A 71,794-nucleotide genomic window follows, 5' to 3' on the forward strand; every position below is an offset into this window, starting at 1 on the left:
TCCCATAAGCAATGTTTAATACTAGAAGTTGCAGACAACTGTTTCCTGATGAATTAGCCTTCTCAGAGGAAAGTATATGCTTCTTGTCAAGCAGGAACTTTACTGATATTAAGAGAAAAATGAAAAAAAGAGAAAATGAAAATAAAAGCAGACCATTTCTCTATATTCTTAAGGTATATTCTTAATATACCTTGTTGATCTTTCCACCTGTGAAATCTGCAAATCTTTTCAGTGATATTGTGAGAACGTTGGAAGAACGGTGTATGGTAAATCTCTTGGATGCAGGAACCATCTTTTTACACCTTAAAAACAAGCAGAGACAAGTGTTTGAAAGCATCTTCTTTTTCGCCCCCAAAACAAACTCCTTTTAATGTCTCACGCATGCTTATGCTATTTGAATGATATTTACTTGCATCATGTGTTTGGTTTTTTCTTTTCATAAACCCATGCACTGCATGTCACGTTTGTTAATACAGAGAAGAAGGTAAGTTTTACCAACAACTCAGAGCACAGCGGGAACAGGAATCTCTCACGAAAGCGTATTACCAGGGAGTTATAAAATATAAACAAAAAATAGTAAAAATGAGTTATATATAAGACTAATAACAGTTATCAGCAATGGAAAAAGTACCGTACATGTGCAAGGCCTTTCCTTTTAAGCTCACAAAAAGACAGAAAATTCTGGCTTTAAGTGTGACTGAACCGATCACACCTCAAAGAGCACGTTAAGGAAGGACCATGCAATTCAGATGTGAGGTGCTATTACAGTTCTTTCTCTTCCTCAGACATCACTTATGAGAATCCTGAATACGCTGCATGTTGCTTTCTAGGATCCGCAGGCTAAGACGAACCTGGGATTAAATTGCTTTAATAACCTATTGGACGCTCTTGATTCGACACCTTAATTTCCTTAGTATCCAACAACAAGAAGTGGATACTGCATTTTTCATTTAGAGGGGTCAGGCATGAATCCTACAGAACTGAGCCGGGCACTCTGTGCTTTTCTGAGGGGATGTTTGACTAACAGCTTGTTTTGCCAAACCATCTTATGCAAATGTTCAATTGTTTCTCACATACGTAGAAACATCTTACATATTGATCAGCACAGAGAGCGCCTGAACTCAACAGGCTTTCCCTGTGCACGGGTTAGGCTTAAGGGAGCTCATTTCGGACATTAGTCCACATCGACAGGTTTCACAGTTCAAGAGCTGTGCAAGACGCTGTTTAGTGAGCCAGCACAGGCTGCTAACATTCATTACCACAGAGCCAGCTCACATTCCCTGACACTCAATCTAACTTTGTTTCACAGTGAACGCTAGGACCTGCAGCAACCTGCTGCTGCCTTCCACTCCAAATCATTCTCCACAGCTCCTTGCTTCAGCTCACCACTACTTACTGGGCATGTCTTTTCACTTCTGCCAATATGAATATTTCAGCATGCAGCTACACGCCTAGGAAGCTTGACAAGCCATGGTGCAGACAATGCTACGAGAAAAGTCCAATATCAGCTAATAGCCACTCTTCTTAGATTTCCAAAACAGATGTAACGTTTTCAAGTTTGGGATTATTTCCGTGCACCAGTTGTTTAAACAAAATGAAGCAACAACAACAACAACGAAGCTGCGTCTCCTTATTTCTAAATGAAGTTAAAAGATAACTTATGCTCTAAGTCATGCAATACATAAAACTAATATCTAGCATTAAGACATAATTAGTTAATAATCTCACTCGCTACATTTGTAGCAATTCTCTCCATCCAGCTCTTCAGGTTTCACAAATAGTTCTAGAGCTCTGGTAACAGATGAAACCGCCTAGAGGAGCGAGAGAGAAGAGCGTAAAGTCACTGTAAATTCAAAATTCCAGAGACGCACTAGGAGTTTATAAGAGAACCTGACTAATACATACTTAAGCGATCTACTATGAGCACTGTCAAGAAGGAGGCAGAAAGAGCATGCTCAGCGTTTACCTCACCTGGAAGTCATTTTACTTTGAAACAAATCATTTTCCAGTAACGCAGACAGCATCTATAGTGTGCTTTGTCATCAATACTGGCAACAAATCCAGCAGTCTAACAATTAGATGTATATTGAGGTAGAACAACAAAGAAGTTTTGACAGTATCATAATTTGTGCAGACATAAAATTCTTTCCGCTTAAACCCAATGCAAATTTGGAGACTCTTTACATGGCTTCCATCAGCGCATTCCTCTATATTCTTAAACCTATAATAGCAGGGAAAAAAAGAAAAAGACAAAAAAAAAAAACAAAAAGGAGAAAAAAAGCAGGATTTTTACATAGTACATATTTTTACATATTACATAGTTTACATATCCCTCCACATGCTGTTCTGAATAATAGCCAAAATATTCATAGCCACTGTATTTGTTCTCCCCACACAGCTGAAAAAACAACATTTGAAACATATTTTTCAAAACATATTTTAATATCCAGCAGACTGTTCAGTCATCAAGCATTTAAAGACTGTTTTAGATAATCTCTAGATTAATCTAAAAGGAATCCCATAAACATGCTGCAGCCGCTTACCTTTAATATACTCGCTGGATGCGATGTTTCTTCCTTTCACCTGCACTGGAAGGCTTCCCTTCCTTGTGAGGTTGTTTACTGCCCTCACTTCTGCATTGCTCTCATAAAGAGCCATCTGGAGGATGGGATTCTTCCTTCTTCTCCCGGGTTTTCTTCTGGAAACGAGGATCTAAGTGTTCCAAGAAGCCTTTCACTTTCCTGATGTTTCTCCTTTTTCTTCTTTTTGTTACGCTTGCGATTGGCATTGTCAAAGTGGAGCGCAGAGAAATACAAATCATAAAGTCTGAAAGAAACATGCAAGTTAAAAAGAGAAAAAAAGATGTGGCACTTGTTGCATACAGGAAACTTTATTTATTTTACCACAGGCGATGATTTGCCGCATGTCAGCTATTTTGTGGTACTTTGTGCACATGTAACTTCCTTTAGATGCAGCAAACTTAAGCCCTCAGATTGAAGGACCATAGGTCCTGGTTGGTACACAGATCATTAACAATGGTTAGCTCTGGAATATGTGCAAGTAAAAAAAAAAAAATATTTTAACCTAATCCAGAATGGTGTGCAGATGTGATTCGAACTACGTGGTCCAAAGCTAGTGCTCTGACACAATTCAGCAATACCTTTCCTGTCTTCACTGATCAACCTAATGATCCCCAGTCATGATCCCCAGCCAGATTATGCTATCTAAATAACTCAGAAACTATGAAAAAAAAAAAACAAAACATGAGAAGCACCCAGAAAAGAATTAGGAAAAAAAATGCTGATTAGGCTGGAATCCCTGCTTACTTGGAATCCTTCTCTCCCTGTTTATCTTCAGACTTCTTTTTCTTCTAGAACTTCTTATATTTTTTCATGTTTTCACCACCTAAAACCTCCTTTTCTACCTTTCTGCGTTGCCTTTCTATTTCACTTTCACTACCTTCTGCACGAGTATATTGTCTTTTTCTGTTTCCTTCTTTTGCCTTTTTCTGGCGACAGTTCTCCAAATGAGCTGACACAGGTGGAAGTGCATGTCTCTCACGCGAATGTTTTCCAGAATGTTGCTGAGCTACTGAGCAACGATGTGAGTCTGCTCTGGGTGTGCTAAAGTGATGTACATCTTCCTCTCTCAAGAGGGAACCGTGAGGCCATCTGCTTTTGTAATGATAACGCTTATGTGACCTGCTGGAGTAAGTCTGAGTCAATTTGTCAAAGTCTTTATCACCGTGAGAGAACTTTCTCTCTCTACTGTCTCCTGCTGCATGAGGTGAATAGTAATCCTTGTAATAGCTACATTTTTCCCATTTCCGTGGTTCATCTTGATAGTATCTTTCTCTGCTCCAACTTCTTTCCCCTTTGGAATGGTAATATCTAGCGCTATCTTGTTCTGATCTTCCTCTGCTTCGAGATCTGTACTTTGAATATTTTACTGGTCTTCTGCCATTATCAGGGCTGTTCCTTTCACTATGGGAAGATCTGTACCTGCTTCCCTCCCAATACTCCTGCTTGTGACGCTTTTGCTTAACAACTTCCACACTCCGAGAGCACCTTCTCTTGCTGGAATGACCATCTTTTTGACTCTCCTTCTCTTCAGTAGGAGAATGTTCCCTCTTTCTCTGGTAACGCTCTTTGTCAGATTTTTTAGTCTCGTCCTTTGTATCTTGGCATCTATCTGTAACAGCTAAGGAGGAAAGGTTTTTAGAACTACATTCACTGTCAGACTTTAGAGGGGAAGTTTGCTGCAATTTCTCACCAGTCTCAGAAGACTCTTTGATGTAGAAAACATTTTCTTCTGAAATCAGTTCATGTTCTTTTGATCTTCTTGGTTTCTCCTTGTCTCCACGGTCATCACATTGGTACTGTTCAAGGTATTCATCATTCTCAGTAGATTTCGGAAGTCCCGGGACACTGCACAAAATAAAAACACGTTTCCGTCTCCCTCCACCTGCTGCTCTGAGAAAAAAGGGGTGGGGGCGACGGGGGAACAGCCAATGTTTCTCCAGATAATGGAGAAAAATGGAAAAACATTCTATGAAGAAACACAAGTTCTCCGCGAGGCACCAGCCTGCATCAGAGTGCTATGCACAGTGTCGATCATTAGTTCTGTTCGCAACACTGGCCATACAGTACGGAATTCTACTGATTTAAATCCTTCCATTAAATAGTATTAGTAGACAGATAAAACCGCAATGAACTTCCATAAAATCTTGTCTTAATCAGACTGTGCTCATTTTACCTTCTTTCCTCTGACAAGCTGTTCAGCTGGCTGGCCGTGAGGGATTCCATGATGACTTCTCGAGGGACTGGAGGCATAGCTCCAGGCATCTGCAACTAAAACGCACAAGTCAGCAGACAGAAAAAATACCATTTGTGCTGAGGACTAGTCTTCTCAGAATTTCTACATTAAATGCTAAGCAAGATCGCTTTGTGTTGTATGCATTATCTACACTTCAAAGATAACGCCAACTCACCTCCCAAAATCTACTTTATGAAACTTAAGAATTTTTATCTCAGCTCAGCTTAAGCTGACAAGTTCTAATGTCAGCTCAGCTCTGCAAATTCTAATGGCATAGTATCACAAAGGGTTACGATCAAATTTGTGCTGTGTTTTCTCAGCATTTCGCCTGAATTAGGAACATGATAAACACTCCCGAATACATCGTGGGTGAGAAATTCTCGATGGAGCAAACTACTATGTTTCAAGCAATCCGTTTGTTTTAGAAAAGAACATCTCACAAGGTTTAACAGGTTCAACTTGGCAAGTGGAATCATCAAGTTTCAGTCCGTTTTCTTTAGATTCATGAACTAAACTAATAGCACCATTCAGTGAATCAGTGTTTGGCAGCTCATGCTGGGATCTTCCTTCATCAGCATTCTGACAGGAAGAATGGGAATTCTGCAATGTACGGACTACCTTTCCAACCAAAATTCCACATTGCATTGCAATTCCTTTTAAATAAGCCCTTTGACTCCTCCTCAGATTTTCCTGAAGATTCTGCACCGTAAGGGACTGTGTTATCAGAGCTGAGTTTAGGATTTCCATTCACCTTTGGCTCCACAAAAATTTCAGCAGAAACTCTTTTTTTTTTTTTTTTTGTATTTGTATTTGCTTCATTTGCTTTACCGAATTTGTGATTGTGGATGAAGGAACAGCCTTGTAGAGATCTTCATCCTCCACAGCACTGCTAAGACAGTCAGGCTGTGACACAGTCTGACGAGCAGGCAATTTATTGTGAATACTGATGGTGATCTTCTGGTTTTTTGACGTATCAGTAATTGAAGGCCTGGTAATCGCCTGTTCTTGAACACAGGCCATTGGTGGTGCTGAAGATGGCCTTTTTAGGGTGACACCAGTGGTATTTGCATCCTCTTTTATGGATCCATTTCCATTTAAACGACTTGAATTCTGTATTTAAAAAGAAGAAATTGCAAGACGGGTTAATGGAAACACTCCATTTAACATTTTTAAACATGTCATTCTCCTACTAAGTATTTCTACAAATGGTCTTAACACCTAAAAAGCAAAAAACACTGCCCTTAAAAGATAAATGCAAGTCCCATAAGTGTATTTAATTCCTGCTTTTGGTTTACTGCATATTGATATCAAATTAACATCATTTTTGAAAACCATCCAAACAACTTAACATTGCCTAAAGCTATTCCCAAATATATTTAGTTTCCCCTTTAAACATACCCCAAAAAGCCTGGAATAATTGTTCTGGTGCTCAGGAATAAGACAATTTGGTTTCCCTGTCTTAGCTAAAGTGACGTCGATAGGAAAAACAAGTCCTCTTTTAAATGATTCGAGGATTAGTACACTCTACTTAAATTGTCAAAGAGCGTAGCTCTCTGTGCTTTACAAAGCTGTCTAGGAGGTATAAACAATGGAGTCGCATGGCTGCGCAATTCAGCAGTAACCACTGTTTGAATGACTCTGGCTGTAGCATGAGGGCTGTGAAGACAGCTGCAGCGTGGGAAGGAAAACAAAACAAAGATGCCAAAAACCAAACAAAAAACCCCACACCAAACCCCAAACCCACTGTCCGTTTGGTGCCATTATCTGCCCTCCCGCTTCCCTAAATTACCTTAATCATATGAGGAGGAAGTCGTGGTCCCAGAAATCCAGCCTGCTTACTGTTAGCCCCCCGCTGACCAGGGGGGAATGAACAGGGATAAGACGGTGCTGCTAAGTAAAAAGCACGTTCTCCGAGCGTCAAATCATAGCGCCTTCAGAAAAGAGCAGTGATCTCAGTTTAGTTTTTCTTTCGGCCTACTCTTGGATTAAATCCCATCCTATAATTTTATAGGAACAGTTCATACGATATGGAAGCCTTCTCTACAGAAGACTTAGCCAAGACTACAAACTGAAAAGTAGGTAACAGTCTTCCTACTATGACTATCACTTTCAGAGCAATAATTCATTCTTACACCACAGATGGCCTTCATTTCTCTCCTTCTCTAAATTAGCCAGCTACAGATAACACATATACAGCAATTTACACAAGTGCTGCAGTTTAAGGCCAAGCAACAAAAGATAATAAATGACAGAGAATTTCAGGTTAGACAGAACTGAATTAGAGAAATAATCATCTTTTCCTGGGAGAGAAAGAAAAACACTTGCAAAAAGAAAAGTATCAATAACAGGAGAGTAAATCTCTTCTGAACACATTTGAATACTTGTTATTACCTGATATAAAAAAGTAAGTAAGCTTGCTGACCAAGAACTCTTTTAATGTCAGTACGGACTACTTTTGCATCATTCATCTGATACCAAAGTCCATTACCAGCCTGCAAATAAAGACAACGATATCTTCAGATGAATTGCATGTTTTCCAAATGAAATCACAGATAGCAATAAAATACACACGTGTCAAATAAACATATAATGAAATCTTTTTCCCTAGAAACAGTACTACTAGTAACACTTGAACTGGTTTGCCAGCACAACCTTTACCCTGTTAGAAATGATGTTGACTTCTACCTTTATGTAGCATACATAGTGTCCTGAGCGACAGTTGATACCATGATGCACCAGCACCGCATATAAGGCATAGAGGAGTGGTTCTCCACTTGATTGAGACATGTAGGCTCGGAGGTCCAAATACTCAGGATATTTTACTTCCTAAAGAGAGACCAAGAAGATAGAAAAATTATATCAGAGTACTTCGCGGACTAGCCAGAGAAAAACACTTCCAAAAAACAGAGACTGGAATTATATGAATATATCTCTTGATTCACTAAAAATAAGTCTTCCCATAAGCAACGTTTAATACTAGAAGTTGCAGACAACTGTTTTCTGATGAATTAGCCTTCTCAGAGGAAAGTATATGCTTCTTGTCAAGCAGGAACTTTACTGATATTAAGAGAAAGAATAAGCCGTAGTCGTTAGTCTACAATTATTGTCTGAAAATATTAACAACTTTCAGCTTTGGGGGATGTCCCATTACATGATGACAAAGTTGCATTACAGCGGGAAATATACCTTGTTGATCTTTCCACCTGTGAAATCTGCAAATCTTTTCAGTGATATTGTGAGAACGTTGGAAGAACGGTGTATGGTAAATCTCTTGGATGCAGGAACCATCTTTTTACACCTTAAAAACAAGCAGAGACAAGTGTTTGAAAGCATCATCTTTTTTGCCCCCAAAACAAACTCGTTTTAATGTCTCATGCATGCTTATGCTATTTGAATGATATTTACTTGCATCATATGTTTGGTTTTTTCTTTTCATAAACCCATGCACTGCATGTCACGTTTGTTAATACAGAGAAGAAGGTAAGTTTTACCAACAACTCAGAGCACAGCGGGAACAGGAATCTCTCACGAAAGCGTATTACCAGGGAGTTATAAAATATAAACAAAAAATAGTAAAAATGAGTTATATATAAGACTAATAACAGTTATCAGCAATGGAAAAAGTACTGTACATGTGCAAGGCCTTTCCTTTTAAGCTCACAAAAAGACGGAAAATTCTGGCTTTAAGTGTGACTGAACCGATCACACCTCAAAGAGCACATTAAGGAAGGACCATGCAATTCAGATGTGAGGTGCTATTACAGTTCTTTCTCTTCCTCAGACATCAGTTATGAGATCCTGAATACGCTGCATGTTGCTTTCTAGGATCCGCAGGCCAAGACGAACCTGGGATTAAATTGCTTTAATAACCTATTGGACGCTCTTGATTCGACACCCTAATTTCCTTAGTATCCAACAACAAGAAGTGGATACTGCATTTTTCATTTAGAGGGGTCAGGCATGAATTCTACAGAACTGAGCCGGGCACTCTGTGCTTTTCTGAGGGGACGTTTGACTAACAGCTTGTTTTGCCAAACCATCTTATGCAAATGTTCAATTGTTTCTCACATACGTAGAAACATCTTACATATTGATCAGCACAGAGAGCGCCTGAACTCAACAGGCTTTCCCTGTGCACGGGTTAGGCTTAAGGGAGCTCATTTCGGACATTAGTCCACATCGACAGGTTTCACAGTTCAAGAGCTGTGCAAGACGCTGTTTAGTGAGCCAGCACAGGCTGCTAACATTCATTACCACAGAGCCAGCTCACATTCCCTGACACTCAATCTAACTTTGTTTCACAGTGAACGCTAGGACCTGTAGGAACCTGCTGCTGCCTTCCACTCCAAATCATTCTCCATAGCTCCTTGCTTCAGCTCACCACTACTAGAAAATGAAGCAACAACAACAACAACAATGCTGCGTCTCCTTATTTCTAAATGAAGTTAAAGGATAACTTACGCTCTAAGTCATGTAATATATAAAACTAATATCTAGTATTAAGACATAATTAGTAATAATCTTACTCGCTACATTTATAGCAATTCTCTCCATCCAGCTCTTCAGGTTTCACAAATAGTTCTAGAGCTCTGGTAACAGATGAAACCGCCTAGAGGAGCGAGAGAGAAGAGCGTAAAGTCACTGTAAATTCAAAATTCCAGAGACGCACTAGGAGTTTATAAGAGAACCTGACTAACACATACTTAAGCGATCTACTATGAGCACTGTCAAGAAGGAGGCAGAAAGAGCATGCTCAGCGTTTACCTCACCTGGAAGTCATTCTACTTTGAAACAAATCATTTTCCAGTAACGCAGACAGCATCTATAGTGTGCTTTGTCATCAATACTGGCAACAAATCCAACAGTCTAACAATTAGACGTATATTGAGGTAGAACAACAAAGAAGTGTGACAGTATTATACTTTGCGCAGCAATAAAATTCTTTCCCCTTAAACCCAATGCAGACGTGGAGACTATTTACAGGGGTTCCACAGAAGGACAAAGTCCAATCCACTTTCTAACCACCACCAAGCTCTTATATTTTAACATTGTACGTGGTTTGGTTTTTTAAGTTAAACAAGTTTAATTTAGAAAGTTATACATGTACTTAAACATCATGAATTATATTTACAAAACCTCCTACCTTTACATCCAAAGTGATATCAAGAAATGCCTCATACGTATCCGAAACTGCTTTGCAATTCAAGCACTTCACTGGAAGCAAAATATAAATGCTTAACAACACGTGAAGGAGACTAACTGTCCACATTCAAGTTGTCGATAGATACTACTTCAGACAAACTACAGACTGCTTTACTACCGACAAAAGACACAGATCAGTTCTAAGGACAGGAATATTTTTAAAAGTACCTCTTGATCTTAGAAATCCTCCAAATATTTGATGAATGATGGTGGTAGCTTGAGAAGATCTGTCCAATCTGGAAATAAATTATAATCAGACCTCAGAAGATTTAAGGCACACAGTTAACTCTTCAAAGAGTTTTATGAAAACCAAGGATGACCTAGACTTTCAGTTTTGATAGTAAATAAAGGCCTAAAAGGTGCTAGAGAACGTATAAAAGTGAATTTGTTTATGCTTACTTGGTGCTTCCATTCAAGCACGCTTCCTGCATAGCATCAACAGTATAGCGCAAGAACTCGTGTGCGTCTTCTTGACTGCCAAAACGGAAATGTTGTCCTATTCCTAAATAAGAAGATGATAGTATTCACCTCATTTAAAAATGAAGTAATTCTCCTGTTTCTAAAATCTCTCTTCTTTACAGTGTTAAAACCATTTATACACATCAAATAATTATTTGAAGATTACAAGATGCTGAAAAAGAAACACATCTGAAGCCACTTACGACTGAGATTATTGATAACACGCGTAGGCTCGATGGCATCAACAGTGCAACGCAGGGCCTGGTTAATGTGAGTCTCCATCGTGCACATCATGCAAAAATCTTGTTCACGACCTGAAGAGTGAAAGAAGAAAGCATCCCAGTCTAGCGAAACAGACATAACTACAAACAAACATATAAGTAACATTTAAACTATAGATACAATATCCACTCTCCTTGTCCCAACAGTCTCCTAACATTTCATTTCACACAACTTTATAGAATAAAAATATCCATTAAGCCTGTATTCAAGTGCATTTTGTGATGAGAAATCTAAAAGACTACTGCAAAGTCACGTTTGTAAAGGCTGACAGGAATGTGAACTCCACAGGTTGCAAAATGTATGAGGAAAGAATATTTGACCTTGATGATACAGCATTAAGAGAACGTGGGTTATTTTCAGCACAGTGCTGTCAGGTGAGCTTCATGATACAGAGCTACGAGTCCTTTGGGAGAAAGGAAAAATTACAGTAATGTATGTAATAGTACTTCTGCCCTCCTTTTTTCAACAGGATTCTTAACTGAAACGATTTCTATATACAGGAAGAAAACAGTTAAATTTCTAGGTATCGATACAAAGATACCAGCCTAAAAAGCATACAGGTTTAGTACAACATTTACTTTATAGTACAACATTTTATTTAGGACAAAATCAGTCTAGATTTTAATACAGTCCCACAAAAAAATCTAGTCGTGTTCATAACAGCTCATATTGCTTTCTAGGTTTTTTTTTTTTTTTTTTTTTTTTAATTGGTTCAACAACGAACAGACCATTTATTGTAGTGCATTATGGAACCTCGGCTGTGCAGACTAAAGACCTATGATGCCAACATCCTAAATTTTATTGCCTTTCTAGCAGCAGGAAGCCCAAATAGCCCAAATGCCAAATGTTCATTAAATGCATTACTGTCCAATGCACTTCATTATTCCCATGAAGCAAGAAAAGATCCTTTTAAAAAAACAAACAAACAAACAAACAAAAAAAACACATGGTGCATTAAACGCACTCCATATGCTATTCCGAGCCCACTGCTAATACAATGCTCAAAGCCAGCGTCTACAGGTAAAATCAGGCAAGTAAGTTTGTCTCACAGAATCACTGCTGTTCTTTCACCTTCACAGCTATCCAACAGATTTAAAATACTGTTAGAAAGTACTCACATGACTGGCTGTGCTCAAGAGAAAGCATGTAATTGGCAAGTGGGGGGGTGTAGGTCAAACACTGTAGAGTAGCATTAAGAAAACACGTGTTGCCAAGATTGTACAGGCCAACTCCAACACTTTGTGTTTCTTGCCAATCCATACGTATCTTCTCAGGTGGAAAAAGAATCCTTTGTGGCGGAGCAATTCCATCATTAACAACTGCAAGAAAGTTATATTTAAAAAGAGATTTTGTTTGTTTGTTTCTAAGAAAGGTATTAAGTATATATAGGTATAGTGAATATATAAAGTATATATAGGCATAGTAAAAATACTATTCTGCGGGAGCACCTAGAGGAACTAGCTACAATCCAAAACAGAAAAACTTATTGCAGACACCTTTAATACCGCCATCTTCAAATTGGCTGGTCAACACAACGTTTTGGGAAAAAAAAGTTTAGTCAACCATTTTAATTTCTTCCTTATTATATGCTTTTTTCCTTATTATAACTTCAACCACAAACTTAGACTTGAAATTATATGGTAATAAATGCAAGGACAATGTAAAAACAAATAACTAGGAATGACGGTACCCCTACAAATATCAGATCTTTTCCTGAGCAATCTTAACATTCAAAAACCTGTGAATAATGGAACCTGTGAATAGCAACAATCAAACACTTTTCTTTGCAAAACAGAAAAGATATGGATGAATCAGTGCATTACAAAATGCTCCCCACATTTCTCTGTCGACTGTAAATATATCAAAATTAATTTCTGTAACGTCAGTCACTTCAGTTGCCTTAGGAGAATCGCTTTGGAAGTCTTTATTCACAGTAGTCCTGTTCTCTATCAGTGCAACAAGCAAGAACTACCACTTTCTACTTTTGTTTTGAAGAAAACGGAGGCAGGATAAAGCGCACACTTACTTAGATCTCTTTGGGCAAAAGGCTTAGATTTTTCAGAGGATCTACAATAAATAGCACCTCCACATCCTTGGGCCACAGAGACTTGGCTTGAATCTTCTGCAGGTGGTATCCGGCCCCAGTTTGCGGTGCGTGACATCAGTTTTTTAGTACTCGGTTTCTTGGATTTGCCAGACCGCCTTGAAGATGGCTTTTTAGACTTTGAAGATTTGGGCTTGTTAACTATGGTCATTGTTCTCATCTGCGACAGAGACAAATGTTCTGGCTGACGTAAGAATACCAAGAAGCATTCCAAGAAGAAAAGAGTAGTAGAAGTCCTGTCACTTAATCTCAAAGAAACGGCCTTGAAGAACTAACTTGCTGGTATGAATGATTTAAAAGGAATCCCCAAACTAAACACACAAAGGAAAAATTTCCATCAAAACTCTATCAGTATTACTTTTAGCTTCTGCAGAACTAGTGGCTGATGCCATTTCTTTCACTTTCGTAGGATTTTAATCCATTACAACTCTGGAGTCTTTTTAATATAAAAATGCAAATGACATTCTCTGAGGGGAATCAGTTATTTATTGCATTTTTGGAGCTTTGCAATTATCTATTAATTATTACCTATTATCTAATAGATAATGGTTGCGATTTATATATAATTGTTGCTCACGCTAGTAATGGAGCACTATTACTTTACTGCCTGCGCTTTTCTGCTTCGTGTGCACAAAGGTACCTGCATTTCGCTGCTACTTTACTTCTGTCTTTCCAGGGCTCACCCTCTACCTCACTGTCTACTGCACCAGTCATGATGGCTTGGTTGTGATTCTATAATGAGCCTAGCTTTTGAATACACTTTTTCTGGGCGTCACTTTGTGATAGCAAGTTAATTTGTGAGGGCTTATCACCTATGACCTGCTTCTCAGTAGGTACACGTTTGGCCTCTGTTAAGCAGAGAGTCAATCACAGCTTAAGATTTTGTCCAAGATGCCATTCACGAAACTGAGTTTAACCTTGACAGAACTGAGTTTAACCTTTAAACCTGAAGCTCCGTTAAAGAATAAAGCAGCACCCAAGCCAGGAAATAGAAGTTAATCGTCACTTTACCCTGAAACGCACGTAAAGCCGGTGAGCTATTCTGTGCTGGCAGGATTGCTGCCGGGATGGCCGACGAGGCGGCGGGCACAGGGGGCCACAGGACCTGCTCCCCGGGGCCACAGGTCCTGTCACAGGGGGCTGCCGGGGGTCTCCAGGCGCCGGGAACAGCGGCAACAGCGGGGACAGAGGGGACAGCAGCGACAGCAGCCGCCACCTCAGCCGAGGCCGTCTCCACAACTGCCACAACGGCCTCGGAACGCCGCCCAACTCGGAGCTCCAGCGTGACGCCTTTTCAACCTGGCCGCGGTGCTCACGGCTAAAAGCAGAGCGTTTCCTCCGGCGTGTCTTTACTGTCGGTGCCGGACCGGCCCTCACCCCGAGCTCTCCCTGCCGGGAGGGCTTTGCGGTTGGGGTTTCCCTCCCGCCGCCGCCGCGGGCAGGCCCCGCGCGCAAGCTGTCCGCGCTGGGGAGCGGCATGTCGCCCGCGGCGAGAGCCCGAGGGCGCGACACGAAAAAGCCCCGACACGAAAAAGCCCCGACGTGCGGGCGAGGCGGCGGGGACACGGCTCTGAGGGAGCGGCCGCTTCGCCCCGCCGTCCTCCTCCCCTCCCGGGCCGCCCCGCCGAGCCCCGTGCGCCTCAGGTGCTGCCCTGAGAGGGCGCTCGGGCACTGGGACAGCTGCCCAGGGCAGTGGTCGTGGCACCGAGCCTGACGGGGGTCCAGAAGTGTTTGAACAATGCTCTCAGACATAGGCTCTGCTTTTGGGGTGGTCCTGTGTGGAGCCAGGAGTTGGACTCGCTCATTATTGTGAGCCCTTTCCACCTTGGGATGTTCTCTGATTCTAGGTCAGCAATCCATTATCTGATGAGAGGTGTGGAGTCATTTGAAGGGAAGAGAGACCAAAACACTTCTGGTTTCCAGAAGCGGGTATTTGGTAACCAAACCGATGATTCCTTTTCTTCTAGAGCGAGTAGCAGCAGGGATCCGCTTTACAATATGCTGGCAACAAGGAAACGAAGAATTGCAAACAAGACGTAGGACTTGAGCAGCAGCTTGTATACATGCATCAGCTTATAAATGAGCACACAGCTGAGCGATAATGCAAAAATTGGACAAACTAAGAGAAGACGTTAACTGTAAATTTTATAGGTATACACTTTACTATGACGTAAGAACTGGGCAAGACCTTTCAGGGAAAAGAGCTGTTGGCATGTAATTTGAAGTAAGCTTCAAATCCCAGAGGATGATTTTGTTGGAACTTTATTCAGCTGAAAACGTGGAAGCCTTGTTTCTGCTTGTGTTAGTTACAGCTCCAGTTTACTTTGGTTGGGAGGGAAGGCATTCCAGGCTAACGTGCTGTACCTGTTCCTTCAGCTCGTTGTCCATAAACGGAGGAGCAAATGAAATTCTTTGAATCTCCATTAAATGCAGCACTACAAAGCGGAGTAGAGGGCGATTTGGCACTTAATTTTTCTGTAAGCAGAAAACCCAACAGAATCTCCACAACAGTTTTCAAATCTTGTCCAGCAGTAAATGACCAGCTGAGTGAAGCTTGCATTTAGAGTATGTGCTCCTACGTTAGAGGGAAATAGCTTTTCCTCTTCAGAAGTGCAACTGAGTGGTGAACTGGCAGCTACGTAGGGAACTAGTTGTACCAAAGGGTTTGTGTTGAAGGCACAGAAAAATATGCAGGTCCCAACAGTAAAGGATTGTCTGTAGGCATCACACTGAGTACAGATGTTGTCCGCGAGTTCGTGCCCAGTGCACCGCGCCAATAAGCACCCAGAGTCGGAATGCACACCAAGGTCTTTTAATTACATAATTAATTACAGAACTCTGCAGAGTCAGGTACTTGGCTATCTTTCGCAAAGCAAGCACACCTCTGACTCGAATCACCGTCATTCATACACAGGAAACTTGTGAAAACTCTCTCTTTGGCTCCTTTTGATTGGTTATTACAGCTCACCTAACTTTTCTCTACTGAGCTTGCGCATTACAGAGGAACACCGGGGGGGGGGGGGGGGGGGGGGGGGGTACAGGAGGAGGGGGACACACACCGAATCCCACATTAGCAAGGATTATCATTTTGACAGGTGTGATTTCTAATGTGTTAATGACCCTTAATGAGCAAAAGGTTACTACAGGCCAGTCTGGAGCTGGTTTTCTCCTTCTTGTTTTTTCCCTTTTATCCCTTCTCTTCCTTGCTTCTGCTAGCTCAAGGCTACCTGTCTCTCTCCTTCCTTATTTTCTCAGCTAAAAGACTACACAAGCTACAGGCCTCCCTATTTTCTTCAAGGTTTCCTTGCTTTTCTCCCAGCTTTGGGACTACACAGGTGTGCTTTGATATTTGCCAGTATAGCTAAAACTCATGCCAGTCTGCTCACGCACAATAAGCAGTAAGAGTTAAGGACTGGTTTCATCTGCTTTTTACATAGTAACATCCTCCTTATGTTTTAGATATGCTGTAGTTAAAGCTTAAAGTAGTTCAAGTAGTTAAGTTAAAGGAGTAAAGTTACTCCTTGTGGAGTAATTGCCTTAAGTGACTAGGCATTATAAGCACCCCTCCATCCCAAAAGCTACCCGCCTCCAAGGGGCAACCACCCCTCACTGAGCACATCCTCTGAATTTCTCGGAGCCTGTACCTTTAAACGCAAGCGAGGTAATTTCTACCAATCACAACCAAGATACGCATGACTGGAGTCACTCAAGCTCCACCTAAAAGATAGAAAATAATATAAATTGGCTTAAGAGAAAGGGAATGTTGGGGAAGATACTGTCACGAAGGATACCTTCTGACATCAGTCGACAGGCTGAGCCTCTCACCCCTCCCCCCCCCCGCCCACTGGGATGCTGCGAGGTAAGATCTGAACGCTTGGTTATACCAGGCGTCTCCACGGAAACTTAGAAATCTCTAGCGTCTTTATGCTTTTTAACATCTTAATACCTAGGCCGTGTACCTGTGCATTTCATGCATGCTAGCTTGCTTTTGCAGACAGTGAATTTATCACTGGCAATCCAAAGGACCTGTGTATCTGTTGCCGTAATAAACTGCACTTAATTGCATTGTTCCTGGCCGTGACAGTTCTCCTTGAACGCGACTAGAGCGAGGGCGTGCTGCGTTGTTGGTGGATCCGTGGCCGTGATAGTTCAGTACCCTGAAGCCGACCGGACCCGTAACGGTCAATCGGCTACACCCCTTAATGCGACACTACTAAAGGAAGAAGATGACAGGGCTTGCATTAGGCACGAGTTGCATTAGGCTTTGCATGTGAAAACATCCCCAAATAATTTCACATGGATTTAACGTTTTTAAAGGGAAAAAAACAGGAAGGTGTAGTCTTTCTGTAAGCTACAGCCCTAGATAGTTAAGGCATCAGCATTCATTCCTTTGCTTGACAACAAACTATGAACATACAGAAGAGTTAAATATTTTCATTGCATTCTTAAAGGCGATTTTTCAGACTTGTGCTTCAGTTGTTGGAGTTGAAGAAATTGGTAGACGCCCTTACTTTTACGTTAAGACCAAAATCTTTATCTAAGATTGTGTTATCTAACACAACTAAACTCCCACCCCCACATGTCTTTTTGGAACTTCTGAAAGATCTTTCTGCAGTCCCACTCTGATGGTCTTTCAGTTGTTGAACCTGAGCTGTGCCTACCGCACCAACGAATGCTTTCATGACACAGTATTTTGTCAAAGCAGTTTTGCTTCTTGGAGCTACAGAAGCAGCTCTGGCTACATGATAGGGAACTGTGCTGCACTGGCAAAAACAGACTTACTTACAGACTTAACACCACTTGCTAACTTGATCTATTTCAAATCTCATTTTAACTTTAAAGAGCAATCAGTTTTGCGGTTCCTGTCTTACTAAGTTGCCTTGTTTTGCATGGAAGGTCAGCCTGTGAATGTTTTGCTTTATTGCATGCTTCAAAAAAAGGCTGAGAGGAAGAGACTGGAGGAACCTTTTCTATTCTATAGACTTTCCCCCACGAATGTGGAATTGCAGGCTACTTGGATGAATGTTCGAATGTAAGGGAGCAAGCCTCAGCCAAAGGAGGTAGAATCCTTGCTTAAGAAGAAGTAGCAGTGTGGGGACATCTTTGCTTAATGGGAGCCGTTTAAACTCTTCATAGAAACTCAATAAGCTCTACATCTTATGTTTGGAAAGCAGTATGGTTACGCAGCTGCTAACCTAATGACTTGAGTCTTCTGCTCTGCAACCACGTTTTGTTTTCAAGCAGTGCATACATCAGTTTAGGCTTTGGACAAGGAGATTTGTAATGCAAATAGTGATAAACCAGAATCAGTGCTACTGACGAGTGTAATGGTGAAATGCAGCAAATCAAGTGTTCCTGGAGAACTGTGAGATTACAAAACCAATAAGCCATGAAGCACCTTTTTTTTTTTTTTTAATCAATTCTTATATGCTGAAATAACACCTTCAAGAAAATCTGTTTATCCAGCCAGGCGACGGTGTCTACCTGTAAGCACAAAGGAAACGCCTTGAGAGTTCGTTTGCTGTATTTGAAGTTCTTATACCCTGCAGAAATAATTATTTAGAGTAACATGTAACTGAGGAGATCGTAGCAGGAAGTATATTATTTCTAGCATTAAATTGCTGCCCCGTTGCCAGTGCAATCTAGGGAGAGAACTGTATATAATAGTTAAACTCCCCTGGACTGACTTAAATTTTAAAATATTCTGACAAAGTAAGCTCTAAATCACTTGACATTTTGAACAGTTTTAAACGGGTACAAAACCGAAGCTTTATAAACCAAGCAGCATTTATAATGCTTCATATATAAAAACAATGCCTATTTTTAAGATTTGTTACATATCTATGTAGATACGCTTGCTGGAAAAGCCAGGTCTGTTGTAGACCAAATGCTGCAGATTAAGACTTGTGGCTTACCAGTTCCATTTCTGTATTTTCTTGGAAAATGTTTCGAGTTAGAGTTTAAATATAAAATGTAAATACTGTACAGATATATATTGAAATAAGTATTTCTTGGTGTACACAGGTGATTTGCATGACAAATACTCTGTATCGATCATTGTTAAAAACGCAATGTTCTGTGTAAATCCACTGCGTATTAATCTTTTCATTTATCATCAAGAGCTGTTACTTAAGCCTGGACATTCTCAAAAATAAAGTGTGAAACTATATACCATTGTGTAGCTCCTCCTTTATCAAGAGTACATGCAAGATAATTGCTCCTTTTTTTTTTCTTTCTAGAGGATGATTCAATTTTATAGCATGGATTATAACCGCTCTTGCAAGTGACCTTCTTTTAAGCACAACAGTTTAAATGATCAGGTTACAGAGAAAACCCTTTCACTGCAAAATGGATTCAATAAAGACTTGTGGCTTACCAGTTTCATTTCAAAACCCAAGGTGTTGGGTTTGATGGAAAAATGGTTGGTTTGGATGGTAAAAAGGTCGTCCGTTTTGATGGTAGGTTTAGTCTGAGTATTGAAGGCTTCCATCAGTAAGCTCTGCATCTGAAAGACAAAGGGAAGAAATGTCATTCCCTGTTGTGATACTCAACATGGAACTGTCTGGCTCAGTGGTTTTCTTTCTAAAGAGAGAAGTCACAAGCCTGCACACAGCTTGATCTGCTCTCTGACTACAGGGCTGAACTGACTGGAGAAGGCAGCTTCCAAAGCCCTCCCATTAAACTGACTGCATTTCAGTTCCATGCTAAAATTGGTCAACTGTACAGAATATTAGGACAAAGCTACCTGTTTTGATAGCAAACGGTAGACCTTAGGTAAGTTGCATTCATTTGAAGGTTTGACTGGACGGCATCCTTGTTTTACTAGTGATCTTGTGGTCAAGCTGACCAAATCCTAGCCACAGAACAGAAGCGTTCAGAAACTGGCTAGAGAGAGCACTTATTAGAGAGAGCAGGAATTTAACTGCTTTAACGCTGCTCTTTCTCTCACGTATCTGGAATTTCCTTAAATCACAAATTATCACTAGCTATCCTTGTTAATTTATTCAAAGTAACATGAGTCCAGGTGAAAAGGCACACTCTAACAAGTCCTCAGTTGTTCCTAGTCTGCTCCTAGCTTACTTGAGAGGTTCAATACAGTAAGAAATAAATAAATAAATAAATAACCTGCTGAAGTGGCCTTTTTTCAGATTAGATTCCACCATTCAGAAAATCCTGCTTAAGAGATGTTTTTTCTTTTCTTTGAAAGACTGACCTTCCCCCACATGAAACTAATTAGTATCTTTAGGCTTGATGAAATACATGAATTCCTCAATTTACCAAAATTGCTTTGCACAGCCCTCCCATCCTGCTTATGTTGCAAGCAGCGTATCTAAGTGGGGTACTGTTGGGGTACATCTCTTTCACTCATGTAGCCCAGTGATCCCAATGCCCTGGACTTGTGTAATGTGTGCAAGACATTTACTTTCTCCCTATACTTTTGACTGGTTTAGAATAAGCGAGTTCGCCATCTGCTGGCCAGAGAATTCACCGAAGCCCAAAGAGCATTAGAGCAGACGCATTTTCTTCTGTGCTATTCCTGATTTATCAGCTAGAAGAGACACAGTTTAGTACAATCAGGATTCTTTTGACATTAGTAGCATAAAAAGTCTATTTTTGCAACACTGGTATTTGAAAGACCTCCGTTCAGTCCCTAATTTTGTTCTTGATAATGGGACAGATTGTATTAATGTTTGCAAGAATGTGTGAACAACCAGCCTCCCCTCCATGTCGTATTTTAAGATTAAAACTTGTGGTCGTCCCTGTCTCAAAACACAGTCATGCTTTGCAACAATCGCACTCCCTCTTTAGCTTGAAGGAACTTGTCAGTGCCAGAATCTACTGACTATGGCAATTTACTTCATCATCCAAACCGGGCAGAATTTTTGAAAACCTCTAGCAAGATTTCACTTCTCCAAACATTATGTAGAAGACATTCAGCTGTAAAGCAAGAAGATGAAGTCCTTTGTTTCCTATGCCAGAATGACATTTTCAACACTGAACAGGATTGTCACCGACCGTTAACTGGTTGTTAAGTTGTGGCTAGGTATAAAATGTAGAAAATGTTTAAAAATAAAACTTGCCTTTGGATAGTGAACTGTCTTCTTCGGGGATTACTTCAGTTACCTGTAAGAGGAAAACAGATGATTTGGGGGGGTTGTTTGTTTTTAAGAACGGGTGCAGTCTTGCCAGTAATTTAGCTGGTATTTTTCAAAGTGACCTCTTAGAAACTTTACAGCACTGTTGAATCAACATGTCTCTAACCCTACAATTAAATAATGCTAAAAGATGCAGCAATTTATCTTCCTGCAAGTGCTTATTAAGATATCTGAGTAACTGCGACCGTGGCTTCATCACAGATATATATATATATATATTTAATACTACACACTTCTGCTCAGAAAGAAAATCACGGAAAATGTAAAATTTCATTTGAGATGCTGAATTTGTTGCAGTGTGAGATCTTCTTCATCACATGATTCTATTCGTAATTAAACCATATTATCTACTGAGAGACCAAGATTACGACAAGAACAGCACAGAGTTCAGCATGAAGCCGATCAGGAGCTCAAGTTTGTACTTATTTTTTTGTAAGGAGATGTACCAAGCTGGCTTTTTTATTGTTTCATCAGCACATTTCTAAGCCTATATGAGCAGGGGAAAAAAAAAAAACAAAAAAAACCCAAGTAGAACAATTGCAGGGCTCCTCAGTTTACAGCATGAGGTCGCTTTTTCCAGGTGAAAAGCGGAGCCATAAGTGGCAGTACACTAAAGCCCTGGCACGTGGAGATCCGAGAGGAGAGCTGTTTGGCCCTCCTTTTCACTCCTGGGAACCACATACCTCAAAACCCACAGACTATGGGATATATCTCAGAGAAATCTTGGGAAAGGAGAGCATGAAGAGCATGTTTGTAAATTTATTTCTCCCTGGGCTTCTTCTGCTTCTCCAAGAAATACTTGTTTGAATATAACTTTGGCAGCAGTACTTATGCTGTTTTGCACCTACCACATTTAAAACTCCTACAAAAAACTGAAAAGTTAGACTGAAAAGCATCTCTTTCCGTTCTACTTTGTAAAGCTGCATGTTTTCCTCATGCAAAACAACAGGGGAATGGAAGCTAGAAAAGGAAATGCTGAATGTAAAACAAAACAAAACAAACCTCAGCCCTCCAGGACAAAAGCCGATAACTAAGTGCTTTCTAACATGCTGATTAGGTTTCAAGAGGATACCGCTTTAAATAAGTGTAATTGTCTGTCCATAGGCAGAAGCTGAATAATGGCAGGATGAATATCTATACTTAATTTTTTGTTACTGTCTTCCTGTAGCACACAGGGACTTGTTACGTTTAGGGAAAATGCTAACCTAATGGAGGGTTTAAACCATAAGCTAGTTTGTTATACCAAAATGACTGAGAGAACAAAGCATAAAGTGTTTTCAGATTTCTAGTACACCTTGATTGCTATCCATTAAACTTAAGACAGGTTAAACAAAGCACAGGAAATAAGAGAACTCCTAGTCCCACAACTGGCAAATTGTGCGCACACTTTCCATTCCTGAGAAAATAATACACAAACCTGAAAAATGCATTTAACTGAGAAACGAAGACATCCTTGTCCTATTGGAAGACTAAGGTGACAGCTCTTGGGCTCAGTGATTTTCAGATAAGCTCCAGTCTTCAACTTGCAGACACCAGTGACAGCTCCTTTTTTTGCATTGAAAGGGAAAATGTTTCAACAACACATTGAAAACATACTTAAGGGACAAGAAACAAAATCAAGACTGCAGTGAGAAGGAAAACAGAAAAACAATACTGGGAAAAAAAAAAAAAAGAGAAAAGAGAAAAGACCTTGGTCTTTGTATCGACCAACGAGATAAGCCTTACACATTTTTAAGTTTATTTTTGACGATTGATTGATGCGTTACCAGATATTAAGTACTAATCAAGAGCAAATATTAACACTAGTAAGAATAAATCCGATCCACCAGCCCTTATTCAAAATACATCAATTTCTAATTTGGAGACAACGTCTCTCTGACAAGGAAGTAGAAAAGCTGTAAATACCGATATAGTTTCCTCTCCCGATGTTCCATATACATACCGACGCTGTTCCTACACCTACACTCTGAGCATAAATTTATGTTGACATGAGTATCGGGTGTTATTTCTCTCTCTGTTTGCCTTGAGAGACTCTCCTCCTGTCCACTGAAAAGTAAACTCAAGATTCCAGATCAGTTAAGACAGTTGCTAGCCCCCCATTCAGAGTTCTGCAGCAGCACTGTTCAGATTTTTCAGCAGTCTCTTTACAAAATGACCACTTATAAGTGTACAAAAACACTTATCACCTAGCTTCTCAGTAGGTACACGTTTGGCCTCTCTTAAGCAGAGAGTCAATCACAGCTTAAGATTTTATACAAGATCCCATTTTCAAGTTTGGGGTTATTTCAGAAAATCTTTTTGCCTAGAAACAGTACTACTAGTAACACTTGAACTGGTTTGCCAGCACAACCTTTTACCGTGTTAGAAATGATGTTGACTTCTACCTTCATGTAGCATACATAGTGTCCTGTGCGACAGTTGATTCCATGATGCACCAGCACCGCATATAAGGCGTAGAGGAGTGGTTCTCCACTTGACTGAGACATGTAGGCTCGGAGGTCCAAATACTCAGGATATTTTACCTCCTAAAGAGAGACCAAGAAGATAGAAAAATTATATCAGAGTACTTCGCGGACTAGCCAGAGAAAAACACTTCCAAAAAACAGAGACTGGAATTATATGAATATATTTCTTGATTCACTAAAAATAAGTCTTCCCATAAGCAATGTTTAATACTAGAAGTTGCAGACAACTGTTTCCTGATGAATTAGCCTTCTCAGAGGAAAGTATATGCTTCTTGTCAAGCAGGAACTTTACTGATATTAAGAGAAAAATGAAAAAAAGAGAAAATGAAAATAAAAGCAGACCATTTCTCTATATTCTTAAGGTATATTCTTAATATACCTTGTTGATCTTTCCACCTGTGAAATCTGCAAATCTTTTCAGTGATATTGTGAGAACGTTGGAAGAACGGTGTATGGTAAATCTCTTGGATGCAGGAACCATCTTTTTACACCTTAAAAACAAGCAGAGACAAGTGTTTGAAAGCATCATCTTTTTTGCCCCCAAAACAAACTCGTTTTAATGTCTCATGCATGCTTATGCTATTTGAATGATATTTACTTGCATCATATGTTTGGTTTTTTCTTTTCATAAACCCATGCACTGCATGTCACGTTTGTTAATACAGAGAAGAAGGTAAGTTTTACCAACAACTCAGAGCATAGCGGGAACAGGAATCTCTCACGAAAGCGTATTACCAGGGAGTTATAAAATATAAACAAAAAATAGTAAAAATGAGTTATATATAAGACTAATAACAGTTATCAGCAATGGAAAAAGTACTGTACATGTGCAAGGCCTTTCCTTTTAAGCTCACAAAAAGACGGAAAATTCTGGCTTTAAGTGTGACTGAACCGATCACACCTCAAAGAGCACATTAAGGAAGGACCATGCAATTCAGATGTGAGGTGCTATTACAGTTCTTTCTCTTCCTCAGACATCACTTATGAGAATCCTGAATACGCTGCATGTTGCTTTCTAGGATCCGCAGGCTAAGACGAACCTGGGATTAAATTGCTTTAATAACCTATTGGACACTCTTGATTCGACACCCTAATTTCCTTAGTATCCAACAACAAGAAGTGGATACTGCATTTTTCATTTAGAGGGGTCAGGCATGAATTCTACAGAACTGAGCCGGGCACTCTGTGCTTTTCTGAGGGGATGTTTGACTAACAGCTTGTTTTGCCAAACCATCTTATGCAAATATTCAATTGTTTCTCACATACGTAGAAACATCTTACATATTGATCAGCACAGAGAGCGCCTGAACTCAACAGGCTTTCCCTGTGCACGGGTTAGGCTTAAGGGAGCTCATTTCGGACATTAGTCCACATCGACAGGTTTCACAGTTCAAGAGCTGTGCAAGACGCTGTTTAGTGAGCCAGCACAGGCTGCTAACATTCATTACCACAGAGCCAGCTCACATTCCCTGACACTCAATCTAACTTTGTTTCACAGTGAACGCTAGGACCTGCAGCAACCTGCTGCTGCCTTCCACTCCAAATCATTCTCCACAGCTCCTTGCTTCAGCTCACCACTACTTACTGGGCATGTCTTTTCACTTCTGCCAATATGAATATTTCAGCATGCAGCTACACGCCTAGGAAGCTTGACAAGCCATGGTGCAGACAATGCTACGAGAAAAGTCCAATATCAGCTAATAGCCACTCTTCTTAGATTTCCAAAACAGATGTAACGTTTTCAAGTTTGGGATTATTTCCGTGCACCAGTTGTTTAAACAAAATGAAGCAACAACAACAACAACGAAGCTGCGTCTCCTTATTTCTAAATGAAGTTAAAGGATAACTTACGCTCTAAGTCATGCAATACATAAAACTAATATCTAGCATTAAGACATAATTAGTTAATAATCTCACTCGCTACATTTGTAGCAATTCTCTCCATCCAGCTCTTCAGGTTTCACAAATAGTTCTAGAGCTCTGGTAACAGATGAAACCGCCTAGAGGAGCGAGAGAGAAGAGCGTAAAGTCACTGTAAATTCAAAATTCCAGAGACGCACTAGGAGTTTATAAGAGAACCTGACTAATACATACTTAAGCGATCTACTATGAGCACTGTCAAGAAGGAGGCAGAAAGAGCATGCTCAGCGTTTACCTCACCTGGAAGTCATTTTACTTTGAAACAAATCATTTTCCAGTAACGCAGACAGCATCTATAGTGTGCTTTGTCATCAATACTGGCAACAAATCCAGCAGTCTAACAATTAGATGTATATTGAGGTAGAACAACAAAGAAGTTTTGACAGTATCATAATTTGTGCAGACATAAAATTCTTTCCGCTTAAACCCAATGCAAATTTGGAGACTCTTTACATGGCTTCCATCAGCGCATTCCTCTATATTCTTAAACCTATAATAGCAGGGAAAAAAAGAAAAAGACAAAAAAAAAAAACAAAAAGGAGAAAAAAAGCAGGATTTTTACATAGTACATATTTTTACATATTACATAGTTTACATATCCCTCCACATGCTGTTCTGAATAATAGCCAAAATATTCATAGCCACTGTATTTGTTCTCCCCACACAGCTGAAAAAACAACATTTGAAACATATTTTTCAAAACATATTTTAATATCCAGCAGACTGTTCAGTCATCAAGCATTTAAAGACTGTTTTAGATAATCTCTAGATTAATCTAAAAGGAATCCCATAAACATGCTGCAGCCGCTTACCTTTAATATACTCGCTGGATGCGATGTTTCTTCCTTTCACCTGCACTGGAAGGCTTCCCTTCCTTGTGAGGTTGTTTACTGCCCTCACTTCTGCATTGCTCTCATAAAGAGCCATCTGGAGGATGGGATTCTTCCTTCTTCTCCCGGGTTTTCTTCTGGAAACGAGGATCTAAGTGTTCCAAGAAGCCTTTCACTTTCCTGATGTTTCTCCTTTTTCTTCTTTTTGTTACGCTTGCGATTGGCATTGTCAAAGTGGAGCGCAGAGAAATACAAATCATAAAGTCTGAAAGAAACATGCAAGTTAAAAAGAGAAAAAAAGATGTGGCACTTGTTGCATACAGAAAACTTTATTTATTTTACCACAGGCGATGATTTGCCGCATGTCAGCTATTTTGTGGTACTTTGTGCACATGTAACTTCCTTTAGATGCAGCAAACTTAAGCCCTCAGATTGAAGGACCATAGGTCCTGGTTGGTACACAGATCATTAACAATGGTTAGCTCTGGAATATGTGCAAGTAAAAAAAAAAAAATATTTTAACCTAATCCAGAATGGTGTGCAGATGTGATTCGAACTACGTGGTCCAAAGCTAGTGCTCTGACACAATTCAGCAATACCTTTCCTGTCTTCACTGATCAACCTAATGATCCCCAGTCATGATCCCCAGCCAGATTATGCTATCTAAATAACTCAGAAACTATGAAAAAAAAAACAAAACATGAGAAGCACCCAGAAAAGAATTAGGAAAAAAAATGCTGATTAGGCTGGAATCCCTGCTTACTTGGAATCCTTCTCTCCCTGTTTATCTTCAGACTTCTTTTTCTTCTAGAACTTCTTATATTTTTTCATGTTTTCACCACCTAAAACCTCCTTTTCTACCTTTCTGCGTTGCCTTTCTATTTCACTTTCACTACCTTCTGCACGAGTATATTGTCTTTTTCTGTTTCCTTCTTTTGCCTTTTTCTGGCGACAGTTCTCCAAATGAGCTGACACAGGCGGAAGTGCATGTCTCTCACGCGAATGTTTTCCAGAATGTTGCTGAGCTACTGAGCAACGATGTGAGTCTGCTCTGGGTGTGCTAAAGTGATGTACATCTTCCTCTCTCAAGAGGGAACCGTGAGGCCATCTGCTTTTGTAATGATAACGCTTATGTGACCTGCTGGAGTAAGTCTGAGTCAATTTGTCAAAGTCTTTATCACCGTGAGAGAACTTTCTCTCTCTACTGTCTCCTGCTGCATGAGGTGAATAGTAATCCTTGTAATAGCTACATTTTTCCCATTTCCGTGGTTCATCTTGATAGTATCTTTCTCTGCTCCAACTTCTTTCCCCTTTGGAATGGTAATATCTAGCGCTATCTTGTTCTGATCTTCCTCTGCTTCGAGATCTGTACTTTGAATATTTTACTGGTCTTCTGCCATTATCAGGGCTGTTCCTTTCACTATGGGAAGATCTGTACCTGCTTCCCTCCCAATACTCCTGCTTGCGACGCTTTTGCTTAACAACTTCCACACTCCGAGAGCACCTTCTCTTGCTGGAATGACCATCTTTTTGACTCTCCTTCTCTTCAGTAGGAGAATGTTCCCTCTTTCTCTGGTAACGCTCTTTGTCAGATTTTTTAGTCTCGTCCTTTGTATCTTGGCATCTATCTGTAACAGCTAAGGAGGAAAGGTTTTTAGAACTACATTCACTGTCAGACTTTAGAGGGGAAGTTTGCCGCAATTTCTCACCAGTCTCAGAAGACTCTTTGATGTAGAAAACATTTTCTTCTGAAATCAGTTCATGTTCTTTTGATCTTCTTGGTTTCTCCTTGTCTCCACGGTCATCACATTGGTACTGTTCAAGGTATTCATCATTCTCAGTAGATTTCGGAGGTCCCGGGACACTGCACAAAATAAAAACACGTTTCCGTCTCCCTCCACCTGCTGCTCTGAGAAAAAAGGGGTGGGGGCGACGGGGGAACAGCCAATGTTTCTCCAGATAATGGAGAAAAATGGAAAAACATTCTATGAAGAAACACAAGTTCTCCGCGAGGCACCAGCCTGCATCAGAGTGCTATGCACAGTGTCGATCATTAGTTCTGTTCGCAACACTGGCCATACAGTACGGAATTCTACTGATTTAAATCCTTCCATTAAATAGTATTAGTAGACAGATAAAACCGCAATGAACTTCCATAAAATCTTGTCTTAATCAGACTGTGCTCATTTTACCTTCTTTCCTCTGACAAGCTGTTCAGCTGGCTGGCCGTGAGGGATTCCATGATGACTTCTCGAGGGACTGGAGGCATAGCTCCAGGCATCTGCAACTAAAACGCACAAGTCAGCAGACAGAAAAAATACCATTTGTGCTGAGGACTAGTCTTCTCAGAATTTCTACATTAAATGCTAAGCAAGATCGCTTTGTGTTGTATGCATTATCTACACTTCAAAGATAACGCCAACTCACCTCCCAAAATCTACTTTATGAAACTTAAGAATTTTTATCTCAGCTCAGCTTAAGCTGACAAGTTCTAATGTCAGCTCAGCTCTGCAAATTCTAATGGCATAATATCACAAAGGGTTACGATCAAATTTGTGCTGTGTTTTCTCAGCATTTCGCCTGAATTAGGAACATGATAAACACTCCCGAATACATCGTGGGTGAGAAATTCTCGATGGAGCAAACTACTATGTTTCAAGCAATCCGTTTGTTTTAGAAAAGAACATCTCACAAGGTTTAACAGGTTCAACTTGGCAAGTGGAATCATCAAGTTTCAGTCCGTTTTCTTTAGATTCATGAACTAAACTAATAGCACCATTCAGTGAATCAGTGTTTGGCAGCTCATGCTGGGATCTTCCTTCATCAGCATTCTGACAGGAAGAATGGGAATTCTGCAATGTACGGACTACCTTTCCAACCAAAATTCCACATTGCATTGCAATTCCTTTTAAATAAGCCCTTTGACTCCTCCTCAGATTTTCCTGAAGATTCTGCACCGTAAGGGACTGTGTTATCAGAGCTGAGTTTAGGATTTCCATTCACCTTTGGCTCCACAAAAATTTCAGCAGAAACTCTTTTTTTTTTTTTTTTGTATTTGTATTTGCTTCATTTGCTTTACCGAATTTGTGATTGTGGATGAAGGAACAGCCTTGTAGAGATCTTCATCCTCCACAGCACTGCTAAGACAGTCAGGCTGTGACACAGTCTGACGAGCAGGCAATTTATTGTGAATACTGATGGTGATCTTCTGGTTTTTTGACGTATCAGTAATTGAAGGCCTGGTAATCGCCTGTTCTTGAACACAGGCCATTGGTGGTGCTGAAGATGGCCTTTTTAGGGTGACACCAGTGGTATTTGCATCCTCTTTTATGGATCCATTTCCATTTAAACGACTTGAATTCTGTATTTAAAAAGAAGAAATTGCAAGACGGGTTAATGGAAACACTCCATTTAACATTTTTAAACATGTCATTCTCCTACTAAGTATTTCTACAAATGGTCTTAACACCTAAAAAGCAAAAAACACTGCCCTTAAAAGATAAATGCAAGTCCCATAAGTGTATTTAATTCCTGCTTTTGGTTTACTGCATATTGATATCAAATTAACATCATTTTTGAAAACCATCCAAACAACTTAACATTGCCTAAAGCTATTCCCAAATATATTTAGTTTCCCCTTTAAACATACCCCAAAAAGCCTGGAATAATTGTTCTGGTGCTCAGGAATAAGACAATTTGGTTTCCCTGTCTTAGCTAAAGTGACGTCGATAGGAAAAACAAGTCCTCTTTTAAATGATTCGAGGATTAGTACACTCTACTTAAATTGTCAAAGAGCGTAGCTCTCTGTGCTTTACAAAGCTGTCTAGGAGGTATAAACAATGGAGTCGCATGGCTGCGCAATTCAGCAGTAACCACTGTTTGAATGACTCTGGCTGTAGCATGAGGGCTGTGAAGACAGCTGCAGCGTGGGAAGGAAAACAAAACAAAGATGCCAAAAACCAAACAAAAAACCCCACACCAAACCCCAAACCCACTGTCCGTTTGGTGCCATTATCTGCCCTCCCGCTTCCCTAAATTACCTTAATCATATGAGGAGGAAGTCGTGGTCCCAGAAATCCAGCCTGCTTACTGTTAGCCCCCCGCTGACCAGGGGGGAATGAACAGGGATAAGACGGTGCTGCTAAGTAAAAAGCACGTTCTCCGAGCGTCAAATCATAGCGCCTTCAGAAAAGAGCAGTGATCTCAGTTTAGTTTTTCTTTCGGCCTACTCTTGGATTAAATCCCATCCTATAATTTTATAGGAACAGTTCATACGATATGGAAGCCTTCTCTACAGAAGACTTAGCCAAGACTACAAACTGAAAAGTAGGTAACAGTCTTCCTACTATGACTATCACTTTCAGAGCAATAATTCATTCTTACACCACAGATGGCCTTCATTTCTCTCCTTCTCTAAATTAGCCAGCTACAGATAACACATATACAGCAATTTACACAAGTGCTGCAGTTTAAGGCCAAGCAACAAAAGATAATAAATGACAGAGAATTTCAGGTTAGACAGAACTGAATTAGAGAAATAATCATCTTTTCCTGGGAGAGAAAGAAAAACACTTGCAAAAAGAAAAGTATCAATAACAGGAGAGTAAATCTCTTCTGAACACATTTGAATACTTGTTATTACCTGATATAAAAAAGTAAGTAAGCTTGCTGACCAAGAACTCTTTTAATGTCAGTACGGACTACTTTTGCATCATTCATCTGATACCAAAGTCCATTACCAGCCTGCAAATAAAGACAACGATATCTTCAGATGAATTGCATGTTTTCCAAATGAAATCACAGATAGCAATAAAATACACACGTGTCAAATAAACATATAATGAAATCTTTTTCCCTAGAAACAGTACTACTAGTAACACTTGAACTGGTTTGCCAGCACAACCTTTACCCTGTTAGAAATGATGTTGACTTCTACCTTTATGTAGCATACATAGTGTCCTGAGCGACAGTTGATACCATGATGCACCAGCACCGCATATAAGGCATAGAGGAGTGGTTCTCCACTTGATTGAGACATGTAGGCTCGGAGGTCCAAATACTCAGGATATTTTACTTCCTAAAGAGAGACCAAGAAGATAGAAAAATTATATCAGAGTACTTCGCGGACTAGCCAGAGAAAAACACTTCCAAAAAACAGAGACTGGAATTATATGAATATATCTCTTGATTCACTAAAAATAAGTCTTCCCATAAGCAACGTTTAATACTAGAAGTTGCAGACAACTGTTTTCTGATGAATTAGCCTTCTCAGAGGAAAGTATATGCTTCTTGTCAAGCAGGAACTTTACTGATATTAAGAGAAAGAATAAGCCATAGTCGTTAGTCTACAATTATTGTCTGAAAATATTAACAACTTTCAGCTTTGGGGGATGTCCCATTACATGATGACAAAGTTGCATTACAGCGGGAAATATACCTTGTTGATCTTTCCACCTGTGAAATCTGCAAATCTTTTCAGTGATATTGTGAGAACGTTGGAAGAACGGTGTATGGTAAATCTCTTGGATGCAGGAACCATCTTTTTACACCTTAAAAACAAGCAGAGACAAGTGTTTGAAAGCATCATCTTTTTTGCCCCCAAAACAAACTCGTTTTAATGTCTCATGCATGCTTATGCTATTTGAATGATATTTACTTGCATCATATGTTTGGTTTTTTCTTTTCATAAACCCATGCACTGCATGTCACGTTTGTTAATACAGAGAAGAAGGTAAGTTTTACCAACAACTCAGAGCATAGCGGGAACAGGAATCTCTCACGAAAGCGTATTACCAGGGAGTTATAAAATATAAACAAAAAATAGTAAAAATGAGTTATATATAAGACTAATAACAGTTATCAGCAATGGAAAAAGTACTGTACATGTGCAAGGCCTTTCCTTTTAAGCTCACAAAAAGACGGAAAATTCTGGCTTTAAGTGTGACTGAACCGATCACACCTCAAAGAGCACATTAAGGAAGGACCATGCAATTCAGATGTGAGGTGCTATTACAGTTCTTTCTCTTCCTCAGACATCACTTATGAGAATCCTGAATACGCTGCATGTTGCTTTCTAGGATCCGCAGGCCAAGACGAACCTGGGATTAAATTGCTTTAATAACCTATTGGACGCTCTTGATTCGACACCCTAATTTCCTTAGTATCCAACAACAAGAAGTGGATACTGCATTTTTCATTTAGAGGGGTCAGGCATGAATTCTACAGAACTGAGCCGGGCACTCTGTGCTTTTCTGAGGGGATGTTTGACTAACAGCTTGTTTTGCCAAACCATCTTATGCAAATGTTCAATTGTTTCTCACATACGTAGAAACATCTTACATATTGATCAGCACAGAGAGCGCCTGAACTCAACAGGCTTTCCCTGTGCACGGGTTAGGCTTAAGGGAGCTCATTTCGGACATTAGTCCACATCGACAGGTTTCACAGTTCAAGAGCTGTGCAAGACGCTGTTTAGTGAGCCAGCACAGGCTGCTAACATTCATTACCACAGAGCCAGCTCACATTCCCTGACACTCAATCTAACTTTGTTTCACAGTGAACGCTAGGACCTGTAGGAACCTGCTGCTGCCTTCCACTCCAAATCATTCTCCATAGCTCCTTGCTTCAGCTCACCACTACTAGAAAATGAAGCAACAACAACAACAACAATGCTGCGTCTCCTTATTTCTAAATGAAGTTAAAGGATAACTTACGCTCTAAGTCATGTAATATATAAAACTAATATCTAGTATTAAGACATAATTAGTAATAATCTTACTCGCTACATTTATAGCAATTCTCTCCATCCAGCTCTTCAGGTTTCACAAATAGTTCTAGAGCTCTGGTAACAGATGAAACCGCCTAGAGGAGCGAGAGAGAAGAGCGTAAAGTCACTGTAAATTCAAAATTCCAGAGACGCACTAGGAGTTTATAAGAGAACCTGACTAACACATACTTAAGCGATCTACTATGAGCACTGTCAAGAAGGAGGCAGAAAGAGCATGCTCAGCGTTTACCTCACCTGGAAGTCATTCTACTTTGAAACAAATCATTTTCCAGTAACGCAGACAGCATCTATAGTGTGCTTTGTCATCAATACTGGCAACAAATCCAACAGTCTAACAATTAGACATATATTGAGGTAGAACAACAAAGAAGTGTGACAGTATTATACTTTGCGCAGCAATAAAATTCTTTCCCCTTAAACCCAATGCAGACGTGGAGACTATTTACAGGGGTTCCACAGAAGGACAAAGTCCAATCCACTTTCTAACCACCACCAAGCTCTTATATTTTAACATTGTACGTGGTTTGGTTTTTTAAGTTAAACAAGTTTAATTTAGAAAGTTATACATGTACTTAAACATCATGAATTATATTTACAAAACCTCCTACCTTTACATCCAAAGTGATATCAAGAAATGCCTCATACGTATCCGAAACTGCTTTGCAATTCAAGCACTTCACTGGAAGCAAAATATAAATGCTTAACAACACGTGAAGGAGACTAACTGTCCACATTCAAGTTGTCGATAGATACTACTTCAGACAAACTACAGACTGCTTTACTACCGACAAAAGACACAGATCAGTTCTAAGGACAGGAATATTTTTAAAAGTACCTCTTGATCTTAGAAATCCTCCAAATATTTGATGAATGATGGTGGTAGCTTGAGAAGATCTGTCCAATCTGGAAATAAATTATAATCAGACCTCAGAAGATTTAAGGCACACAGTTAACTCTTCAAAGAGTTTTATGAAAACCAAGGATGACCTAGACTTTCAGTTTTGATAGTAAATAAAGGCCTAAAAGGTGCTAGAGAACGTATAAAAGTGAATTTGTTTATGCTTACTTGGTGCTTCCATTCAAGCACGCTTCCTGCATAGCATCAACAGTATAGCGCAAGAACTCGTGTGCGTCTTCTTGACTGCCAAAACGGAAATGTTGTCCTATTCCTAAATAAGAAGATGATAGTATTCACCTCATTTAAAAATGAAGTAATTCTCCTGTTTCTAAAATCTCTCTTCTTTACAGTGTTAAAACCATTTATACACATCAAATAATTATTTGAAGATTACAAGATGCTGAAAAAGAAACACATCTGAAGCCACTTACGACTGAGATTATTGATAACACGCGTAGGCTCGATGGCATCAACAGTGCAACGCAGGGCCTGGTTAATGTGAGTCTCCATCGTGCACATCATGCAAAAATCTTGTTCACGACCTGAAGAGTGAAAGAAGAAAGCATCCCAGTCTAGCGAAACAGACATAACTACAAACAAACATATAAGTAACATTTAAACTATAGATACAATATCCACTCTCCTTGTCCCAACAGTCTCCTAACATTTCATTTCACACAACTTTATAGAATAAAAATATCCATTAAGCCTGTATTCAAGTGCATTTTGTGATGAGAAATCTAAAAGACTACTGCAAAGTCACGTTTGTAAAGGCTGACAGGAATGTGAACTCCACAGGTTGCAAAATGTATGAGGAAAGAATATTTGACCTTGATGATACAGCATTAAGAGAACGTGGGTTATTTTCAGCACAGTGCTGTCAGGTGAGCTTCATGATACAGAGCTACGAGTCCTTTGGGAGAAAGGAAAAATTACAGTAATGTATGTAATAGTACTTCTGCCCTCCTTTTTTCAACAGGATTCTTAACTGAAACGATTTCTATATACAGGAAGAAAACAGTTAAATTTCTAGGTATCGATACAAAGATACCAGCCTAAAAAGCATACAGGTTTAGTACAACATTTACTTTATAGTACAACATTTTATTTAGGACAAAATCAGTCTAGATTTTAATACAGTCCCACAAAAAAATCTAGTCGTGTTCATAACAGCTCATATTGCTTTCTAGGTTTTTTTTTTTTTTTTTTTTTTTAATTGGTTCAACAACGAACAGACCATTTATTGTAGTGCATTATGGAACCTCGGCTGTGCAGACTAAAGACCTATGATGCCAACATCCTAAATTTTATTGCCTTTCTAGCAGCAGGAAGCCCAAATAGCCCAAATGCCAAATGTTCATTAAATGCATTACTGTCCAATGCACTTCATTATTCCCATGAAGCAAGAAAAGATCCTTTTAAAAAAACAAACAAACAAACAAACAAAAAAAACACATGGTGCATTAAACGCACTCCATATGCTATTCCGAGCCCACTGCTAATACAATGCTCAAAGCCAGCGTCTACAGGTAAAATCAGGCAAGTAAGTTTGTCTCACAGAATCACTGCTGTTCTTTCACCTTCACAGCTATCCAACAGATTTAAAATACTGTTAGAAAGTACTCACATGACTGGCTGTGCTCAAGAGAAAGCATGTAATTGGCAAGTGGGGGGGTGTAGGTCAAACACTGTAGAGTAGCATTAAGAAAACACGTGTTGCCAAGATTGTACAGGCCAACTCCAACACTTTGTGTTTCTTGCCAATCCATACGTATCTTCTCAGGTGGAAAAAGAATCCTTTGTGGCGGAGCAATTCCATCATTAACAACTGCAAGAAAGTTATATTTAAAAAGAGATTTTGTTTGTTTGTTTCTAAGAAAGGTATTAAGTATATATAGGTATAGTGAATATATAAAGTATATATAGGCATAGTAAAAATACTATTCTGCGGGAGCACCTAGAGGAACTAGCTACAATCCAAAACAGAAAAACTTATTGCAGACACCTTTAATACCGCCATCTTCAAATTGGCTGGTCAACACAACGTTTTGGGAAAAAAAAGTTTAGTCAACCATTTTAATTTCTTCCTTATTATATGCTTTTTTCCTTATTATAACTTCAACCACAAACTTAGACTTGAAATTATATGGTAATAAATGCAAGGACAATGTAAAAACAAATAACTAGGAATGACGGTACCCCTACAAATATCAGATCTTTTCCTGAGCAATCTTAACATTCAAAAACCTGTGAATAATGGAACCTGTGAATAGCAACAATCAAACACTTTTCTTTGCAAAACAGAAAAGATATGGATGAATCAGTGCATTACAAAATGCTCCCCACATTTCTCTGTCGACTGTAAATATATCAAAATTAATTTCTGTAACGTCAGTCACTTCAGTTGCCTTAGGAGAATCGCTTTGGAAGTCTTTATTCACAGTAGTCCTGTTCTCTATCAGTGCAACAAGCAAGAACTACCACTTTCTACTTTTGTTTTGAAGAAAACGGAGGCAGGATAAAGCGCACACTTACTTAGATCTCTTTGGGCAAAAGGCTTAGATTTTTCAGAGGATCTACAATAAATAGCACCTCCACATCCTTGGGCCACAGAGACTTGGCTTGAATCTTCTGCAGGTGGTATCCGGCCCCAGTTTGCGGTGCGTGACATCAGTTTTTTAGTACTCGGTTTCTTGGATTTGCCAGACCGCCTTGAAGATGGCTTTTTAGACTTTGAAGATTTGGGCTTGTTAACTATGGTCATTGTTCTCATCTGCGACAGAGACAAATGTTCTGGCTGACGTAAGAATACCAAGAAGCATTCCAAGAAGAAAAGAGTAGTAGAAGTCCTGTCACTTAATCTCAAAGAAACGGCCTTGAACAACTAACTTGCTGGTATGAATGATTTAAAAGGAATCCCCAAACTAAACACACAAAGGAAAAATTTCCATCAAAACTCTATCAGTATTACTTTTAGCTTCTGCAGAACTAGTGGCTGATGCCATTTCTTTCACTTTCGTAGGATTTTAATCCATTACAACTCTGGAGTCTTTTTAATATAAAAATGCAAATGACATTCTCTGAGGGGAATCAGTTATTTATTGCATTTTTGGAGCTTTGCAATTATCTATTAATTATTACCTATTATCTAATAGATAATGGTTGCGATTTATATATAATTGTTGCTCACGCTAGTAATGGAGCACTATTACTTTACTGCCTGCGCTTTTCTGCTTCGTGTGCACAAAGGTACCTGCATTTCGCTGCTACTTTACTTCTGTCTTTCCAGGGCTCACCCTCTACCTCACTGTCTACTGCACCAGTCATGATGGCTTGGTTGTGATTCTATAATGAGCCTAGCTTTTGAATACACTTTTTCTGGGCGTCACTTTGTGATAGCAAGTTAATTTGTGAGGGCTTATCACCTATGACCTGCTTCTCAGTAGGTACACGTTTGGCCTCTGTTAAGCAGAGAGTCAATCACAGCTTAAGATTTTGTCCAAGATGCCATTCACGAAACTGAGTTTAACCTTGACAGAACTGAGTTTAACCTTTAAACCTGAAGCTCCGTTAAAGAATAAAGCAGCACCCAAGCCAGGAAATAGAAGTTAATCGTCACTTTACCCTGAAACGCACGTAAAGCCGGTGAGCTATTCTGTGCTGGCAGGATTGCTGCCGGGATGGCCGACGAGGCGGCGGGCACAGGGGGCCACAGGACCTGCTCCCCGGGGCCACAGGTCCTGTCACAGGGGGCTGCCGGGGGTCTCCAGGCGCCGGGAACAGCGGCAACAGCGGGGACAGAGGGGACAGCAGCGACAGCAGCCGCCACCTCAGCCGAGGCCGTCTCCACAACTGCCACAACGGCCTCGGAACGCCGCCCAACTCGGAGCTCCAGCGTGACGCCTTTTCAACCTGGCCGCGGTGCTCACGGCTAAAAGCAGAGCGTTTCCTCCGGCGTGTCTTTACTGTCGGTGCCGGACCGGCCCTCACCCCGAGCTCTCCCTGCCGGGAGGGCTTTGCGGTTGGGGTTTCCCTCCCGCCGCCGCCGCGGGCAGGCCCCGCGCGCAAGCTGTCCGCGCTGGGGAGCGGCATGTCGCCCGCGGCGAGAGCCCGAGGGCGCGACACGAAAAAGCCCCGACACGAAAAAGCCCCGACGTGCGGGCGAGGCGGCGGGGACACGGCTCTGAGGGAGCGGCCGCTTCGCCCCGCCGTCCTCCTCCCCTCCCGGGCCGCCCCGCCGAGCCCCGTGCGCCTCAGGTGCTGCCCTGAGAGGGCGCTCGGGCACTGGGACAGCTGCCCAGGGCAGTGGTCGTGGCACCGAGCCTGACGGGGGTCCAGAAGTGTTTGAACAATGCTCTCAGACATAGGCTCTGCTTTTGGGGTGGTCCTGTGTGGAGCCAGGAGTTGGACTCGCTCATTATTGTGAGCCCTTTCCACCTTGGGATGTTCTCTGATTCTAGGTCAGCAATCCATTATCTGATGAGAGGTGTGGAGTCATTTGAAGGGAAGAGAGACCAAAACACTTCTGGTTTCCAGAAGCGGGTATTTGGTAACCAAACCGATGATTCCTTTTCTTCTAGAGCGAGTAGCAGCAGGGATCCGCTTTACAATATGCTGGCAACAAGGAAACGAAGAATTGCAAACAAGACGTAGGACTTGAGCAGCAGCTTGTATACATGCATCAGCTTATAAATGAGCACACAGCTGAGCGATAATGCAAAAATTGGACAAACTAAGAGAAGACGTTAACTGTAAATTTTATAGGTATACACTTTACTATGACGTAAGAACTGGGCAAGACCTTTCAGGGAAAAGAGCTGTTGGCATGTAATTTGAAGTAAGCTTCAAATCCCAGAGGATGATTTTGTTGGAACTTTATTCAGCTGAAAACGTGGAAGCCTTGTTTCTGCTTGTGTTAGTTACAGCTCCAGTTTACTTTGGTTGGGAGGGAAGGCATTCCAGGCTAACGTGCTGTACCTGTTCCTTCAGCTCGTTGTCCATAAACGGAGGAGCAAATGAAATTCTTTGAATCTCCATTAAATGCAGCACTACAAAGCGGAGTAGAGGGCGATTTGGCACTTAATTTTTCTGTAAGCAGAAAACCCAACAGAATCTCCACAACAGTTTTCAAATCTTGTCCAGCAGTAAATGACCAGCTGAGTGAAGCTTGCATTTAGAGTATGTGCTCCTACGTTAGAGGGAAATAGCTTTTCCTCTTCAGAAGTGCAACTGAGTGGTGAACTGGCAGCTACGTAGGGAACTAGTTGTACCAAAGGGTTTGTGTTGAAGGCACAGAAAAATATGCAGGTCCCAACAGTAAAGGATTGTCTGTAGGCATCACACTGAGTACAGATGTTGTCCGCGAGTTCGTGCCCAGTGCACCGCGCCAATAAGCACCCAGAGTCGGAATGCACACCAAGGTCTTTTAATTACATAATTAATTACAGAACTCTGCAGAGTCAGGTACTTGGCTATCTTTCGCAAAGCAAGCACACCTCTGACTCGAATCACCGTCATTCATACACAGGAAACTTGTGAAAACTCTCTCTTTGGCTCCTTTTGATTGGTTATTACAGCTCACCTAACTTTTCTCTACTGAGCTTGCGCATTACAGAGGAACACCGGGGGGGGGGGGGGGGGGGGGGGGGTACAGGAGGAGGGGGACACACACCGAATCCCACATTAGCAAGGATTATCATTTTGACAGGTGTGATTTCTAATGTGTTAATGACCCTTAATGAGCAAAAGGTTACTACAGGCCAGTCTGGAGCTGGTTTTCTCCTTCTTGTTTTTTCCCTTTTATCCCTTCTCTTCCTTGCTTCTGCTAGCTCAAGGCTACCTGTCTCTCTCCTTCCTTATTTTCTCAGCTAAAAGACTACACAAGCTACAGGCCTCCCTATTTTCTTCAAGGTTTCCTTGCTTTTCTCCCAGCTTTGGGACTACACAGGTGTGCTTTGATATTTGCCAGTATAGCTAAAACTCATGCCAGTCTGCTCACGCACAATAAGCAGTAAGAGTTAAGGACTGGTTTCATCTGCTTTTTACATAGTAACATCCTCCTTATGTTTTAGATATGCTGTAGTTAAAGCTTAAAGTAGTTCAAGTAGTTAAGTTAAAGGAGTAAAGTTACTCCTTGTGGAGTAATTGCCTTAAGTGACTAGGCATTATAAGCACCCCTCCATCCCAAAAGCTACCCGCCTCCAAGGGGCAACCACCCCTCACTGAGCACATCCTCTGAATTTCTCGGAGCCTGTACCTTTAAACGCAAGCGAGGTAATTTCTACCAATCACAACCAAGATACGCATGACTGGAGTCACTCAAGCTCCACCTAAAAGATAGAAAATAATATAAATTGGCTTAAGAGAAAGGGAATGTTGGGGAAGATACTGTCACGAAGGATACCTTCTGACATCAGTCGACAGGCTGAGCCTCTCACCCCTCCCCCCCCCCGCCCACTGGGATGCTGCGAGGTAAGATCTGAACGCTTGGTTATACCAGGCGTCTCCACGGAAACTTAGAAATCTCTAGCGTCTTTATGCTTTTTAACATCTTAATACCTAGGCCGTGTACCTGTGCATTTCATGCATGCTAGCTTGCTTTTGCAGACAGTGAATTTATCACTGGCAATCCAAAGGACCTGTGTATCTGTTGCCGTAATAAACTGCACTTAATTGCATTGTTCCTGGCCGTGACAGTTCTCCTTGAACGCGACTAGAGCGAGGGCGTGCTGCGTTGTTGGTGGATCCGTGGCCGTGATAGTTCAGTACCCTGAAGCCGACCGGACCCGTAACGGTCAATCGGCTACACCCCTTAATGCGACACTACTAAAGGAAGAAGATGACAGGGCTTGCATTAGGCACGAGTTGCATTAGGCTTTGCATGTGAAAACATCCCCAAATAATTTCACATGGATTTAACGTTTTTAAAGGGAAAAAAACAGGAAGGTGTAGTCTTTCTGTAAGCTACAGCCCTAGATAGTTAAGGCATCAGCATTCATTCCTTTGCTTGACAACAAACTATGAACATACAGAAGAGTTAAATATTTTCATTGCATTCTTAAAGGCGATTTTTCAGACTTGTGCTTCAGTTGTTGGAGTTGAAGAAATTGGTAGACGCCCTTACTTTTACGTTAAGACCAAAATCTTTATCTAAGATTGTGTTATCTAACACAACTAAACTCCCACCCCCACATGTCTTTTTGGAACTTCTGAAAGATCTTTCTGCAGTCCCACTCTGATGGTCTTTCAGTTGTTGAACCTGAGCTGTGCCTACCGCACCAACGAATGCTTTCATGACACAGTATTTTGTCAAAGCAGTTTTGCTTCTTGGAGCTACAGAAGCAGCTCTGGCTACATGATAGGGAACTGTGCTGCACTGGCAAAAACAGACTTACTTACAGACTTAACACCACTTGCTAACTTGATCTATTTCAAATCTCATTTTAACTTTAAAGAGCAATCAGTTTTGCGGTTCCTGTCTTACTAAGTTGCCTTGTTTTGCATGGAAGGTCAGCCTGTGAATGTTTTGCTTTATTGCATGCTTCAAAAAAAGGCTGAGAGGAAGAGACTGGAGGAACCTTTTCTATTCTATAGACTTTCCCCCACGAATGTGGAATTGCAGGCTACTTGGATGAATGTTCGAATGTAAGGGAGCAAGCCTCAGCCAAAGGAGGTAGAATCCTTGCTTAAGAAGAAGTAGCAGTGTGGGGACATCTTTGCTTAATGGGAGCCGTTTAAACTCTTCATAGAAACTCAATAAGCTCTACATCTTATGTTTGGAAAGCAGTATGGTTACGCAGCTGCTAACCTAATGACTTGAGTCTTCTGCTCTGCAACCACGTTTTGTTTTCAAGCAGTGCATACATCAGTTTAGGCTTTGGACAAGGAGATTTGTAATGCAAATAGTGATAAACCAGAATCAGTGCTACTGACGAGTGTAATGGTGAAATGCAGCAAATCAAGTGTTCCTGGAGAACTGTGAGATTACAAAACCAATAAGCCATGAAGCACCTTTTTTTTTTTTTTTAATCAATTCTTATATGCTGAAATAACACCTTCAAGAAAATCTGTTTATCCAGCCAGGCGACGGTGTCTACCTGTAAGCACAAAGGAAACGCCTTGAGAGTTCGTTTGCTGTATTTGAAGTTCTTATACCCTGCAGAAATAATTATTTAGAGTAACATGTAACTGAGGAGATCGTAGCAGGAAGTATATTATTTCTAGCATTAAATTGCTGCCCCGTTGCCAGTGCAATCTAGGGAGAGAACTGTATATAATAGTTAAACTCCCCTGGACTGACTTAAATTTTAAAATATTCTGACAAAGTAAGCTCTAAATCACTTGACATTTTGAACAGTTTTAAACGGGTACAAAACCGAAGCTTTATAAACCAAGCAGCATTTATAATGCTTCATATATAAAAACAATGCCTATTTTTAAGATTTGTTACATATCTATGTAGATACGCTTGCTGGAAAAGCCAGGTCTGTTGTAGACCAAATGCTGCAGATTAAGACTTGTGGCTTACCAGTTCCATTTCTGTATTTTCTTGGAAAATGTTTCGAGTTAGAGTTTAAATATAAAATGTAAATACTGTACAGATATATATTGAAATAAGTATTTCTTGGTGTACACAGGTGATTTGCATGACAAATACTCTGTATCGATCATTGTTAAAAACGCAATGTTCTGTGTAAATCCACTGCGTATTAATCTTTTCATTTATCATCAAGAGCTGTTACTTAAGCCTGGACATTCTCAAAAATAAAGTGTGAAACTATATACCATTGTGTAGCTCCTCCTTTATCAAGAGTACATGCAAGATAATTGCTCCTTTTTTTTTTCTTTCTAGAGGATGATTCAATTTTATAGCATGGATTATAACCGCTCTTGCAAGTGACCTTCTTTTAAGCACAACAGTTTAAATGATCAGGTTACAGAGAAAACCCTTTCACTGCAAAATAGATTCAATAAAGACTTGTGGCTTACCAGTTTCATTTCAAAACCCAAGGTGTTGGGTTTGATGGAAAAATGGTTGGTTTGGATGGTAAAAAGGTCGTCCGTTTTGATGGTAGGTTTAGTCTGAGTATTGAAGGCTTCCATCAGTAAGCTCTGCATCTGAAAGACAAAGGGAAGAAATGTCATTCCCTGTTGTGATACTCAACATGGAACTGTCTGGCTCAGTGGTTTTCTTTCTAAAGAGAGAAGTCACAAGCCTGCACACAGCTTGATCTGCTCTCTGACTACAGGGCTGAACTGACTGGAGAAGGCAGCTTCCAAAGCCCTCCCATTAAACTGACTGCATTTCAGTTCCATGCTAAAATTGGTCAACTGTACAGAATATTAGGACAAAGCTACCTGTTTTGATAGCAAACGGTAGACCTTAGGTAAGTTGCATTCATTTGAAGGTTTGACTGGACGGCATCCTTGTTTTACTAGTGATCTTGTGGTCAAGCTGACCAAATCCTAGCCACAGAACAGAAGCGTTCAGAAACTGGCTAGAGAGAGCACTTATTAGAGAGAGCAGGAATTTAACTGCTTTAACGCTGCTCTTTCTCTCACGTATCTGGAATTTCCTTAAATCACAAATTATCACTAGCTATCCTTGTTAATTTATTCAAAGTAACATGAGTCCAGGTGAAAAGGCACACTCTAACAAGTCCTCAGTTGTTCCTAGTCTGCTCCTAGCTTACTTGAGAGGTTCAATACAGTAAGAAATAAATAAATAAATAAATAACCTGCTGAAGTGGCCTTTTTTCAGATTAGATTCCACCATTCAGAAAATCCTGCTTAAGAGATGTTTTTTCTTTTCTTTGAAAGACTGACCTTCCCCCACATGAAACTAATTAGTATCTTTAGGCTTGATGAAATACATGAATTCCTCAATTTACCAAAATTGCTTTGCACAGCCCTCCCATCCTGCTTATGTTGCAAGCAGCGTATCTAAGTGGGGTACTGTTGGGGTACATCTCTTTCACTCATGTAGCCCAGTGATCCCAATGCCCTGGACTTGTGTAATGTGTGCAAGACATTTACTTTCTCCCTATACTTTTGACTGGTTTAGAATAAGCGAGTTCGCCATCTGCTGGCCAGAGAATTCACCGAAGCCCAAAGAGCATTAGAGCAGACGCATTTTCTTCTGTGCTATTCCTGATTTATCAGCTAGAAGAGACACAGTTTAGTACAATCAGGATTCTTTTGACATTAGTAGCATAAAAAGTCTATTTTTGCAACACTGGTATTTGAAAGACCTCCGTTCAGTCCCTAATTTTGTTCTTGATAATGGGACAGATTGTATTAATGTTTGCAAGAATGTGTGAACAACCAGCCTCCCCTCCATGTCGTATTTTAAGATTAAAACTTGTGGTCGTCCCTGTCTCAAAACACAGTCATGCTTTGCAACAATCGCACTCCCTCTTTAGCTTGAAGGAACTTGTCAGTGCCAGAATCTACTGACTATGGCAATTTACTTCATCATCCAAACCGGGCAGAATTTTTGAAAACCTCTAGCAAGATTTCACTTCTCCAAACATTATGTAGAAGACATTCAGCTGTAAAGCAAGAAGATGAAGTCCTTTGTTTCCTATGCCAGAATGACATTTTCAACACTGAACAGGATTGTCACCGACCGTTAACTGGTTGTTAAGTTGTGGCTAGGTATAAAATGTAGAAAATGTTTAAAAATAAAACTTGCCTTTGGATAGTGAACTGTCTTCTTCGGGGATTACTTCAGTTACCTGTAAGAGGAAAACAGATGATTTGGGGGGGTTGTTTGTTTTTAAGAACGGGTGCAGTCTTGCCAGTAATTTAGCTGGTATTTTTCAAAGTGACCTCTTAGAAACTTTACAGCACTGTTGAATCAACATGTCTCTAACCCTACAATTAAATAATGCTAAAAGATGCAGCAATTTATCTTCCTGCAAGTGCTTATTAAGATATCTGAGTAACTGCGACCGTGGCTTCATCACAGATATATATATATATATATTTAATACTACACACTTCTGCTCAGAAAGAAAATCACGGAAAATGTAAAATTTCATTTGAGATGCTGAATTTGTTGCAGTGTGAGATCTTCTTCATCACATGATTCTATTCGTAATTAAACCATATTATCTACTGAGAGACCAAGATTACGACAAGAACAGCACAGAGTTCAGCATGAAGCCGATCAGGAGCTCAAGTTTGTACTTATTTTTTTGTAAGGAGATGTACCAAGCTGGCTTTTTTATTGTTTCATCAGCACATTTCTAAGCCTATATGAGCAGGGGAAAAAAAAAAAAACAAAAAAAACCCAAGTAGAACAATTGCAGGGCTCCTCAGTTTACAGCATGAGGTCGCTTTTTCCAGGTGAAAAGCAGAGCCATAAGTGGCAGTACACTAAAGCCCTGGCACATGGAGATCCGAGAGGAGAGCTGTTTGGCCCTCCTTTTCACTCCTGGGAACCACATACCTCAAAACCCACAGACTATGGGATATATCTCAGAGAAATCTTGGGAAAGGAGAGCATGAAGAGCATGTTTGTAAATTTATTTCTCCCTGGGCTTCTTCTGCTTCTCCAAGAAATACTTGTTTGAATATAACTTTGGCAGCAGTACTTATGCTGTTTTGCACCTACCACATTTAAAACTCCTACAAAAAACTGAAAAGTTAGACTGAAAAGCATCTCTTTCCGTTCTACTTTGTAAAGCTGCATGTTTTCCTCATGCAAAACAACAGGGGAATGGAAGCTAGAAAAGGAAATGCTGAATGTAAAACAAAACAAAACAAACCTCAGCCCTCCAGGACAAAAGCCGATAACTAAGTGCTTTCTAACATGCTGATTAGGTTTCAAGAGGATACCGCTTTAAATAAGTGTAATTGTCTGTCCATAGGCAGAAGCTGAATAATGGCAGGATGAATATCTATACTTAATTTTTTGTTACTGTCTTCCTGTAGCACACAGGGACTTGTTACGTTTAGGGAAAATGCTAACCTAATGGAGGGTTTAAACCATAAGCTAGTTTGTTATACCAAAATGACTGAGAGAACAAAGCATAAAGTGTTTTCAGATTTCTAGTACACCTTGATTGCTATCCATTAAACTTAAGACAGGTTAAACAAAGCACAGGAAATAAGAGAACTCCTAGTCCCACAACTGGCAAATTGTGCGCACACTTTCCATTCCTGAGAAAATAATACACAAACCTGAAAAATGCATTTAACTGAGAAACGAAGACATCCTTGTCCTATTGGAAGACTAAGGTGACAGCTCTTGGGCTCAGTGATTTTCAGATAAGCTCCAGTCTTCAACTTGCAGACACCAGTGACAGCTCCTTTTTTTGCATTGAAAGGGAAAATGTTTCAACAACACATTGAAAACATACTTAAGGGACAAGAAACAAAATCAAGACTGCAGTGAGAAGGAAAACAGAAAAACAATACTGGGAAAAAAAAAAAAAGAGAAAAGAGAAAAGACCTTGGTCTTTGTATCGACCAACGAGATAAGCCTTACACATTTTTAAGTTTATTTTTGACGATTGATTGATGCGTTACCAGATATTAAGTACTAATCAAGAGCAAATATTAACACTAGTAAGAATAAATCCGATCCACCAGCCCTTATTCAAAATACATCAATTTCTAATTTGGAGACAACGTCTCTCTGACAAGGAAGTAGAAAAGCTGTAAATACCGATATAGTTTCCTCTCCCGATGTTCCATATACATACCGACGCTGTTCCTACACCTACACTCTGAGCATAAATTTATGTTGACATGAGTATCGGGTGTTATTTCTCTCTCTGTTTGCCTTGAGAGACTCTCCTCCTGTCCACTGAAAAGTAAACTCAAGATTCCAGATCAGTTAAGACAGTTGCTAGCCCCCCATTCAGAGTTCTGCAGCAGCACTGTTCAGATTTTTCAGCAGTCTCTTTACAAAATGACCACTTATAAGTGTACAAAAACACTTATCACCTAGCTTCTCAGTAGGTACACGTTTGGCCTCTCTTAAGCAGAGAGTCAATCACAGCTTAAGATTTTATACAAGATCCCATTTTCAAGTTTGGGGTTATTTCAGAAAATCTTTTTGCCTAGAAACAGTACTACTAGTAACACTTGAACTGGTTTGCCAGCACAACCTTTTACCGTGTTAGAAATGATGTTGACTTCTACCTTCATGTAGCATACATAGTGTCCTGTGCGACAGTTGATTCCATGATGCACCAGCACCGCATATAAGGCGTAGAGGAGTGGTTCTCCACTTGACTGAGACATGTAGGCTCGGAGGTCCAAATACTCAGGATATTTTACCTCCTAAAGAGAGACCAAGAAGATAGAAAAATTATATCAGAGTACTTCGCGGACTAGCCAGAGAAAAACACTTCCAAAAAACAGAGACTGGAATTATATGAATATATTTCTTGATTCACTAAAAATAAGTCTTCCCATAAGCAATGTTTAATACTAGAAGTTGCAGACAACCGTTTCCTGATGAATTAGCCTTCTCAGAGGAAAGTATATGCTTCTTGTCAAGCAGGAACTTTACTGATATTAAGAGAAAAATGAAAAAAAGAGAAAATGAAAATAAAAGCAGACCATTTCTCTATATTCTTAAGGTATATTCTTAATATACCTTGTTGATCTTTCCACCTGTGAAATCTGCAAATCTTTTCAGTGATATTGTGAGAACGTTGGAAGAACGGTGTATGGTAAATCTCTTGGATGCAGGAACCATCTTTTTACACCTTAAAAACAAGCAGAGACAAGTGTTTGAAAGCATCTTCTTTTTCGCCCCCAAAACAAACTCGTTTTAATGTCTCACGCATGCTTATGCTATTTGAATGATATTTACTTGCATCATGTGTTTGGTTTTTTCTTTTCATAAACCCATGCACTGCATGTCACGTTTGTTAATACAGAGAAGAAGGTAAGTTTTACCAACAACTCAGAGCACAGCGGGAACAGGAATCTCTCACGAAAGCGTATTACCAGGGAGTTATAAAATATAAACAAAAAATAGTAAAAATGAGTTATATATAAGACTAATAACAGTTATCAGCAATGGAAAAAGTACCGTACATGTGCAAGGCCTTTCCTTTTAAGCTCACAAAAAGACAGAAAATTCTGGCTTTAAGTGTGACTGAACCGATCACACCTCAAAGAGCACGTTAAGGAAGGACCATGCAATTCAGATGTGAGGTGCTATTACAGTTCTTTCTCTTCCTCAGACATCACTTATGAGAATCCTGAATACGCTGCATGTTGCTTTCTAGGATCCGCAGGCTAAGACGAACCTGGGATTAAATTGCTTTAATAACCTATTGGACGCTCTTGATTCGACACCTTAATTTCCTTAGTATCCAACAACAAGAAGTGGATACTGCATTTTTCATTTAGAGGGGTCAGGCATGAATCCTACAGAACTGAGCCGGGCACTCTGTGCTTTTCTGAGGGGATGTTTGACTAACAGCTTGTTTTGCCAAACCATCTTATGCAAATGTTCAATTGTTTCTCACATACGTAGAAACATCTTACATATTGATCAGCACAGAGAGCGCCTGAACTCAACAGGCTTTCCCTGTGCACGGGTTAGGCTTAAGGGAGCTCATTTCGGACATTAGTCCACATCGACAGGTTTCACAGTTCAAGAGCTGTGCAAGACGCTGTTTAGTGAGCCAGCACAGGCTGCTAACATTCATTACCACAGAGCCAGCTCACATTCCCTGACACTGAATCTAACTTTGTTTCACAGTGAACGCTAGGACCTGCAGCAACCTGCTGCTGCCTTCCACTCCAAATCATTCTCCACAGCTCCTTGCTTCAGCTCACCACTACTTACTGGGCATGTCTTTTCACTTCTGCCAATATGAATATTTCAGCATGCAGCTACACGCCTAGGAAGCTTGACAAGCCATGGTGCAGACAATGCTACGAGAAAAGTCCAATATCAGCTAATAGCCACTCTTCTTAGATTTCCAAAACAGATGTAACGTTTTCAAGTTTGGGATTATTTCTGTGCACCAGTTGTTTAAACAAAATGAAGCAACAACAACAACAACGAAGCTGCGTCTCCTTATTTCTAAATGAAGTTAAAAGATAACATGCTCTAAGTCATGCAATACATAAAACTAATATCTAGCATTAAGACATAATTAGTTAATAATCTCACTCGCTACATTTGTAGCAATTCTCTCCATCCAGCTCTTCAGGTTTCACAAATAGTTCTAGAGCTCTGGTAACAGATGAAACCGCCTAGAGGAGCGAGAGAGAAGAGCGTAAAGTCACTGTAAATTCAAAATTCCAGAGACGCACTAGGAGTTTATAAGAGAACCTGACTAATACATACTTAAGCGATCTACTATGAGCACTGTCAAGAAGGAGGCAGAAAGAGCATGCTCAGCGTTTACCTCACCTGGAAGTCATTTTACTTTGAAACAAATCATTTTCCAGTAACGCAGACAGCATCTATAGTGTGCTTTGTCATCAATACTGGCAACAAATCCAGCAGTCTAACAATTAGATGTATATTGAGGTAGAACAACAAAGAAGTTTTGACAGTATCATAATTTGTGCAGACATAAAATTCTTTCCGCTTAAACCCAATGCAAATTTGGAGACTCTTTACATGGCTTCCATCAGCGCATTCCTCTATATTCTTAAACCTATAATAGCAGGGAAAAAAAGAAAAAGACAAAAAAAAAAAACAAAAAGGAGAAAAAAAGCAGGATTTTTACATAGTACATATTTTTACATATTACATAGTTTACATATCCCTCCACATGCTGTTCTGAATAATAGCCAAAATATTCATAGCCACTGTATTTGTTCTCCCCACACAGCTGAAAAAACAACATTTGAAACATATTTTTCAAAACATATTTTAATATCCAGCAGACTGTTCAGTCATCAAGCATTTAAAGACTGTTTTAGATAATCTCTAGATTAATCTAAAAGGAATCCCATAAACATGCTGCAGCCGCTTACCTTTAATATACTCGCTGGATGCGATGTTTCTTCCTTTCACCTGCACTGGAAGGCTTCCCTTCCTTGTGAGGTTGTTTACTGCCCTCACTTCTGCATTGCTCTCATAAAGAGCCATCTGGAGGATGGGATTCTTCCTTCTTCTCCCGGGTTTTCTTCTGGAAACGAGGATCTAAGTGTTCCAAGAAGCCTTTCACTTTCCTGATGTTTCTCCTTTTTCTTCTTTTTGTTACGCTTGCGATTGGCATTGTCAAAGTGGAGCGCAGAGAAATACAAATCATAAAGTCTGAAAGAAACATGCAAGTTAAAAAGAGAAAAAAAGATGTGGCACTTGTTGCATACAGGAAACTTTATTTATTTTACCACAGGCGATGATTTGCCGCATGTCAGCTATTTTGTGGTACTTTGTGCACATGTAACTTCCTTTAGATGCAGCAAACTTAAGCCCTCAGATTGAAGGACCATAGGTCCTGGTTGGTACACAGATCATTAACAATGGTTAGCTCTGGAATATGTGCAAGTAAAAAAAAAAAAATATTTTAACCTAATCCAGAATGGTGTGCAGATGTGATTCGAACTACGTGGTCCAAAGCTAGTGCTCTGACACAATTCAGCAATACCTTTCCTGTCTTCACTGATCAACCTAATGATCCCCAGTCATGATCCCCAGCCAGATTATGCTATCTAAATAACTCAGAAACTATGAAAAAAAAAAAACAAAACATGAGAAGCACCCAGAAAAGAATTAGGAAAAAAAATGCTGATTAGGCTGGAATCCCTGCTTACTTGGAATCCTTCTCTCCCTGTTTATCTTCAGACTTCTTTTTCTTCTAGAACTTCTTATATTTTTTCATGTTTTCACCACCTAAAACCTCCTTTTCTACCTTTCTGCGTTGCCTTTCTATTTCACTTTCACTACCTTCTGCACGAGTATATTGTCTTTTTCTGTTTCCTTCTTTTGCCTTTTTCTGGCGACAGTTCTCCAAATGAGCTGACACAGGTGGAAGTGCATGTCTCTCACGCGAATGTTTTCCAGAATGTTGCTGAGCTACTGAGCAACGATGTGAGTCTGCTCTGGGTGTGCTAAAGTGATGTACATCTTCCTCTCTCAAGAGGGAACCGTGAGGCCATCTGCTTTTGTAATGATAACGCTTATGTGACCTGCTGGAGTAAGTCTGAGTCAATTTGTCAAAGTCTTTATCACCGTGAGAGAACTTTCTCTCTCTACTGTCTCCTGCTGCATGAGGTGAATAGTAATCCTTGTAATAGCTACATTTTTCCCATTTCCGTGGTTCATCTTGATAGTATCTTTCTCTGCTCCAACTTCTTTCCCCTTTGGAATGGTAATATCTAGCGCTATCTTGTTCTGATCTTCCTCTGCTTCGAGATCTGTACTTTGAATATTTTACTGGTCTTCTGCCATTATCAGGGCTGTTCCTTTCACTATGGGAAGATCTGTACCTGCTTCCCTCCCAATACTCCTGCTTGTGACGCTTTTGCTTAACAACTTCCACACTCCGAGAGCACCTTCTCTTGCTGGAATGACCATCTTTTTGACTCTCCTTCTCTTCAGTAGGAGAATGTTCCCTCTTTCTCTGGTAACGCTCTTTGTCAGATTTTTTAGTCTCGTCCTTTGTATCTTGGCATCTATCTGTAACAGCTAAGGAGGAAAGGTTTTTAGAACTACATTCACTGTCAGACTTTAGAGGGGAAGTTTGCCGCAATTTCTCACCAGTCTCAGAAGACTCTTTGATGTAGAAAACATTTTCTTCTGAAATCAGTTCATGTTCTTTTGATCTTCTTGGTTTCTCCTTGTCTCCACGGTCATCACATTGGTACTGTTCAAGGTATTCATCATTCTCAGTAGATTTCGGAAGTCCCGGGACACTGCACAAAATAAAAACACGTTTCCGTCTCCCTCCACCTGCTGCTCTGAGAAAAAAGGGGTGGGGGCGACGGGGGAACAGCCAATGTTTCTCCAGATAATGGAGAAAAATGGAAAAACATTCTATGAAGAAACACAAGTTCTCCGCGAGGCACCAGCCTGCATCAGAGTGCTATGCACAGTGTCGATCATTAGTTCTGTTCGCAACACTGGCCATACAGTACGGAATTCTACTGATTTAAATCCTTCCATTAAATAGTATTAGTAGACAGATAAAACCGCAATGAACTTCCATAAAATCTTGTCTTAATCAGACTGTGCTCATTTTACCTTATTTCCTCTGACAAGCTGTTCAGCTGGCTGGCCGTGAGGGATTCCATGATGACTTCTCGAGGGACTGGAGGCATAGCTCCAGGCATCTGCAACTAAAACGCACAAGTCAGCAGACAGAAAAAATACCATTTGTGCTGAGGACTAGTCTTCTCAGAATTTCTACATTAAATGCTAAGCAAGATCGCTTTGTGTTGTATGCATTATCTACACTTCAAAGATAACGCCAACTCACCTCCCAAAATCTACTTTATGAAACTTAAGAATTTTTATCTCAGCTCAGCTTAAGCTGACAAGTTCTAATGTCAGCTCAGCTCTGCAAATTCTAATGGCATAGTATCACAAAGGGTTACGATCAAATTTGTGCTGTGTTTTCTCAGCATTTCGCCTGAATTAGGAACATGATAAACACTCCCGAATACATCGTGGGTGAGAAATTCTCGATGGAGCAAACTACTATGTTTCAAGCAATCCGTTTGTTTTAGAAAAGAACATCTCACAAGGTTTAACAGGTTCAACTTGGCAAGTGGAATCATCAAGTTTCAGTCCGTTTTCTTTAGATTCATGAACTAAACTAATAGCACCATTCAGTGAATCAGTGTTTGGCAGCTCATGCTGGGATCTTCCTTCATCAGCATTCTGACAGGAAGAATGGGAATTCTGCAATGTACGGACTACCTTTCCAACCAAAATTCCACATTGCATTGCAATTCCTTTTAAATAAGCCCTTTGACTCCTCCTCAGATTTTCCTGAAGATTCTGCACCGTAAGGGACTGTGTTATCAGAGCTGAGTTTAGGATTTCCATTCACCTTTGGCTCCACAAAAATTTCAGCAGAAACTCTTTTTTTTTTTTTTTTTGTATTTGTATTTGCTTCATTTGCTTTACCGAATTTGTGATTGTGGATGAAGGAACAGCCTTGTAGAGATCTTCATCCTCCACAGCACTGCTAAGACAGTCAGGCTGTGACACAGTCTGACGAGCAGGCAATTTATTGTGAATACTGATGGTGATCTTCTGGTTTTTTGACGTATCAGTAATTGAAGGCCTGGTAATCGCCTGTTCTTGAACACAGGCCATTGGTGGTGCTGAAGATGGCCTTTTTAGGGTGACACCAGTGGTATTTGCATCCTCTTTTATGGATCCATTTCCATTTAAACGACTTGAATTCTGTATTTAAAAAGAAGAAATTGCAAGACGGGTTAATGGAAACACTCCATTTAACATTTTTAAACATGTCATTCTCCTACTAAGTATTTCTACAAATGGTCTTAACACCTAAAAAGCAAAAAACACTGCCCTTAAAAGATAAATGCAAGTCCCATAAGTGTATTTAATTCCTGCTTTTGGTTTACTGCATATTGATATCAAATTAACATCATTTTTGAAAACCATCCAAACAACTTAACATTGCCTAAAGCTATTCCCAAATATATTTAGTTTCCCCTTTAAACATACCCCAAAAAGCCTGGAATAATTGTTCTGGTGCTCAGGAATAAGACAATTTGGTTTCCCTGTCTTAGCTAAAGTGACGTCGATAGGAAAAACAAGTCCTCTTTTAAATGATTCGAGGATTAGTACACTCTACTTAAATTGTCAAAGAGCGTAGCTCTCTGTGCTTTACAAAGCTGTCTAGGAGGTATAAACAATGGAGTCGCATGGCTGCGCAATTCAGCAGTAACCACTGTTTGAATGACTCTGGCTGTAGCATGAGGGCTGTGAAGACAGCTGCAGCGTGGGAAGGAAAACAAAACAAAGATGCCAAAAACCAAACAAAAAACCCCACACCAAACCCCAAACCCACTGTCCGTTTGGTGCCATTATCTGCCCTCCCGCTTCCCTAAATTACCTTAATCATATGAGGAGGAAGTCGTGGTCCCAGAAATCCAGCCTGCTTACTGTTAGCCCCCCGCTGACCAGGGGGGAATGAACAGGGATAAGACGGTGCTGCTAAGTAAAAAGCACGTTCTCCGAGCGTCAAATCATAGCGCCTTCAGAAAAGAGCAGTGATCTCAGTTTAGTTTTTCTTTCGGCCTACTCTTGGATTAAATCCCATCCTATAATTTTATAGGAACAGTTCATACGATATGGAAGCCTTCTCTACAGAAGACTTAGCCAAGACTACAAACTGAAAAGTAGGTAACAGTCTTCCTACTATGACTATCACTTTCAGAGCAATAATTCATTCTTACACCACAGATGGCCTTCATTTCTCTCCTTCTCTAAATTAGCCAGCTACAGATAACACATATACAGCAATTTACACAAGTGCTGCAGTTTAAGGCCAAGCAACAAAAGATAATAAATGACAGAGAATTTCAGGTTAGACAGAACTGAATTAGAGAAATAATCATCTTTTCCTGGGAGAGAAAGAAAAACACTTGCAAAAAGAAAAGTATCAATAACAGGAGAGTAAATCTCTTCTGAACACATTTGAATACTTGTTATTACCTGATATAAAAAAGTAAGTAAGCTTGCTGACCAAGAACTCTTTTAATGTCAGTACGGACTACTTTTGCATCATTCATCTGATACCAAAGTCCATTACCAGCCTGCAAATAAAGACAACGATATCTTTAGATGAATTGCATGTTTTCCAAATGAAATCACAGATAGCAATAAAATACACACGTGTCAAATAAACATATAATGAAATCTTTTTCCCTAGAAACAGTACTACTAGTAACACTTGAACTGGTTTGCCAGCACAACCTTTACCCTGTTAGAAATGATGTTGACTTCTACCTTTATGTAGCATACATAGTGTCCTGAGCGACAGTTGATACCATGATGCACCAGCACCGCATATAAGGCATAGAGGAGTGGTTCTCCACTTGATTGAGACATGTAGGCTCGGAGGTCCAAATACTCAGGATATTTTACTTCCTAAAGAGAGACCAAGAAGATAGAAAAATTATATCAGAGTACTTCGCGGACTAGCCAGAGAAAAACACTTCCAAAAAACAGAGACTGGAATTATATGAATATATCTCTTGATTCACTAAAAATAAGTCTTCCCATAAGCAACGTTTAATACTAGAAGTTGCAGACAACTGTTTTCTGATGAATTAGCCTTCTCAGAGGAAAGTATATGCTTCTTGTCAAGCAGGAACTTTACTGATATTAAGAGAAAGAATAAGCCGTAGTCGTTAGTCTACAATTATTGTCTGAAAATATTAACAACTTTCAGCTTTGGGGGATGTCCCATTACATGATGACAAAGTTGCATTACAGCGGGAAATATACCTTGTTGATCTTTCCACCTGTGAAATCTGCAAATCTTTTCAGTGATATTGTGAGAACGTTGGAAGAACGGTGTATGGTAAATCTCTTGGATGCAGGAACCATCTTTTTACACCTTAAAAACAAGCAGAGACAAGTGTTTGAAAGCATCATCTTTTTTGCCCCCAAAACAAACTCGTTTTAATGTCTCATGCATGCTTATGCTATTTGAATGATATTTACTTGCATCATATGTTTGGTTTTTTCTTTTCATAAACCCATGCACTGCATGTCACGTTTGTTAATACAGAGAAGAAGGTAAGTTTTACCAACAACTCAGAGCACAGCGGGAACAGGAATCTCTCACGAAAGCGTATTACCAGGGAGTTATAAAATATAAACAAAAAATAGTAAAAATGAGTTATATATAAGACTAATAACAGTTATCAGCAATGGAAAAAGTACTGTACATGTGCAAGGCCTTTCCTTTTAAGCTCACAAAAAGACGGAAAATTCTGGCTTTAAGTGTGACTGAACCGATCACACCTCAAAGAGCACATTAAGGAAGGACCATGCAATTCAGATGTGAGGTGCTATTACAGTTCTTTCTCTTCCTCAGACATCAGTTATGAGATCCTGAATACGCTGCATGTTGCTTTCTAGGATCCGCAGGCCAAGACGAACCTGGGATTAAATTGCTTTAATAACCTATTGGACGCTCTTGATTCGACACCCTAATTTCCTTAGTATCCAACAACAAGAAGTGGATACTGCATTTTTCATTTAGAGGGGTCAGGCATGAATTCTACAGAACTGAGCCGGGCACTCTGTGCTTTTCTGAGGGGACGTTTGACTAACAGCTTGTTTTGCCAAACCATCTTATGCAAATGTTCAATTGTTTCTCACATACGTAGAAACATCTTACATATTGATCAGCACAGAGAGCGCCTGAACTCAACAGGCTTTCCCTGTGCACGGGTTAGGCTTAAGGGAGCTCATTTCGGACATTAGTCCACATCGACAGGTTTCACAGTTCAAGAGCTGTGCAAGACGCTGTTTAGTGAGCCAGCACAGGCTGCTAACATTCATTACCACAGAGCCAGCTCACATTCCCTGACACTCAATCTAACTTTGTTTCACAGTGAACGCTAGGACCTGTAGGAACCTGCTGCTGCCTTCCACTCCAAATCATTCTCCATAGCTCCTTGCTTCAGCTCACCACTACTAGAAAATGAAGCAACAACAACAACAACAATGCTGCGTCTCCTTATTTCTAAATGAAGTTAAAGGATAACTTACGCTCTAAGTCATGTAATATATAAAACTAATATCTAGTATTAAGACATAATTAGTAATAATCTTACTCGCTACATTTATAGCAATTCTCTCCATCCAGCTCTTCAGGTTTCACAAATAGTTCTAGAGCTCTGGTAACAGATGAAACCGCCTAGAGGAGCGAGAGAGAAGAGCGTAAAGTCACTGTAAATTCAAAATTCCAGAGACGCACTAGGAGTTTATAAGAGAACCTGACTAACACATACTTAAGCGATCTACTATGAGCACTGTCAAGAAGGAGGCAGAAAGAGCATGCTCAGCGTTTACCTCACCTGGAAGTCATTCTACTTTGAAACAAATCATTTTCCAGTAACGCAGACAGCATCTATAGTGTGCTTTGTCATCAATACTGGCAACAAATCCAACAGTCTAACAATTAGACGTATATTGAGGTAGAACAACAAAGAAGTGTGACAGTATTATACTTTGCGCAGCAATAAAATTCTTTCCCCTTAAACCCAATGCAGACGTGGAGACTATTTACAGGGGTTCCACAGAAGGACAAAGTCCAATCCACTTTCTAACCACCACCAAGCTCTTATATTTTAACATTGTACGTGGTTTGGTTTTTTAAGTTAAACAAGTTTAATTTAGAAAGTTATACATGTACTTAAACATCATGAATTATATTTACAAAACCTCCTACCTTTACATCCAAAGTGATATCAAGAAATGCCTCATACGTATCCGAAACTGCTTTGCAATTCAAGCACTTCACTGGAAGCAAAATATAAATGCTTAACAACACGTGAAGGAGACTAACTGTCCACATTCAAGTTGTCGATAGATACTACTTCAGACAAACTACAGACTGCTTTACTACCGACAAAAGACACAGATCAGTTCTAAGGACAGGAATATTTTTAAAAGTACCTCTTGATCTTAGAAATCCTCCAAATATTTGATGAATGATGGTGGTAGCTTGAGAAGATCTGTCCAATCTGGAAATAAATTATAATCAGACCTCAGAAGATTTAAGGCACACAGTTAACTCTTCAAAGAGTTTTATGAAAACCAAGGATGACCTAGACTTTCAGTTTTGATAGTAAATAAAGGCCTAAAAGGTGCTAGAGAACGTATAAAAGTGAATTTGTTTATGCTTACTTGGTGCTTCCATTCAAGCACGCTTCCTGCATAGCATCAACAGTATAGCGCAAGAACTCGTGTGCGTCTTCTTGACTGCCAAAACGGAAATGTTGTCCTATTCCTAAATAAGAAGATGATAGTATTCACCTCATTTAAAAATGAAGTAATTCTCCTGTTTCTAAAATCTCTCTTCTTTACAGTGTTAAAACCATTTATACACATCAAATAATTATTTGAAGATTACAAGATGCTGAAAAAGAAACACATCTGAAGCCACTTACGACTGAGATTATTGATAACACGCGTAGGCTCGATGGCATCAACAGTGCAACGCAGGGCCTGGTTAATGTGAGTCTCCATCGTGCACATCATGCAAAAATCTTGTTCACGACCTGAAGAGTGAAAGAAGAAAGCATCCCAGTCTAGCGAAACAGACATAACTACAAACAAACATATAAGTAACATTTAAACTATAGATACAATATCCACTCTCCTTGTCCCAACAGTCTCCTAACATTTCATTTCACACAACTTTATAGAATAAAAATATCCATTAAGCCTGTATTCAAGTGCATTTTGTGATGAGAAATCTAAAAGACTACTGCAAAGTCACGTTTGTAAAGGCTGACAGGAATGTGAACTCCACAGGTTGCAAAATGTATGAGGAAAGAATATTTGACCTTGATGATACAGCATTAAGAGAACGTGGGTTATTTTCAGCACAGTGCTGTCAGGTGAGCTTCATGATACAGAGCTACGAGTCCTTTGGGAGAAAGGAAAAATTACAGTAATGTATGTAATAGTACTTCTGCCCTCCTTTTTTCAACAGGATTCTTAACTGAAACGATTTCTATATACAGGAAGAAAACAGTTAAATTTCTAGGTATCGATACAAAGATACCAGCCTAAAAAGCATACAGGTTTAGTACAACATTTACTTTATAGTACAACATTTTATTTAGGACAAAATCAGTCTAGATTTTAATACAGTCCCACAAAAAAATCTAGTCGTGTTCATAACAGCTCATATTGCTTTCTAGGTTTTTTTTTTTTTTTTTTTTTTTAATTGGTTCAACAACGAACAGACCATTTATTGTAGTGCATTATGGAACCTCGGCTGTGCAGACTAAAGACCTATGATGCCAACATCCTAAATTTTATTGCCTTTCTAGCAGCAGGAAGCCCAAATAGCCCAAATGCCAAATGTTCATTAAATGCATTACTGTCCAATGCACTTCATTATTCCCATGAAGCAAGAAAAGATCCTTTTAAAAAAACAAACAAACAAACAAACAAAAAAAACACATGGTGCATTAAACGCACTCCATATGCTATTCCGAGCCCACTGCTAATACAATGCTCAAAGCCAGCGTCTACAGGTAAAATCAGGCAAGTAAGTTTGTCTCACAGAATCACTGCTGTTCTTTCACCTTCACAGCTATCCAACAGATTTAAAATACTGTTAGAAAGTACTCACATGACTGGCTGTGCTCAAGAGAAAGCATGTAATTGGCAAGTGGGGGGGTGTAGGTCAAACACTGTAGAGTAGCATTAAGAAAACACGTGTTGCCAAGATTGTACAGGCCAACTCCAACACTTTGTGTTTCTTGCCAATCCATACGTATCTTCTCAGGTGGAAAAAGAATCCTTTGTGGCGGAGCAATTCCATCATTAACAACTGCAAGAAAGTTATATTTAAAAAGAGATTTTGTTTGTTTGTTTCTAAGAAAGGTATTAAGTATATATAGGTATAGTGAATATATAAAGTATATATAGGCATAGTAAAAATACTATTCTGCGGGAGCACCTAGAGGAACTAGCTACAATCCAAAACAGAAAAACTTATTGCAGACACCTTTAATACCGCCATCTTCAAATTGGCTGGTCAACACAACGTTTTGGGAAAAAAAAGTTTAGTCAACCATTTTAATTTCTTCCTTATTATATGCTTTTTTCCTTATTATAACTTCAACCACAAACTTAGACTTGAAATTATATGGTAATAAATGCAAGGACAATGTAAAAACAAATAACTAGGAATGACGGTACCCCTACAAATATCAGATCTTTTCCTGAGCAATCTTAACATTCAAAAACCTGTGAATAATGGAACCTGTGAATAGCAACAATCAAACACTTTTCTTTGCAAAACAGAAAAGATATGGATGAATCAGTGCATTACAAAATGCTCCCCACATTTCTCTGTCGACTGTAAATATATCAAAATTAATTTCTGTAACGTCAGTCACTTCAGTTGCCTTAGGAGAATCGCTTTGGAAGTCTTTATTCACAGTAGTCCTGTTCTCTATCAGTGCAACAAGCAAGAACTACCACTTTCTACTTTTGTTCTGAAGAAAACGGAGGCAGGATAAAGCGCACACTTACTTAGATCTCTTTGGGCAAAAGGCTTAGATTTTTCAGAGGATCTACAATAAATAGCACCTCCACATCCTTGGGCCACAGAGACTTGGCTTGAATCTTCTGCAGGTGGTATCCGGCCCCAGTTTGCGGTGCGTGACATCAGTTTTTTAGTACTCGGTTTCTTGGATTTGCCAGACCGCCTTGAAGATGGCTTTTTAGACTTTGAAGATTTGGGCTTGTTAACTATGGTCATTGTTCTCATCTGCGACAGAGACAAATGTTCTGGCTGACGTAAGAATACCAAGAAGCATTCCAAGAAGAAAAGAGTAGTAGAAGTCCTGTCACTTAATCTCAAAGAAACGGCCTTGAAGAACTAACTTGCTGGTATGAATGATTTAAAAGGAATCCCCAAACTAAACACACAAAGGAAAAATTTCCATCAAAACTCTATCAGTATTACTTTTAGCTTCTGCAGAACTAGTGGCTGATGCCATTTCTTTCACTTTCGTAGGATTTTAATCCATTACAACTCTGGAGTCTTTTTAATATAAAAATGCAAATGACATTCTCTGAGGGGAATCAGTTATTTATTGCATTTTTGGAGCTTTGCAATTATCTATTAATTATTACCTATTATCTAATAGATAATGGTTGCGATTTATATATAATTGTTGCTCACGCTAGTAATGGAGCACTATTACTTTACTGCCTGCGCTTTTCTGCTTCGTGTGCACAAAGGTACCTGCATTTCGCTGCTACTTTACTTCTGTCTTTCCAGGGCTCACCCTCTACCTCACTGTCTACTGCACCAGTCATGATGGCTTGGTTGTGATTCTATAATGAGCCTAGCTTTTGAATACACTTTTTCTGGGCGTCACTTTGTGATAGCAAGTTAATTTGTGAGGGCTTATCACCTATGACCTGCTTCTCAGTAGGTACACGTTTGGCCTCTGTTAAGCAGAGAGTCAATCACAGCTTAAGATTTTGTCCAAGATGCCATTCACGAAACTGAGTTTAACCTTGACAGAACTGAGTTTAACCTTTAAACCTGAAGCTCCGTTAAAGAATAAAGCAGCACCCAAGCCAGGAAATAGAAGTTAATCGTCACTTTACCCTGAAACGCACGTAAAGCCGGTGAGCTATTCTGTGCTGGCAGGATTGCTGCCGGGATGGCCGACGAGGCGGCGGGCACAGGGGGCCACAGGACCTGCTCCCCGGGGCCACAGGTCCTGTCACAGGGGGCTGCCGGGGGTCTCCAGGCGCCGGGAACAGCGGCAACAGCGGGGACAGAGGGGACAGCAGCGACAGCAGCCGCCACCTCAGCCGAGGCCGTCTCCACAACTGCCACAACGGCCTCGGAACGCCGCCCAACTCGGAGCTCCAGCGTGACGCCTTTTCAACCTGGCCGCGGTGCTCACGGCTAAAAGCAGAGCGTTTCCTCCGGCGTGTCTTTACTGTCGGTGCCGGACCGGCCCTCACCCCGAGCTCTCCCTGCCGGGAGGGCTTTGCGGTTGGGGTTTCCCTCCCGCCGCCGCCGCGGGCAGGCCCCGCGCGCAAGCTGTCCGCGCTGGGGAGCGGCATGTCGCCCGCGGCGAGAGCCCGAGGGCGCGACACGAAAAAGCCCCGACACGAAAAAGCCCCGACGTGCGGGCGAGGCGGCGGGGACACGGCTCTGAGGGAGCGGCCGCTTCGCCCCGCCGTCCTCCTCCCCTCCCGGGCCGCCCCGCCGAGCCCCGTGCGCCTCAGGTGCTGCCCTGAGAGGGCGCTCGGGCACTGGGACAGCTGCCCAGGGCAGTGGTCGTGGCACCGAGCCTGACGGGGGTCCAGAAGTGTTTGAACAATGCTCTCAGACATAGGCTCTGCTTTTGGGGTGGTCCTGTGTGGAGCCAGGAGTTGGACTCGCTCATTATTGTGAGCCCTTTCCACCTTGGGATGTTCTCTGATTCTAGGTCAGCAATCCATTATCTGATGAGAGGTGTGGAGTCATTCGAAGGGAAGAGAGACCAAAACACTTCTGGTTTCCAGAAGCGGGTATTTGGTAACCAAACCGATGATTCCTTTTCTTCTAGAGCGAGTAGCAGCAGGGATCCGCTTTACAATATGCTGGCAACAAGGAAACGAAGAATTGCAAACAAGACGTAGGACTTGAGCAGCAGCTTGTATACATGCATCAGCTTATAAATGAGCACACAGCTGAGCGATAATGCAAAAATTGGACAAACTAAGAGAAGACGTTAACTGTAAATTTTATAGGTATACACTTTACTATGACGTAAGAACTGGGCAAGACCTTTCAGGGAAAAGAGCTGTTGGCATGTAATTTGAAGTAAGCTTCAAATCCCAGAGGATGATTTTGTTGGAACTTTATTCAGCTGAAAACGTGGAAGCCTTGTTTCTGCTTGTGTTAGTTACAGCTCCAGTTTACTTTGGTTGGGAGGGAAGGCATTCCAGGCTAATGTGCTGTACCTGTTCCTTCAGCTCGTTGTCCATAAACGGAGGAGCAAATGAAATTCTTTGAATCTCCATTAAATGCAGCACTACAAAGCGGAGTAGAGGGCGATTTGGCACTTAATTTTTCTGTAAGCAGAAAACCCAACAGAATCTCCACAACAGTTTTCAAATCTTGTCCTGCAGTAAATGACCAGCTGAGTGAAGCTTGCATTTAGAGTATGTGCTCCTACGTTAGAGGGAAATAGCTTTTCCTCTTCAGAAGTGCAACTGAGTGGTGAACTGGCAGCTACGTAGGGAACTAGTTGTACCAAAGGGTTTGTGTTGAAGGCACAGAAAAATATGCAGGTCCCAACAGTAAAGGATTGTCTGTAGGCATCACACTGAGTACAGATGTTGTCCGCGAGTTCGTGCCCAGTGCACCGCGCCAATAAGCACCCAGAGTCGGAATGCACACCAAGGTCTTTTAATTACATAATTAATTACAGAACTCTGCAGAGTCAGGTACTTGGCTATCTTTCGCAAAGCAAGCACACCTCTGACTCGAATCACCGTCATTCATACACAGGAAACTTGTGAAAACTCTCTCTTTGGCTCCTTTTGATTGGTTATTACAGCTCACCTAACTTTTCTCTACTGAGCTTGCGCATTACAGAGGAACACCGGGGGGGGGGGGGGGGGGGTACAGGAGGAGGGGGACACACACCGAATCCCACATTAGCAAGGATTATCATTTTGACAGGTGTGATTTCTAATGTGTTAATGACCCTTAATGAGCAAAAGGTTACTACAGGCCAGTCTGGAGCTGGTTTTCTCCTTGTTTTTTCCCTTTTATCCCTTCTCTTCCTTGCTTCTGCTAGCTCAAGGCTACCTGTCTCTCTCCTTCCTTATTTTCTCAGCTAAAAGACTACACAAGCTACAGGCCTCCCTATTTTCTTCAAGGTTTCCTTGCTTTTCTCCCAGCTTTGGGACTACACAGGTGTGCTTTGATATTTGCCAGTATAGCTAAAACTCATGCCAGTCTGCTCACGCACAATAAGCAGTAAGAGTTAAGGACTGGTTTCATCTGCTTTTTACATAGTAACATCCTCCTTATGTTTTAGATATGCTGTAGTTAAAGCTTAAAGTAGTTCAAGTAGTTAAGTTAAAGGAGTAAAGTTACTCCTTGTGGAGTAATTGCCTTAAGTGACTAGGCATTATAAGCACCCCTCCATCCCAAAAGCTACCCGCCTCCAAGGGGCAACCACCCCTCACTGAGCACATCCTCTGAATTTCTCGGAGCCTGTACCTTTAAACGCAAGCGAGGTAATTTCTACCAATCACAACCAAGATACGCATGACTGGAGTCACTCAAGCTCCACCTAAAAGATAGAAAATAATATAAATTGGCTTAAGAGAAAGGGAATGTTGGGGAAGATACTGTCACGAAGGATACCTTCTGACATCAGTCGACAGGCTGAGCCTCTCACCCCTCCCCCCCCCCGCCCACTGGGATGCTGCGAGGTAAGATCTGAACGCTTGGTTATACCAGGCGTCTCCACGGAAACTTAGAAATCTCTAGCGTCTTTATGCTTTTTAACATCTTAATACCTAGGCCGTGTACCTGTGCATTTCATGCATGCTAGCTTGCTTTTGCAGACAGTGAATTTATCACTGGCAATCCAAAGGACCTGTGTATCTGTTGCCGTAATAAACTGCACTTAATTGCATTGTTCCTGGCCGTGACAGTTCTCCTTGAACGCGACTAGAGCGAGGGCGTGCTGCGTTGTTGGTGGATCCGTGGCCGTGATAGTTCAGTACCCTGAAGCCGACCGGACCCGTAACGGTCAATCGGCTACACCCCTTAATGCGACACTACTAAAGGAAGAAGATGACAGGGCTTGCATTAGGCACGAGTTGCATTAGGCTTTGCATGTGAAAACATCCCCAAATAATTTCACATGGATTTAACGTTTTTAAAGGGAAAAAAACAGGAAGGTGTAGTCTTTCTGTAAGCTACAGCCCTAGATAGTTAAGGCATCAGCATTCATTCCTTTGCTTGACAACAAACTATGAACATACAGAAGAGTTAAATATTTTCATTGCATTCTTAAAGGCGATTTTTCAGACTTGTGCTTCAGTTGTTGGAGTTGAAGAAATCGGTAGACGCCCTTACTTTTACGTTAAGACCAAAATCTTTATCTAAGATTGTGTTATCTAACACAACTAAACTCCCACCCCCACATGTCTTTTTGGAACTTCTGAAAGATCTTTCTGCAGTCCCACTCTGATGGTCTTTCAGTTGTTGAACCTGAGCTGTGCCTACCGCACCAACGAATGCTTTCATGACACAGTATTTTGTCAAAGCAGTTTTGCTTCTTGGAGCTACAGAAGCAGCTCTGGCTACATGATAGGGAACTGTGCTGCACTGGCAAAAACAGACTTACTTACAGACTTAACACCACTTGCTAACTTGATCTATTTCAAATCTCATTTTAACTTTAAAGAGCAATCAGTTTTGCGGTTCCTGTCTTACTAAGTTGCCTTGTTTTGCATGGAAGGTCAGCCTGTGAATGTTTTGCTTTATTGCATGCTTCAAAAAAAGGCTGAGAGGAAGAGACTGGAGGAACCTTTTCTATTCTATAGACTTTCCCCCACGAATGTGGAATTGCAGGCTACTTGGATGAATGTTCGAATGTAAGGGAGCAAGCCTCAGCCAAAGGAGGTAGAATCCTTGCTTAAGAGGAAGTAGCAGTGTGGGGACATCTTTGCTTAATGGGAGCCGTTTAAACTCTTCATAGAAACTCAATAAGCTCTACATCTTATGTTTGGAAAGCAGTATGGTTACGCAGCTGCTAACCTAATGACTTGAGTCTTCTGCTCTGCAACCACGTTTTGTTTTCAAGCAGTGCATACATCAGTTTAGGCTTTGGACAAGGAGATTTGTAATGCAAATAGTGATAAACCAGAATCAGTGCTACTGACGAGTGTAATGGTGAAATGCAGCAAATCAAGTGTTCCTGGAGAACTGTGAGATTACAAAACCAATAAGCCATGAAGCACTTTTTTTTTTTTTTTTTAATCAATTCTTATATGCTGAAATAACACCTTCAAGAAAATCTGTTTATCCAGCCAGGCGACGGTGTCTACCTGTAAGCACAAAGGAAACGCCTTGAGAGTTCGTTTGCTGTATTTGAAGTTCTTATACCCTGCAGAAATAATTATTTAGAGTAACATGTAACTGAGGAGATCGTAGCAGGAAGTATATTATTTCTAGCATTAAATTGCTGCCCCGTTGCCAGTGCAATCTAGGGAGAGAACTGTATATAATAGTTAAACTCCCCTGGACTGACTTAAATTTTAAAATATTCTGACAAAGTAAGCTCTAAATCACTTGACATTTTGAACAGTTTTAAACGGGTACAAAACCGAAGCTTTATAAACCAAGCAGCATTTATAATGCTTCATATATAAAAACAATGCCTATTTTTAAGATTTGTTACATATCTATGTAGATACGCTTGCTGGAAAAGCCAGGTCTGTTGTAGACCAAATGCTGCAGATTAAGACTTGTGGCTTACCAGTTCCATTTCTGTATTTTCTTGGAAAATGTTTCGAGTTAGAGTTTAAATATAAAATGTAAATACTGTACAGATATATATTGAAATAAGTATTTCTTGGTGTACACAGGTGATTTGCATGACAAATACTCTGTATCGATCATTGTTAAAAACGCAATGTTCTGTGTAAATCCACTGCGTATTAATCTTTTCATTTATCATCAAGAGCTGTTACTTAAGCCTGGACATTCTCAAAAATAAAGTGTGAAACTATATACCATTGTGTAGCTCCTCCTTTATCAAGAGTACATGCAAGATAATTGCTCCTTTTTTTTTTCTTTCTAGAGGATGATTCAATTTTATAGCATGGATTATAACCGCTCTTGCAAGTGACCTTCTTTTAAGCACAACAGTTTAAATGATCAGGTTACAGAGAAAACCCTTTCACTGCAAAATAGATTCAATAAAGACTTGTGGCTTACCAGTTTCATTTCAAAACCCAAGGTGTTGGGTTTGATGGAAAAATGGTTGGTTTGGATGGTAAAAAGGTCGTCCGTTTTGATGGTAGGTTTAGTCTGAGTATTGAAGGCTTCCATCAGTAAGCTCTGCATCTGAAAGACAAAGGGAAGAAATGTCATTCCCTGTTGTGATACTCAACATGGAACTGTCTGGCTCAGTGGTTTTCTTTCTAAAGAGAGAAGTCACAAGCCTGCACACAGCTTGATCTGCTCTCTGACTACAGGGCTGAACTGACTGGAGAAGGCAGCTTCCAAAGCCCTCCCATTAAACTGACTGCATTTCAGTTCCATGCTAAAATTGGTCAACTGTACAGAATATTAGGACAAAGCTACCTGTTTTGATAGCAAACGGTAGACCTTAGGTAAGTTGCATTCATTTGAAGGTTTGACTGGACGGCATCCTTGTTTTACTAGTGATCTTGTGGTCAAGCTGACCAAATCCTAGCCACAGAACAGAAGCGTTCAGAAACTGGCTAGAGAGAGCACTTATTAGAGAGAGCAGGAATTTAACTGCTTTAACGCTGCTCTTTCTCTCACGTATCTGGAATTTCCTTAAATCACAAATTATCACTAGCTATCCTTGTTAATTTATTCAAAGTAACATGAGTCCAGGTGAAAAGGCACACTCTAACAAGTCCTCAGTTGTTCCTAGTCTGCTCCTAGCTTACTTGAGAGGTTCAATACAGTAAGAAATAAATAAATAAATAAATAACCTGCTGAAGTGGCCTTTTTTCAGATTAGATTCCACCATTCAGAAAATCCTGCTTAAGAGATGTTTTTTCTTTTCTTTGAAAGACTGACCTTCCCCCACATGAAACTAATTAGTATCTTTAGGCTTGATGAAATACATGAATTCCTCAATTTACCAAAATTGCTTTGCACAGCCCTCCCATCCTGCTTATGTTGCAAGCAGCGTATCTAAGTGGGGTACTGTTGGGGTACATCTCTTTCACTCATGTAGCCCAGTGATCCCAATGCCCTGGACTTGTGTAATGTGTGCAAGACATTTACTTTCTCCCTATACTTTTGACTGGTTTAGAATAAGCGAGTTCGCCATCTGCTGGCCAGAGAATTCACCGAAGCCCAAAGAGCATTAGAGCAGACGCATTTTCTTCTGTGCTATTCCTGATTTATCAGCTAGAAGAGACACAGTTTAGTACAATCAGGATTCTTTTGACATTAGTAGCATAAAAAGTCTATTTTTGCAACACTGGTATTTGAAAGACCTCCGTTCAGTCCCTAATTTTGTTCTTGATAATGGGACAGATTGTATTAATGTTTGCAAGAATGTGTGAACAACCAGCCTCCCCTCCATGTCGTATTTTAAGATTAAAACTTGTGGTCGTCCCTGTCTCAAAACACAGTCATGCTTTGCAACAATCGCACTCCCTCTTTAGCTTGAAGGAACTTGTCAGTGCCAGAATCTACTGACTATGGCAATTTACTTCATCATCCAAACCGGGCAGAATTTTTGAAAACCTCTAGCAAGATTTCACTTCTCCAAACATTATGTAGAAGACATTCAGCTGTAAAGCAAGAAGATGAAGTCCTTTGTTTCCTATGCCAGAATGACATTTTCAACACTGAACAGGATTGTCACCGACCGTTAACTGGTTGTTAAGTTGTGGCTAGGTATAAAATGTAGAAAATGTTTAAAAATAAAACTTGCCTTTGGATAGTGAACTGTCTTCTTCGGGGATTACTTCAGTTACCTGTAAGAGGAAAACAGATGATTTGGGGGGGTTGTTTGTTTTTAAGAACGGGTGCAGTCTTGCCAGTAATTTAGCTGGTATTTTTCAAAGTGACCTCTTAGAAACTTTACAGCACTGTTGAATCAACATGTCTCTAACCCTACAATTAAATAATGCTAAAAGATGCAGCAATTTATCTTCCTGCAAGTGCTTATTAAGATATCTGAGTAACTGCGACCGTGGCTTCATCACAGATATATATATATATATATATATTTAATACTACACACTTCTGCTCAGAAAGAAAATCACGGAAAATGTAAAATTTCATTTGAGATGCTGAATTTGTTGCAGTGTGAGATCTTCTTCATCACATGATTCTATTCGTAATTAAACCATATTATCTACTGAGAGACCAAGATTACGACAAGAACAGCACAGAGTTCAGCATGAAGCCGATCAGGAGCTCAAGTTTGTACTTATTTTTTTGTAAGGAGATGTACCAAGCTGGCTTTTTTATTGTTTCATCAGCACATTTCTAAGCCTATATGAGCAGGGGAAAAAAAAAAAAAACAAAAAAAACCCAAGTAGAACAATTGCAGGGCTCCTCAGTTTACAGCATGAGGTCGCTTTTTCCAGGTGAAAAGCAGAGCCATAAGTGGCAGTACACTAAAGCCCTGGCACGTGGAGATCCGAGAGGAGAGCTGTTTGGCCCTCCTTTTCACTCCTGGGAACCACATACCTCAAAACCCACAGACTATGGGATATATCTCAGAGAAATCTTGGGAAAGGAGAGCATGAAGAGCATGTTTGTAAATTTATTTCTCCCTGGGCTTCTTCTGCTTCTCCAAGAAATACTTGTTTGAATATAACTTTGGCAGCAGTACTTATGCTGTTTTGCACCTACCACATTTAAAACTCCTACAAAAAACTGAAAAGTTAGACTGAAAAGCATCTCTTTCCGTTCTACTTTGTAAAGCTGCATGTTTTCCTCATGCAAAACAACAGGGGAATGGAAGCTAGAAAAGGAAATGCTGAATGTAAAACAAAACAAAACAAACCTCAGCCCTCCAGGACAAAAGCCGATAACTAAGTGCTTTCTAACATGCTGATTAGGTTTCAAGAGGATACCGCTTTAAATAAGTGTAATTGTCTGTCCATAGGCAGAAGCTGAATAATGGCAGGATGAATATCTATACTTAATTTTTTGTTACTGTCTTCCTGTAGCACACAGGGACTTGTTACGTTTAGGGAAAATGCTAACCTAATGGAGGGTTTAAACCATAAGCTAGTTTGTTATACCAAAATGACTGAGAGAACAAAGCATAAAGTGTTTTCAGATTTCTAGTACACCTTGATTGCTATCCATTAAACTTAAGACAGGTTAAACAAAGCACAGGAAATAAGAGAACTCCTAGTCCCACAACTGGCAAATTGTGCGCACACTTTCCATTCCTGAGAAAATAATACACAAACCTGAAAAATGCATTTAACTGAGAAACGAAGACATCCTTGTCCTATTGGAAGACTAAGGTGACAGCTCTTGGGCTCAGTGATTTTCAGGTAAGCTCCAGTCTTCAACTTGCAGACACCAGTGACAGCTCCTTTTTTTGCATTGAAAGGGAAAATGTTTCAACAACACATTGAAAACATACTTAAGGGACAAGAAACAAAATCAAGACTGCAGTGAGAAGGAAAACAGAAAAACAATACTGGGAAAAAAAAAAAAAAAGAGAAAAGAGAAAAGACCTTGGTCTTTGTATCGACCAACGAGATAAGCCTTACACATTTTTAAGTTTATTTTTGACGATTGATTGATGCGTTACCAGATATTAAGTACTAATCAAGAGCAAATATTAACACTAGTAAGAATAAATCCGATCCGCCAGCCCTTATTCAAAATACATCAATTTCTAATTTGGAGACAACGTCTCTCTGACAAGGAAGTAGAAAAGCTGTAAATACCGATATAGTTTCCTCTCCCGATGTTCCATATACATACCGACGCTGTTCCTACACCTACACTCTGAGCATAAATTTATGTTGACATGAGTATCGGGTGTTATTTCTCTCTCTGTTTGCCTTGAGAGACTCTCCTCCTGTCCACTGAAAAGTAAACTCAAGATTCCAGATCAGTTAAGACAGTTGCTAGCCCCCCATTCAGAGTTCTGCAGCAGCACTGTTCAGATTTTTCAGCAGTCTCTTTACAAAATGACCACTTATAAGTGTACAAAAACACTTATCACCTAGCTTCTCAGTAGGTACACGTTTGGCCTCTCTTAAGCAGAGAGTCAATCACAGCTTAAGATTTTATACAAGATCCCATTTTCAAGTTTGGGGTTATTTCAGAAAATCTTTTTCCCTAGAAACAGTACTACTAGTAACACTTGAACTGGTTTGCCAGCACAACCTTTTACCGTGTTAGAAATGATGTTGACTTCTACCTTCATGTAGCATACATAGTGTCCTGTGCGACAGTTGATTCCATGATGCACCAGCACCGCATATAAGGCGTAGAGGAGTGGTTCTCCACTTGACTGAGACATGTAGGCTCGGAGGTCCAAATACTCAGGATATTTTACCTCCTAAAGAGAGACCAAGAAGATAGAAAAATTATATCAGAGTACTTCGCGGACTAGCCAGAGAAAAACACTTCCAAAAAACAGAGACTGGAATTATATGAATATATTTCTTGATTCACTAAAAATAAGTCTTCCCATAAGCAATGTTTAATACTAGAAGTTGCAGACAACTGTTTCCTGATGAATTAGCCTTCTCAGAGGAAAGTATATGCTTCTTGTCAAGCAGGAACTTTACTGATATTAAGAGAAAAATGAAAAAAAGAGAAAATGAAAATAAAAGCAGACCATTTCTCTATATTCTTAAGGTATATTCTTAATATACCTTGTTGATCTTTCCACCTGTGAAATCTGCAAATCTTTTCAGTGATATTGTGAGAACGTTGGAAGAACGGTGTATGGTAAATCTCTTGGATGCAGGAACCATCTTTTTACACCTTAAAAACAAGCAGAGACAAGTGTTTGAAAGCATCTTCTTTTTCGCCCCCAAAACAAACTCCTTTTAATGTCTCACGCATGCTTATGCTATTTGAATGATATTTACTTGCATCATGTGTTTGGTTTTTTCTTTTCATAAACCCATGCACTGCATGTCACGTTTGTTAATACAGAGAAGAAGGTAAGTTTTACCAACAACTCAGAGCACAGCGGGAACAGGAATCTCTCACGAAAGCGTATTACCAGGGAGTTATAAAATATAAACAAAAAATAGTAAAAATGAGTTATATATAAGACTAATAACAGTTATCAGCAATGGAAAAAGTACCGTACATGTGCAAGGCCTTTCCTTTTAAGCTCACAAAAAGACAGAAAATTCTGGCTTTAAGTGTGACTGAACCGATCACACCTCAAAGAGCACGTTAAGGAAGGACCATGCAATTCAGATGTGAGGTGCTATTACAGTTCTTTCTCTTCCTCAGAC

At 40.2% G+C, this 71,794-nt stretch overlaps 3 pseudogenes across 3 annotated transcripts; all 3 read right to left on the minus strand.

Moving 5' to 3' along the window:
• Positions 1-2,065: 2,065 nt before the first annotated feature.
• LOC308196949 (ubiquitin carboxyl-terminal hydrolase 42-like) lies at positions 2,066-13,013 on the minus strand (annotated as a pseudogene). The gene is made up of 15 exons: positions 12,785-13,013; positions 11,877-12,077; positions 10,680-10,790; positions 10,417-10,519; positions 10,186-10,253; positions 9,959-10,029; positions 9,342-9,424; positions 8,002-8,113; positions 7,501-7,641; positions 7,207-7,307; positions 6,605-6,746; positions 5,215-5,925; positions 4,756-4,844; positions 3,327-4,427; positions 2,066-2,826 (listed from the first exon to the last, which is right to left on the minus strand). The product of its transcript is annotated as a ubiquitin carboxyl-terminal hydrolase 42-like (transcript).
• Positions 13,014-25,737: 12,724 nt separating this feature from the next.
• On the minus strand, positions 25,738-36,682 carry LOC308196950 (ubiquitin carboxyl-terminal hydrolase 42-like; annotated as a pseudogene). The gene is made up of 15 exons: positions 36,454-36,682; positions 35,546-35,746; positions 34,350-34,460; positions 34,087-34,189; positions 33,856-33,923; positions 33,629-33,699; positions 33,012-33,094; positions 31,671-31,782; positions 31,170-31,310; positions 30,876-30,976; positions 30,274-30,415; positions 28,885-29,594; positions 28,426-28,514; positions 26,997-28,097; positions 25,738-26,498 (listed from the first exon to the last, which is right to left on the minus strand). The product of its transcript is annotated as a ubiquitin carboxyl-terminal hydrolase 42-like (transcript).
• Positions 36,683-49,403: 12,721 nt separating this feature from the next.
• Positions 49,404-60,350, minus strand: LOC308196951 (ubiquitin carboxyl-terminal hydrolase 42-like; annotated as a pseudogene). The gene is made up of 15 exons: positions 60,122-60,350; positions 59,214-59,414; positions 58,018-58,128; positions 57,755-57,857; positions 57,524-57,591; positions 57,297-57,367; positions 56,680-56,762; positions 55,340-55,451; positions 54,839-54,979; positions 54,545-54,645; positions 53,943-54,084; positions 52,553-53,263; positions 52,094-52,182; positions 50,665-51,765; positions 49,404-50,164 (listed from the first exon to the last, which is right to left on the minus strand). The product of its transcript is annotated as a ubiquitin carboxyl-terminal hydrolase 42-like (transcript).
• Between the last annotated feature and the right edge of the window lie 11,444 nt (positions 60,351-71,794).

The sequence above is a fragment of the Anser brachyrhynchus genome (assembly GCF_964034855.1).
Source record: "Anser brachyrhynchus genome assembly, chromosome: 6".
NCBI classification, from domain to species: Eukaryota; Metazoa; Chordata; class Aves; order Anseriformes; family Anatidae; genus Anser; species Anser brachyrhynchus.